The following is a 66,693-nucleotide window of genomic DNA, read 5'->3' on the forward strand; positions in this document are numbered from 1 at the left end:
AACTGGGAGTCCCCATGTTAGGGGCATATATGTTTAGGATTGTAATGTCCTCTTGTTGGAGTGTTCCTTGAAACAGTATAAAGTGACCTTCTTTATCTTTCCTCACTAATGTTGGTTTGAAGTCTATCTTGTCAGATATTAAGATAGCAACTCCTGTTTGCTTCTTAGGCCCATATGCATGAAGTACCATTTTCCATCCTTTCACCCTAAGAACTTGTCTATCTTTTCTTAAGAGATGAGTTTCCTAGAGGAAACAAATGGCAAAAACCTGTCTTATAATCCAGTCTGCAAGCGTATGTCTGTTGGTTGGTACATTGAGGCCATTGATATTAAGAGTTATTATTGAAAGGTATGCATTTATTCTCACAATTATTCTTATTTTATGGTATTTTCTGCTTTCTCCTTACTCATTTAATTGCTATTTGAGTATGGTTTATTTTTTCCTATTTCCTCCTCTGTGTGTTTTGCTTTCTCTTCAGCATGAAGAATTCCTTCAAGTATTTTCTGTACAGCTGGTTTAGTTGTCATAAATTCCTTTATCCTGCTTTTGTTGTGGAATGTCCTTAGTTCTCCATCAATTTGGATAGATAGCTTTGCAGGATAAAGTAAACTTGGTTGACAGTTGTTATCTTTCAGAATTTGGAATACACCAGTTTGTGTTGAGTAATCTGCTTTGAACCTCATGGGCTTGCCTGTGTTGGTGACATGTTTTTTTCTCTCTCTATTTTCTTTCAATATATTTTCTTTGGTTTGTGTGTTTATTAGTTTAACTATAACATGGCAAGGAGAGGTTCTTTCAAGATTTTGTCTGTTTGGTGTTCTACAAGGTTCTTATATCTGCATTGGCATTTTTCCCAATTTGGGGAAATTTTTTCTTTTATTATTTCATGGAAACACCTACAAAGCCTCTGGATTGAACTTCTCCTCCTTCTATTATACCCTGAATTCTTTTTTTTTTTTCTCTCTCTGCTTTCTTTTTCATTTTATTTTTATTTTTATTAGTTTTCTATTCTGCAAGTACAGGCAGTTTGGTAGCATTATTAGGCTCATCCATGACCTACACCCTCCCTATTGGCCCCTCCTTGTTGAGGTATATGGGTTGTGCATTGTGGGGTTAGCCCACAGTTATTGGTATGATAAATGTCTTCATATATCATGACCCAACATGTGGCTCTGACATTCTTTCCACCTCCTCTTCCGCAAAATTTCCCTGAGCCATGTTGGGTTCATTTTTGGTCTGCTTCAGTGATGAGGTGTTGGGGGCTTCTGGGGCTCTGGCTCTCTGATTTGGTAGGCATTGATTTTTCTCTGTGTTGGTCTCCTTGCCCCTTGTGCTGATATTTGCTTCATCAGGTAAACAGCACCCTTGCTTGTTTCGCCAATTTTCCTTAGATTCAGCTGGGGCCCTTTTGAGGCTCTCTCCTTAGGATCTGCATCTATCTGAAAAACAGAAGCAGATTCTCCAAGGGAGAGTAAGTTAGCACCAGGACAAATGAGATAACCCTTACTTTTTTATACAGAGTTTAATAGGTGTAGGCCCTCTTGTAGCCCATGATTGATGGTAACTTGATATTTCAGAGTGGCCTTATATTTAGATATGGTTCTGACTTGTTTCACAGTTCCAGCTATGGGCCTCTTACCACTGAGGGGATCAGTTAGCCAAATCAAGAGCAGTTGGTTCTCCACCATGGCTGTGTGCTACTATTGCCCTTGTGTGGGCATCACAACAGGTTATTTTCTGCTATATAGGTTGGACCATGAGTTGTGTAGACAGATATTGGTCATTTTCCCCCAGTCACCCATTGTAGCACCTTCTGGCACTCGACACGCTGACTGTCTGGGGACTGACTCTCTTCTCACTTCCAGCCATGCTGTTCCATTTTTCGTGTCAGCTGCATATGGTATCTTCAGCAATAGGTTCTTACCACTAACCTTTGGTGGGTCATCAAGTACTCTGACAGAAATCTGACATTCTTTTAGAAAACCTTGTAGGTTTCTCTGATCAAAAGCTCATTGTGGGTGATAGCCCCACGCTGGAACTGGGAGTTACAGGTCAGTGCCCCCTGAGAAAATGAGGGAAAAAGGTAACTAATAAATAGCTGTTAGATAGGAGAGAGAGAGAGAGGAAAAGTGAGAGGGAGAAGGAGGGAGGGAAGATGTAGAGTATTTAGGTTAGACTTGATCCTACCCTCTCCAGTGTCTTGTGGTTCAGGTGTTGCTTGTAAGGGCCTGGTGAAGGTTCATCCATTTGGTCTGCCTTTTAGGAAGTAGAATTTCATGGTACCATTGACGTTTGGGTCTAGATTAGTGTTTCCCACCCCTTCAATGCCCTTCTCCCTCTCCCCATCCCTCTTAGTGTCTAGTCCATGAAATGCTTGCTGGTTATGTAAGGTATCTTGGGTAGATTCAGGTTAGGTGCTGTAGATGAGTGAGACTATGTGGTGATTTTTTTTTTTTTTTTTGAGGTAGGGTGTCACTCTAGCCCAGGCTGACCTGGGATTCACTATGGAGTCTCAGGGTGGCCTTGAACTCACAGCGATCCTCCTACCTCTGCCTCCCGAGTGCTGGGATTAAAGGTGTGTGCCACCACATCCAGCGATGTGGTGATGTTTTTTTTGTAGTGATTGGGTGATTGGGTAAGTTCACTAAGAATAATCTGTTCCAGGTTCAACCATTTTTCCTCAAATTTCTTTTTGTCATTTTTTCTTACTGCTGTATAGAATTCCATTGTGTAGATATACTACATCTTAGTTATCCATTCTTCTAGTGATGGACATCTGGGTTGATTCCAGCTCATAGCTATTGCGAATTGAGCTGCTACACACATGGTTGAGCAAATCTCTCTGGCCTGTGGTTTGAAGGTTTTAGGGTAGATGCCCAGTAAGGGAATAACTGGCTCTCTTGGTATCTCTATAGTCTGCTTTTTCAGGAGTCTCCATATTGCTTTCCAAAGTGGTTGTACCATCCTATATTCCCACCCACAGTGGATGAGTGTTCCAGCTTCTCCACATCCTTGTCAGCATTTATTTGGTTAGATTTTTTGATGTTGACTATCCTTATTGGGATGAGGTGGAATATCATGGTTGTTTTAGTTTGCATTTCTCTGACAATTAGGGATGATGAACATTTTCTTAAATGTGTGTCTGCCATTTTTGTTTCTTCCTCTTTGAACTGCCTGTTCATCTCTTTGCCCCATTTTGTGAGTGGGGTGTTTGACTACTTACTGTTTAGAATTTTTTTTAAAAATTTCGGGCTGGAGAGATGGCTTAGCAGTTAAGAGATTGCCTGTGAAGCCTAAGGACCCCAGTTCGAGGCTCGGTTCCCCAGATCCCACGTTAGCCAGATGCACGAGGGGGCGCACGTGTCTGGAGTTCGTTTGCAGTGGCTGGAAGCCCTGGCGCGCCCATTCTCTCTCTCTCCCTCTATCTGTCTTTCTCTCTATGTCTGTCACTCTCAAATAAATAAATAAAAAATGAACAAAAAAAATATTAAAAAAAAATTTTTTTATTAACATTTTCCATGATTATAAAATATATCCCATGGTAATTCCCTCCCTCCCCACCCCCACACATTCCCATTTGAAATTCCATTCTCCATCATATTACCTCCCCATTACAATCATTGTAATTACATGTATACAATATCAACCAATTAAGTATCCTCCCCTCTTCCTTTCTCTACCCTTTATGTCTCCTTTTTAACTTACTGGCCTCTGCTACTAAGTATTTTCATTCTCACGCAGAAGCCCAGTCATCTGTAGCTAGGATCCACATATGAGAGAGAACATGTGGCGCTTGGCTTTCTGGGTCTGGGTTACCTCACTTAGAATAATACTTTCCAGGTCCATCCATTTTTCTGCAAATTTCATAACTTCATTTTTCTTTACTGCTGAGTAGAACTCCATTGTATAAATGTGCCACATCTTCATTATCCACTCATCTGTTGATGGACATCTAGGCTGGTTCCATTTCCCAGCTATTATAAATTGAGCAGCAATAAACATGGTTGAGCACGTACTTCTAAGGAAAAGTGATGAGTCTTTTGGATATATGCCTAGGAGTGCTATAGCTGGGTCATATGGTAGATCAATCTCTAGCTGTTTCAGGAACCTCCACACTGTTTTCCACAATGGCTGGACCAGATTGCATTCCCACCAGCAGTGCAGAAGGGTTCCTTTTTTTCCACATCCCCGCCAACATTTATGATCATTTGTTTTCATGATGGTGGCCAATCTGACAGGAGTGAGATGGAATCTCAATGTAGTTTTAATCTGCATTTCCCTGATGACTAGTGACGTAGAACATTTTTTTAGATGCTTATATGCCATTCGTATTTCTTCCTTTGAGAACTCTCTATTTAGCTCCATAGCCCATTTTTTGATTGGCTTGTTTGATTCCTTATTATTTAAATTTTTGAGTTCTTTGTATATCCTAGATATTAATCCTTTATCAGATATATAGCTGGCGAAGATTTTTTCCCATTCTGTAGGTTGCCTCTTTGCTTTTTTCACTGTGTCCTTTGCGGTGCAAAATCTTTGTAATTTCATTAGGTCCCAGTGGTTAATCTGTGGTTTTATTGCCTGAGCAATTGGGGTTGTATTCAGAAAGTCTTTGCCAAGACCAATATGTTGGAGGGTTTCCCCTACTTTTTCCTCTAGCAGTTTCAGAGTTTCCGGTCTGATGTTAAGGTCTTTAATCTATTTGGACTTAATTCTTGTGCATGGCGAGAGAGAAGAACCTATTTTCATCCTTCTGCAGATATATATCCAGTTTCCCCAACACCATTTGCTGAAGAGGCTGTCTTTTCTACAATGAGTATTTTGGACATTTTTATCGAATATCAGGTGGTTATAGCTACTTGGGCTTACATCTGGGTCCTCTATTCTGTTCCACTGATCTACATGTCTGTTTTTGTGCCAGTACCAGGCTGTTTTTGTTACTATGGCTCTGTAGTATAGGTTAAAATCAGGTATGGTGATACCACCAGCCTTATTTTTGTTGCTCAGTATTATTTTAGATATGCGAGGTTTTTTGTGATTCCAAATGAATTTTTGGATTGTTTTTTCTATTTCCATGAAGAAAGCCTTTGGAATTTTGATAGGGATTGCATTAAATGTGTAGATTGCTTTAGGTAAGATTGCCATTTTCACAATATTGGTTCTTCCAATCCAGGAACAAGGGATGTTTCTCCACTTTCTTGTGTCTTCTGCAATTTCTCGCATGAGTGTTTTAAAGTTCTCATTGTAGAGATTCTTTACTTCCTTGGTTAGGCTTATTCCAAGGTACTTTATTTTTTTTGATGCAATTGTGAATGGGAGTGATTTTTTGATTTCATCCTCTGTGTGTTTGTTGTTAGCATATACGAAGGCTACTGATTTCTGTGTATTTATTTTGTAACCTGCTACATTGCTGTAGGTTTTGATCAGCTCTAACAGCTTGCTAGTAGAGTCTTTAGGGTCCTTTATATCTAGAATCATGTCATCTGCAAATAATGATTACTTGATTTCTTCCTTTCCAATTTGTATCCCTTTTATGTGTGTCTCTTGCCTTATTGTTATGGCTAAGACTTCCAAAACTATATTAAATAAAAGTGGGGACAGTGGACACCCTTGTCTTGTTCCTGATTTTAGTGGAAAAGCTTCCAGTTTTTCCCCATTTAGTAATATGTTGGCTGTAGGCTTATCATAAATAGCCTTTATTATATTGAGATATGTTCCTTCTATTCCCAGTCTCTGTAGGACTTTTATCATGAAGGGATGTTGGATTTTGTCAAATGCTTTCTCTGCGTCTAATGAGATGATCATGTGATTTTTGTCCTTCAACCCATTTATGTAATGTATTACATTTATAGATTTGTGTATGTTGAACCATCCCTGCATCTTGGTCAGGGTGAATGATCTTTTTGATATATTCTCGTATTCTGTTTGCCAATATTTTGTTGAGAATTTTTGCATCTATGTTCATGAGGGAGATTGGTCTGTAATTTTCTTTTTTTGTTCTATCTTTGCCTGGTTTTGGTATCAGGGTGATGCTGGCCTCATAGAAGGAGTTTGGTATGATTCCTTCTTTTTCTATTTCCTGGAAAAGCTTAAGAAGCAATGGTGTTAGCTCTTCCTTAAAAGTCTGGTAAAATTCATCAGTGAATCCGTCCGGGCCTGGGCTTTTTTTAGTTGGAGGATTATTGATAACTGTTCGGATCTCCATGTTTGTTATAGGTCTATTGAAGTGATTAATCTCACTTTGATTTAATTTAGGTAGGTCATATAGATCAAGGAAATCACCCATTTCTTTCAGATTTTCATACTTTGTGGAGTATATGCTTTCATAGTATGTCCCTATGATTTGTTGAATTTCTCTGGAATCTGTAGTGATGTTATCTTGTTCATCTCTGATTTTATTAATTTGTGTCTCTTCTCTCTTTCTTTTGGTCAGATATGCTAAGGGTTTATCAATCTTGTTTATCCTTTCAAAGAACCAACTCTTTGTTTCATCAATTCTTTGGATTGTTCTTTTTTTTTCTATTTCATTAATTTCTGCCCTAATCTTTATTATTTCTTCCCGTCTACTGATTTTTGGTTTGCCTTCTTCTTCTTTTTCCAAGGCTTTAAGGTGAAGCATTAGGTCGTTTACTTGCGACCTTTCTAATTTCTTAATATAGGCACTCAAGGCTATAAATTTACCTCTTAGAACTACCTTCATTGTGTCCCAGAGATTTTGGTATGTTGTGTTCTCATTATCATTTGACTCTATAAATTTTTTTGATTTCCTTTTTGATTTCTTCATTGACCCATTCATCATTTAGTAGTGTATTGTTTAGTTTCCATGATTTTGTGTATGCTCTATAGCCTTTCTTGCTACTGATTTGTAGTTTAATTCCATTGTGGTCAGATAGAATGCAAGGAATTATTTCAATTTTCCTGAATTTGTTAAGATTTTCTTTGTGTCCTAATATATGGTCTATTTTAGAGAATGTTCCATGTGCTGCTAAAAAGAATGTATATTCTGCAGCCCTTGGATGAAATGTCCTGTATATATCTGTTAAGTCCATTCCTTCTATGACCTCATTTAGTCCAGATGCCTCTCTGTTTATTCTTTCCCGGGATGACCTGTCAATTGATGAGAGTGGGGTGTTAAAGTCACCCACCACCACTGTGTTTGGTGTTATCTGTGACCTTAGTTCTGATAGTGTTTGATGAATTTGGGAGCCTCCATGTTAGGTGCATATATGTTTAGGATTGTAATGTCCTCCTGTTGGAGTGTGCCCTTAATCAATATAAAGTGACCTTCCTTATCTTTCTTGACTAACGTCAGACTAAAGTCTACCCTGTCTGATATTAGGATAGCAACCCCTGCTTGTTTTCAAGGCCCATTTGCTTGAAACAACATCTTCCAACCTTTCACCCTAAGATAATGTCTATCCTTTGAAGAAAGGTGAGTTTCTTGGAGACAACAAATTGTAGGATCCTGCAAATCCCAGTCTGCAAATCTATGTCTTTTCGTTGGGGCATTGAGGCCGTTGATATTAAGAGATATTATTGAAAGGAGTGTATTTTTGTTTGCCATTTTTTTTTTTGTGTGTGTGTGTTTCTGGTTCTACCTGCGCTCTCTTCTGTTAACAAGTATTTGGGTATTGCCTGTTTTTTCTAGGTTCCTTATATGTGTGCTTTTCCTTTTGTTCAGCATGGAGGATTCTATCAAGTATTTTCTGTAGAGCTGGTTTTGTCTTAAAATACTCCTTTAACCTGCTTTTGTCATGGAATGCCTTTATTTCTCCATCTATTTGAATGGATAACTTTGCAGGATAAAGTAACCTTGGTTGACAGTTGTTATCTTTCAGAACTTGGAATATATCACTCCAAGCCCTTCTGGCTTTAAAAGTTTGTGTTGAATAATCTGCTGTAATCCTGATGGGCTTGCTTTTGTAGGTAACTTGATTTTTCTTTCTATCTGCTTTCGATATTTTTTCTTTGGTGTGTGTGTTTGGATGTTTGATTATAATATGGCAAGGAGAGGTTCTTTCTGGGTTTTGTCTGGCTGGGGTTCTAAAGGCTTCCTGTATCTGCATTGGCACCTCTTTCCCAATTTGGGGGAAATTTTCTTCTATGATTTTGTTGAAGACGCCTACTATGCCTCTGGAGTGGAGTTCTTCTCCTTCTACTATGCCCTGAATTCTTATATTGGATCTTTTCATAGTGTCCCAAATATCTTGAAATTCCCACTCATACTTTTCTATTAGTTTGTCCTTCTCTTTGTTGGACTGCATTAGGTCTGCCACCTGGTCTTCTAGCTTAGATATTCTGTCCTCTCCCTCATCCATCCTACTGGTGAGATTTTCTACAGAGTTTTTTATTTCATTAACTGTGTTCTTCATTGCTAGTAATTCTGACTGGTTTTTCTTTATTATTTCTATTTCCTTGTTTATGTCTTGTATTGCCTTCTTTATTTCATTAAATTGGTGTCCTGCATCTTCTTTGATTCCTTTGATTTCCTCTTTAAGTTCCTCTTTGACTCCTTTGATTTGTTCTCTGACTTCTTTGAACATATTTACAATCATTCTTTTGAACTCTTTCTCAGGCATTTCCTCTAACTCGTTCTCACTGGAGGACATTTCTGATGCATTAATACTTTTAGGTGGGTTTATATCGTCTTGCTTTTTAGTGTTTCTTGTGTTATAATGCATATATTTTTGCATCTTGGATTAAGTTAATGCTTGGATTTTCTAGCTAGCTGTGTATTCTTAGCTGTATCAGTTGATTTGATTTAATATATTTTCAGGGTAGGACCTTAAGGTGTTAGGTTTGGCTCTTAAGACTCTCAGAGTATCTACAAAGATGTTCTTAGAGGTTGAGTTTCCCTGCTATAGGATTATTCAAGCAGGCTGAGTGGAATAAAATGCAGGTAGATTCTAAAATTTAACTAAACACTGTACACATTCAATCAAAAACAGCCCCAAGTATGTATGCAAGAGTAGTTATTATAATGACCAGATCCTCTATCAACAAAGAGGTTAAGATTTCTGGTCTGTTGAGGGATCCAAGTCAGCTTGTGACCAAGTGAAACCCTTCCCTGGTGCAATCCCAGTTACCTTGGATGATTTTGGTCTCAGTCAAGTTGCTGCCTAGGCCGTCGGGCTGCTGTTCTGATTTCTGGAGCTGGGCGCTTGCTTTTCCTGAGGGGCAAACCGAGCCTGGCAAGTGTGGCCCTGCAGATCAGCACCCCTGCTGCTGGAACTGCTGCTGCTCAAGCTGCCCCTGCTGGGACTGTAGCCACTGCTGCTGAAGGTGTTGCTGCTGGACCCACCGCTGCTGCTGCCTCTGCTGCTGCTGTAGCTGCCACTGCTGGAGCCACCACTGCTGCTGAAGCTGCTGCTGCTGTGTCCACTGCCTCTGCTCCCCCTGAAGCTGCTGCTGCTGAGTCTGCCACTGCTGCCACTCCTGGGTCCGCTGCTGTTGCCACTCCTGGGTCTGCTGCTGCTGGGGCCGCTGTTACCGGTGCTGGAACCGCTGATGTTGCTGCCGATCTCTGCTCCTGCTTGGGTCCCGCTGTTGGCGTGGCTGGGTCCCAGGCTGCTGTTCTGTTTGCCAGAGCTGGGCTCAGGCGGTGGGGGAGGGGAGGGAGCCGCAGCTGCTCTGGTTCTCTCCCTGCTCCACGTGTTCTTCTACCTCGCGGTCTGCTCCTCCATTGCTCGCTGCCGCTCTCCCCTCATGTTTCCCGAGTTGCGGAGAGCGCGGTGTGAGGGGAAGCGCCCGCACCTGGCTTTTCCTGCGGCTTGAGCCGAGTCTGGCAGCTTTCTGGCTTTCTCGTGTGCCGTGGCCATGGCGGTTGGCCGAGCTGCCGGAGCTGCTTTTCCCACCTGTGCAGGCTCTGGATGCTCTATAACTCTTCTACTTCTCTGCTGCTGCTTCAATTTCCTATACACCTCACTTTTTAGTAAAAGTGTGTATTTTGCTGAGTTTTTTTGGTCTTTTCCCCCCCAGGCTGCTTTGGCGTGGTACCTACACCGCCATCTTAACCAGAAGTCCTGTTTAGATTTTTGAGTTCTTTGTAGATTCTAGAGACTAGGCCTCTATCAGTTGGATAACCCACAAATATTTTCTCCCATTCTATGGGTAATCTATTGGCTTTGCGTATTGTATGCTTGTCTGTAAAGAAAATCTTCTGTTTCATGTGATCCCATTGGTTGAGTGACTGTTTAAGTTCGTGAGCTACTGGGTTTTTTTTTCAGGAAGTCTTTTTCCATTCCTATATCATGGAAAGTACTTCCTAAATTTTCTTCCAGTAGTATTCGAGTTTCTGGTCTTATATTGAGGTCTTTGATCCATTTGGATTTGAGTGTAACACATGGTGAAATGTGTGGATCAAGTTTGAGTTTCCTGCATGTGGTTATCCAGTTTGTCCAGCACCTTTTGTTGAAGATGCTGTCTTTTTTCCATCCTATATTGTTTGGACCTTTGTCGAATATCAAGAAGCTATAGTTGCTTGACCCAAAGTCTGAGTCCTCAAGTCTATTCCATTGGTCTATACTCCTGTTTTTATGCCAGTATCACGCTGCTTTTTATTACTGTGGCTTTGTAATATAGCTTTAGATCAGGTATGGTGATGCCACCAGAGGTATTTCTTTTGCTGAGGATATGTTTGGATATGCAAGGTCTTCTGCCTTTCCATATGAAATTTGAGATCATTTCTTTCTATGTCTGTGAAGAACACTGTGGGATTTTAATTTGAATGGCATTAAATCTATATATTGCCTTTAGTAGGATTGTCATCTTCACAATGTTAATTTTACCTATCCAGGAGCATGGGAGGTCTTTCCATTTTTTCAAGTCCTCCTCAATTTCTTTTTTGAGTGTCTTTATGTTTTTGTTGTACAGATCTTTCACTTCCTTGGTTAACGTTATTCCAAGGTATTTTATTTTTTTGTTGTTGCTATTGAAAATGGGACTATGTCCCTTATTTCTTCCTCTGTATCTTTGTCATTTGCATATAAAAATGCTACTGATTTTTGTACATTGATTTTGTATCCTGCTACTTTGCTATAGGAGTTAATCAGCTTCATGAGTTTTGGGATGGAGTCTCTCGGGTCTCTTACATATACAATCATGTCATCAGCAAATAGAGCTAACTTAACTTCTTCCTTTCCAAATTGTATCCCTTTTATTTCCTTCTCCTGTCTTATTGCTTGAGCTAGGACTTCCAGTACTATATTGAAAAGCAGAGGTGAGAGAGGACAACCCTGTCTTGTTCCTGATCTTAATGGGAATTCCTCCAGTCTCTCTCCATTAAGTATTATTTGGGCCATCAGAGCTTTGTATATTGCCTTTATTATGTTAAGATATGTACCAACTATGCCAATTCTCTCCAATGTTTTGATCATGAAGTGATGTTGTATCTTGTCAAAGGCCTTTTCTGCATCTATTGAAATGATCATGTGGTTTTTATGTTTAACCTTGTTTATGTGGCGTATTACATTGACAGATTTCCATATGTTGAACCACCCTTGTGTTCATGGGATTGATCCCACTTGGTCCAGGTGGATGATGCTTTTGATGTGTTGTTGGATTCAGTTTACGAGGATTTTGTTCAGGATTTTGCATCTAAGTTCATTAGGGAAATAGGCTGGTAGTTTTCTTTTCTTGTGGCATCTCTGCCTGGTTTTGGAATTAGGGTGATACTAGCTTCATAAAAGGAGTTGGGTAGCTTTCCCTGTTCTTCAGTTGTTTGGCACAGTTTAAGGAAGATTGGTTTGAGTTCTTCCATGAAGGTTTGATAGAATTCAGCTGAGAAGCCATCTGTTCCTGGACTCTTCTTTTGGGGAGGGTTTTTTTTTTTTAAATTACTTTTTCAATCTCTTTTAGTGTGATGGGTTCATTGAGGTGATTAATCTGCCCTGAGTTTAGCTTTGCTAGATGGTATGCATCTAGGAATTTATCCATCTCTTCCACATTATCCAGTTTTGTGGAGTAGAGGTTTTTGAAATAAGTCCTTATGATTCTCCCAATTTCACTTATGTCTGTTGTAATCTCTCCTTTTTCATTTTGAATTTTGTTAATTTGAAGCCTCTCCTTTTTTTGCTTGATCAAATCGGCCAGGGGTTTGTCAATCTTGTTTATTTTTTCAAAGAACCAGCTCTTTGTTTTGTCAATTGTCTTAATTGTTTCCTTGGTTTCCAATTCATTAATTTCTGCTCTGATTTTAATTATTTCTTTCCTTCTGGAGCTCTTTGGGTTGGATTTTTCTTGGTTTTCCAGAGCCTTTAGGTGGATGGTTAGGTTATTGATTTGGGATCTTTCTGTCTTTTTTATGTAGGCATTGAGTGCTATGAATTTTCCCCTGAGGACTGCCTTCATTGTATCCCATAAGTTTTGGTATGATGTGTTCTCATTGTCATTCAATTCCAGGAATTTTGCAATTTCCTTTTTTATTTCATCCACTATTCATTTATTGTTTAAGAGTGTGCTGTTCAGTTTCCAGGTGCCATTGGGATTCTTGGTGGGCCTTTTGTTGTTGATTTCTAGCAATATAGCATTGTGATCTGATACCATGTAGGGAATTATGTCATTTTTCCTAAATAGGTGGAGGCAGTCTTTGTGACCCAGTGTATGGTCTATTTTAGAGAATGTTCCATGGGCTGCTGAGAAGAATGTGTAGTCTGTGGATTTGGGGTGGAAAGTTCTGTAGATGTCCGTTAGGTCAAAGTGATCTATGGTTTTGTTGAGCTCTCTTACTTCCCTGTTGAATTTCTGTTTGGATGATCTATCTATTACTGATAATGGTATATTGATGTCCCCAGCTGTGATGGTGTTGGTGGTTATTTCTGTTTTATTGTCCAGTAGGTTTTGTTTTATGAACTGTGGTGTCCCTGTGTTTGGTGCATACAGATTTATGATTGTAATATCCTCTTCATGGGTCGTTCCCTTGATAAGTAGGAAGTGGCCTTCTTTGTCTTTTTTGATTATTTTTGGATTGAAGTCTGTTTTATCTATATTAATAAAGCTACACCTGCTTGTTTCTTATTCCCTTTGCTTGGAATATTGTCTTCCACCCCTTTACCCTGAGGAGGTGTCTGTCTTTAGTGGTGAGGTAAGTTTCTTGAAGGCAGATTGAGGGGTCTAATTTTTGGATCCATCCTGTTAGCTTGTGTCTCTTGATGGGTGAATTAAGGCCATTAATATTTAGGGTAATGACTGTGAGATTTGATTTGATCCCTGCCATATTGTGGTGGTAGATGTGTTTTGGTGTTTTCATGGGCCTTGCAGTTTTTTGTGCCTACTCTGGGTTTGGTTGTTGTGATCTGCTTCTTTTTGGCATTTGAGTTTGGTTATTTATTTCTTCTTTGTGGAGAATTTCCTGACATACTCTCTGTAGGTTTGGTTTTGTATAATTGTAAAGCTGAGTTTTGTCGTGGAAGGTTTTTCTTTCACCATCTATTATGAGGGATACTTTTGCCGGGTAGAGTAGTTTGGGTTGGAATCCATAGGTTCCTAGACTTTGGAGAGTTTCACTCCAGGCCCTTCTAAATTTCAGGGTTTCCATTGAGAAGTCTGAAGTCATTCTGATGGGGTTACCTTTGAAAGTGGTGTGCTGTTTTTCCCTAGCTGCTTTTAGGATTTTCTCTTTGGTGTCAATATTTAGAGTCTTAATGATAATATGTCTTGGAGAGTTTCTCCTTTGGTCCAGTCTGTTTGGTGTTCTGTTGGCTTCTTGTATCTTGATGGGCCTTTTTTTTAAGAGACTGGGGAAGTTTTCTTCAATTGTTTTGTTAAATAAGTTCTCCATGCCTTTGGTGTGAGATTCTTCTCCTTCTGGTATTCCAGTGATTCTGATATTAGGATGTTTAAGTGTATTCCACAATTCCCTCATGTTCTGCTCACAGGAACTTTTGAACTTACTAAAGTTTTTGAGCTTTTGAACCGTTTCTTCCATCTTGTCTTCCAGATGAGAGTTTCTATCCTCTACTTCGCTGACTGTATTCTTGAGAGCCTCTAGAGAGTTTTGGACTTGTTCAATTATGTTTGCATTTTCTACTACTTTTCTATGTATCATTTCCATTGCTCTGTCAAGCTCCCTTTTCATATCATTTTCTGACTTTCTTAATGATTCTTGGAATTCATCCTTGCATTTCTTTATGTCTTTATTTAGTGTGGCCAGCTGATTTTTAAGGTCCTCCTTTTTTTTTCACGCTCCCTCAAATCCATTAATTCTCTTTGAAGCCCTTCCAATGTCTTATCAATTTTTTTCTAGCTTAGTGATGGTAGCATCCACATGATTGTTGGTCCTTTGTTGCTTTCCTCCAAGTTCTATCAGTAGGTTGGTCAGGGTTGCATTGCTTGTAGCTTCAATTTGATGTCCTGATCCTGATGGTTCTTCTATGTTTTGGTTAGATGTATTATTCATTTTAGGACTAGCTGATCTAACTGGATTTTCTTGCATTTGATTTTTTTAAAATTTTTTATTAACATTTTCCATGATTATAAAATATATCCCATGGTAATTCCCTCCCTCCCCACCCCCACACTTTCCCATTTGAAATTCCATTCTCCATCATATTACCTCCCCATTACAATCATTGTAATTACATATATACAATATCAACCTATTAAGTATCCTCCTCCCTTCCTTTCTCTACCCTTTATGTCTCCTTTTTACCTTAATGCCCTCTGCTACTAAGTATTTTCATTCTCACGCAGAAGCCCAATCATCTGTAGCTAGGATCCACATATGAGAAAGAACATGTGGCGCTTGGTTTCTGGGCCTGGGTTACCTCACTTAGTATAATCCTTTCCAGGTCCATCCATTTTTCTTCAAATTTCATAACTTATTTTTCTTTACCACTGAGTAGAACTCCATTGTATAAATGTGCCACTTCTTCATTATCCACTCATCTGTTGATGGACATCTAGGCTGGTTACATTTCCCAGCTATTATAAATTGAGCAGCAATAAACATGGTTGAGCACGTACTTCTAAGGAAATGAGATGAGTCCTTTGGATATATGCCTAGGAGTGCTATAGCTGGGTCATATGGTAGATCAATCTCTAGCTGTTTTAGGAACCTCCACACTGTTTTCCACAATGGCTGGACCAGATTGCATTCCCACCAGCAGTGTAGAAGGGTTCCTTTTTTTCCACATCCCCGCCAACATTTATGATCATTTGTTTTCATGATGGTGGCCAATCTGACAGGAGTGAGATGGAATCTCAATGTAGTTTTAATCTGCATTTCCCTGATGACTAGTGACGTAGAACATTTTTTTAGATGCTTATATGCCATTCGTATTTCTTCTTTTGAGAACTCTCTATTTAGCTCCATAGCCCATTTTTTGATTGGCTTGTTTGATTCCTTATTATTTAACTTTTTGAGTTCTTTGTATATCCTAGATATTAATCCTCTATCAGATATATAGCTGGCGAAGATTTTTTCACATTCTGTAGGTTGCCTCTTTGCTTTTTTCACTGTGTCCTTTGCAGTGCAAAATCATTGTAATTTCATGAGGTCCCAGTGATTAATCTGTGGTTTTATTGCCTGAGCAATTGGGGTTGTATTCAGAAAGTCTTTGCCAAGACCAATATGTTGAAGGGTTTCCCCTACTTTTTCCTCTAGCAGTTTCAGAGTTTCAGGTCTGATGTTAAGGTATTTAATCCATTTCGACTTAATTCTTGTGCATGGCAAGAGAGAAGAATCTATTTCATCCCTCTGCAGATATATATCCAGTTTTCAAAACACCATTTGCTGAAGAGGCTGTCTCTTCTCCACTGAGTATTTTTGGCATTTTTATCGAATATCAGGTGGCTATAGCTACTTGGGCTTACATCTGGGTCCTCTATTCTGTTCCACTGATCTACATGTCTGTTTTTGTGCCAGTACCATGCTGTTTTTGTTACTATGGCTCTGTAGTATAGGTTAAAATCAGGTATGGTGATACCACCAGCCTCATTTTTGTTGCTCAGTATTATTTTAGATATTCGAGGGTTTTTTGTGATTCCAAATGAATTTTTGGATTGTTTTTTCTATTTCTTTTTGTTATTTTTGTTTTTTGTTATTTTTTTTGTTTTTGTTATTATGGCTCTGTAGTATAGGTTGAAATCAGGTATGGTGATACCACCAGCCTCATTTTTGTTGCTCAGTATTATTTTAGATATTCGAGGTTTTTTTTTGTGATTCCAGATGAATTTTTGGATTGTTTTTTCTATTTCCATGAAGAAAGCCTTTGGAATTTTGATAGGGATTGCATTAAATGTGTAGATTGCTTTAGGTAAGATTGCCATTTTCACAATATTGATTCTTCCAATCCAGGAACAAGGGATGTTTCTCCACTTTCTAGTGTCTTCTGCAATTTCTCGCATGAGTGTTTTAAAGTTCTCATTGTAGAGATTCTTTACTTCCTTGGTTAGGTTTATTCCAAGGTACTTTATTTTTTTTTTTATACAATTGTGAATGGGAGTGATTCTCTGATTTCATCCTCTGTGTGTTGGTTGTTAGCATATATGAAGGCTACTGATTTCTGTGTATTTATTTTGTATCCTGCTACATGGCTGTAGGTTTTGATCAGCTCTAACAGTTTGTTAGTAGAGTCTTTAGGGTCCTTTATGTATAGAATCATGTCATCTGCAAATAATGATAACTTGATTTCTTCCTTTCCAATTTGTATCCCTTTTATGTGTGTCTCTTACCTTATTGCTATGGCTAAGACTTCCAAAACTATATTAAATAAAAGTGGGGACAGTGGACACCCTTGTCTTCTTCCTGATTTTAGTGGGAAAGCTTCCAGTTTTTACCCATTTAGTAATATGTTGGCTGTAGGCTTGTCATAAATACCCTTTATTGGGCTGGAGAGATGGCTTAGCGGTTAAGCGCTTGCCTGTGAAGCCTAAGGACCCCAGTTCGAGGCTCAGTTCCCCGGGTCCCACGTTAGCCAGATGCACAAGGGGGCGCACACATCTGGAGTTTGTTTGCACAGGGTAGAAGTCCTGGCGCGCCCATTCTCTGTCTCTCCCTCTATCTATCTTTGTCTCTGTGTCTGTCGCTCTCAAATAAATAAATAAATAAATTTTAAAAAATATAGCCTTTATTAAATTGAGATATGTTCCTTCCATTTCCAGTCTATGTAGGACTTTTATCATGAAGGGATGTTGGATTTGGTCAAATGCTTTCTCTGCATCTAATGTGATGATCATGTGATTTTTGTCCTTCAACCCGTTTATGTAATGTATTACATTTATAGATTTGCGTATGTTGAACCATCCCTGCATCTCTGGGATAAAGCCTACTTGGTCAGGGTGAATGATCTTTGTGATATACTCTTGTATTCTGTTTGCCAATATTTTTTTTGAGAATTTTTGCATCTATGTTTATGAGGGAGATTGGTCTGTAATTTTCTTTTTTTGTTCTATCTTTGCCTGGTTTTGGTATCAGGGTGATGCTGGCCTCATAGAAGGAGCTTGGTAGAATTCCTTCTTTTTCTATTTCCTGGAAAAGCTTAAGAAGCAATGGTGTTAGCTCCTCCTTAAAAGTCTGGTAAAATTCAGCAGTGAATCCATCTAGGCCTGGGCTTTTTTTAGTTGGGAGATTATTGATAACTGTTCGGATCTCCATGTTTGTTATATGTCTATTTAAGTGATTAATCTCATTTTGATTTAATTTATGTAGGTCATATAGATCAAGGAAATCATCCATTTCTTTCAGATTTTCATACTTTGTGGAGTATATGCTTTTATAGTATGTCCCTATGATTTTTTGAATTTCTCTGGAATCTGTTGTGATGTTACCTTGTTCATGTCTGATTTTATTAATTTGTGTCTCTTCTCTCTTCTTTTTGTCAGATTTGCTAAGGGTTTATCAATCTTGTTTATCGTTTCAAAGAACCAACTCTTTGTTTCATTAATTCTTTGGATTGTTCTTTTTGTTTCTATTTCATTAATTTCTGCCCTAATCGTTATTATTTCTTCCCGTCTACTGATTTTTGGTTTGCCTTCTTCTTCTTTTTCCAAGGCTTTAAGGTGAAGCATTAGGTCGTTTACTTGCGACCTTTCTAATTTCTTAATATAGGCACTCAAGGCTATAAATTTACCTCCTAGAACTACCTTCATTGTGTCCCAGAGATTTTGGTATGTTGTGTTCTCATTATCATTTGACTCTATAAATTTTTTGATTTTCTCCTTGATTTCTTCATTGACCCATTCATCATTTAGTAGTGTTTTGTTTAGTTTCCATGATTTTATGTATGCTCTATAGCCTTTCTTGCTACTGATTTGTAGTTTAATTCCACTGTGGTCAGATAGAATGCAAGGAATTATTTCAATTTTCCTGAATTTGTTAAGATTTTCTTTGTGTCCTAATATATGGTCTATTTTAGAGAATGTTCCATGTGCTGCTGAAAAGAATGTATATTCTGCAGCCCTTGGATGAAATGTCCTGTATATATCTGTTAAGTCCATTCCTTCTATGACCTCATTTAGTCCAGATGCCTCTCTGTTTATTTTTTCCCGGGATTACCTTGCAATTGATGAGAGTGGGGTGTTAAAGTCACTCACCACCACTGTGTTTGGTGTTATCTGTGACCTTAGTTCTAATAGTGTTTGTTTGACGAATTTGGGAGCCCCCATGTTAGGTGCTTATATGTTTAGGATTGTAATGTCCTCCTGTTGGAGTGTGCCCTTAATCAATATAAAGTGACCTTCCTTATCTTTCTTGACTAACGTTGGACTAAAGTCTACCCTGTCCGATATTAGGATAGCAACCCCTGCTTGTTTTTTAGGCCCATTTGCTTGAAACACCATCTTCCAACCTTTCACCCTAAGATAATGTCTATCCTTTGTAGAAAGGTGAGTTTCTTGGAGACAACAAATTGTAGAATCCTGCTTTTTAACCCAGTCTGCAAATCTATGTCTTTTCGTTGGGGCATTGAAGCCATTGATATTAAGAGATATTATTGAAAGGTGTGTATTTATTTTTGCCTTTTTTTTTTTTGTGGTTCTGGTTCTACCTGTACTCTCTTCTGTTAACTAGTATTTTGGGTATTGCTTGTTTTTTCTAGGTTCCTTATATGTGTGCTTTTCCTTTTCTTCAGCATGGAGGATTCTATCAAGTATTTTCTGTAGAGCTGGTTTTGTCTTCAAATACTCCTTTAACCTGCTTTTGTCATGGAATGCCTTTATTTCTCCATCTATTTGAATGGATAACTTTGCAGGATAAAGTAACCTTGGTTGACAGTTGTTATCTTTCAGAACTTGGAATATATCCCCCCAAGCCCTTCTGGGTTTAAAAGTTTGTGTTGAATAATCTGCTGTAATCCTGATAGGCTTACTTTTGTAGGTAACTTGATTTTTCTCTCTAACTGATTTCAATATTTTTTCTTTGATGTGTGTGTTTGGATGTTTGATTATAATATGGCGAGGAGAGGTTCTTTCTGGGTTTTGTATGGCTGGGGTTCTAAAGGCTTCCTGTATCTGCATTGGCACCTCTTTCCCAATATGGGGGAAATTTTCTTCTATGATTTTGTTGAAGACACCTACTATGCCTTTTCAGTGGAATTCTTCTCCTTCTACTATGCCCTGAATTCTAATATTTGATCTTTTCATAGTGTCCTGAATATCTTGAAATTCCCACTCTTACTTTTCTATAAGTTTGTCTTTCTCTTTGTTGGCCTGTATTAGATCTGCTACCTGGCCTTCTAGCTTAGATATTCTGTCCTCTCCCTCATCCATCCTACTGGTGAGATTTTCTACAGAGTTTTTTATTTCATTAACTGTGTTCTTCATTGCTAGTAATTCTGACTGGTTTTTCTTTATTATTTCTGTTTCCTTATTTATGTCTTGTATTGCCTTCTTTATTTCATGAAATTGGTGTCCTGCATCTTCCTTGATTCCTTTGATTTCCTCTTTAAGTTCCTCTTTGACTTCTTTGATTTGCATTTGAGTTTTCATGTTATTTCTTTTGCACTGTGGTCTGCCCATGACAGTGCATGGGCAAATAGGTGGGTGGATCAGTGTTTTCTCTATTGCAATGGGATTCTGAGGCAGCCTGGTGCAGTTGCCAAGGACCCTGGGCTTTCGCTCCCACTTGCCAGAGCTGCCTATCTACTGCCTGACAGGGGCTCCAAAGTTGATTGAATTCTCAAGTGGTAATACACCAAATCTGCTTTCATTTGATTTTGGAGGGGGACTGAGCTACCAAGGCCTGAATCAGCCCAAACTCTGGTTGGGAACACTGGGGCCTGGAAACAGTCTGTGCGTCCCCACCTCAGGAGAATGGGGGCTGTATGGGAAGGCACCTGAACTGTTGCAAGCCAGACACACAGTCTGGGTTTGTGTGGCAGTTGCTGTGGGACTGGAGTCACTGAATGTGCAGTGGCAGGAGCAGTAATGTGGGCATATGTGCAGAGCAGTTTAAGCTTCTGCAGTGGAGGCAGGCCCATGGCTGGGCACAGCAGTGGGGAGTGGCAGCAGCGGGGTGCAGGACAGGGCATGGTGGTGGTGCAAGGAACTGTGGGGGGCGCTGGAAGGGGTGCAGGACCCTGCGCAGGATGGCAGCGGAGCGCAGGACAGGGCTCGGGATGGCAACGGGGTGCAGGACGGGACACGGGACAGCCGCGGGATGTGGGACTGGGCGTAGGACTGTGTGCAGGACCGGCGGGGTGCAGGTGCAGGATGGGGCATGGGACAGAGGCAGGACGTCGTGGGACAGGGCACAGGACTGTGTGCAGGACCAGCGGGGCACAGGACAGGGCATGGGATGGCAGCGGGTCATGGGACGGGGTGCAGGACCGTTCACAGGAGGGTGACGGGACATGGGACAGGACGCAGGACAGCAGTGGGATGCGGGATAGGGCACAGGACAGCGGGAGGGCACAACAGCTATTTGGTGAAATGGGTGGTCTACCAGCCTGCGAGAGAATCCGGGATTCCCTGATTTCTCCCCTTCTGAGCCCTACACTGACAAGAAGACCCAGAAAACCCTTCATTTCTTGCCTTTTGTTCCCAGGGTTTGCAGGGCAGCTAGGCTGTCGCCGTGTTGGCCAGAAGTCCATTCCCTGAATTCTTATGTTTGATCTTTTCATAGTGTCCTGAATATCCTGAAATTCCCATTCATACCTTGCTATTATCTTGCCTTTCTCTTTGTTGGGCTGTATTAGGAGTGCCACCTGGTCTTCTAGTTTAGATATTCTGTTCTCTCCTTCATCCATTCTACTGGTGAGACTTTCCAGAGATTTTTTTTTTTTTAAATTTCACTGGCTGTGTTCCTCAGAGCTAGGACATCAGCCTAGTTTTCATTCTTTATTTCTATTTCCGTACTCATGTATTGTAATGACTCCTTAGTTCATTAAGCTGGTTTCCTGTGTTTTCTGTCAGCAGTCTGTGTTCTTTTTAAAAAATATTTTGTTCATTTTTATTTACTTGAGAGTGATAGAGAGAGAGAGGAAGAGAAAGAGGCAGATAGAGAGGGAATGGGCGCGCCAGGGCCTCCAGCCACTGCAAACAAACTCCAGATACATGAGCCCCCTTGTGCATCTTGCTAACATGGGTCGTGGGGAATCAAGCCTCTAACTGGGGTCCTTAGGCTTCACAGGCAAGTGCGTAACTGCTAAGCCATTTCTCCAGCCCAGTTTGTGTTCTTCTTAAATTCCTTTGTTTTCTTCTTTGATTCCTTTCACTTTTACTTTTGATTTCTTTGAAGAAAGATGCTCTTTTTTTGAAATCTTTGTCAGTCACTTCATCTAAAATAGTCTCATTGGTGATCATTTCTGATGGATTTATAATTTTGGTGAGACTGTATTTTCTTGATTCTTTGGGTTTCTTGTATTATAATGTACCTAATTTTGCATCCTGAATTGATTTTCTGCTTGGGTTTTCTACTTATCTGCACTTCTTAGATGTGGCAATCCACCTCAACATACTTTCAGGATATGAGTTTAAGGTGCCAGGTGCAGCTCTTGTACCCCAGTGCGGCTGCAGAAGTAATCCTAGGTGTTGAGTTTGCTTGCTAAGTAAGTATTGTAGTGGACTGGGTGGAACAATTTACTGGCAAATTCTGAACTTCAACTGAGCAACATACACATTCAATAAAACCCAGCACAAAGTATGCAATTGTGATGATTAAAACAAACAGAGAGTCTTATAAAACCAAAATCCCTAAAGGTGAGTATTGGTCTACACCCTTAATCTTGTCAGCTGGGAGGTAGAGATATCTGTTGTGAATTGGGTTCCAGGTCAGCCTGGATCTGGATCAGACCCTGCTCACAATAATGACAGAAGCAAAAGAGAAAGGCTTTATAAATAGGAAAGCATAAAGGCAGCAATATTGAACCCCAAATACAGCTAATTTGAAAATGGTAAAGCCCACCAAGAATATATAGCCCGTAACCTGCCCTGACAAGGAAAGAGAGATTAGCTCTTCCAATGTGGCCTATGGATCTGGTTTTTTTGTCAGTCATCCTCAATACCTTTTGGGGTGGCTTCCAATCTCGCCAGGGCTGAGTGGCCACCTTGATCCCTCCGTGTTGTGCTGTGGAACTGGAGCTCTGATCAGTTGTGTTGGCTGTTCTGCCACTGGGGGCTGAATGCCAGAGGTTCGCGCTTCTGATGGTGGTGGATGGAGCCTTCTGGAGTTGCTCACAGTTCCACCAGTAGCTCCTTAGTAGATTTTCAGATTTCTTAACTTTGCAAAAAGGCTGATGAAGTTGAAAATTTTCCTTGTTTGGTCTCTACTGCTGCCACTGCTTGGCGTACCTGGCAGTGCATAGCCACATGGTTGTGTGGACCGAGGGCTACAAGTGGGACTCTGGCCATTTTCCTCCTTTCTGATGGATCTTGGTCTCTCCAGCTTCTCCGCTGTGTCTAAGAATAACCTATGCTTCACGTTTCAGAAGAAGACTGTATTTTCCTGGAGTTTTGCCTAAATCCCCCCTAGGCTGGTTTGGGATGGCTCCTATGCTGCCATCTTATCCAGAAGTCCATTTTCTTCTTCTTTTTTTAAAAATTTTTTAAATTTTTATTAACATTTTCCGTGATTATAAAAAATATCCCATGGTAATTCCCTCCCTCCCCACCCCCACACTTTCCCCTTTGTCCATTTTCTTCTTGATGTTACCCATTCTAATAGGAAATGGAATCTCAAAGTAGTTTTCATTTGCATTTTACTAATGGCTAATGATGTTCAACATTTTACAGATGAGCATAGGACATCTATATTTCTTCTTTTGAAGACTCTCTGGTCAGCTCCATAGCCCATTTTTGATTGGGTTGTTCAATTATTTATTTATTAGATTTTGAGTTCTTTGTATATCCTGGATATTAATCCTCCATCAGACATATATCTAGCAAAGATCTTTTCCTATTGTGAAGATTGCCTCTCTGCTCTATTTGAAGTGTCATTTGCTGTAAACAAAAAAAAAAAAAAGCTTTTTTTTGGGAGGATACTTAATAGGTTGATATTGTATATATGTAATTACAATGATTTAATGGGGAGGTAATATGATGGAGAATGGAATTTCAAATGGGAAAGTGTGGGGGTGGGGAGGGAGGGAATTACCATGGGATATATTTTATAATCATGGAAAATGTTAATAAAAATTAAAAAAAAAAAAAAGAGCCAGGCGTGGCGGCACACACCTTTAATCCCAGCACTTGGGAGGCAGAGTTAGGAGGATCGCTGTGAGTTCGAGGCCACCCTGAGACTACATAGCGAACTCCAGATCAGCCTAGACTAGTGTGAAACCCTACCTCGAAAACAAAACAAAACAAAACTTGCTATCATTTGTCAACTGCCTGCTTTATGCCAGACATTGTACTAAGAGATTTGCATACGTGTCTTAAATTCAATCTCTACAAAAAACCCATGCTAGAGGTTCTATTACTGTCAAGAGTGGAAAAAGAAGGCTTAGAGAAGTGGTTAACTCTTTCATGTCTGTGATTAACTTAAGATTTCTGTTTTCGTGATCTATGTTTTTGTTTGTTTGTTTGTTTTGTTTTTTGAGACAGGGTCTCACTCTAGCCCAGGCTGACCTGGAATTTACTGTGTAGTCTCAGAACCCCGCCACCCCCCACACACAGCGACCCTCCTGCCTCTGCCTCCCAAGTGCTGGGATTAAAGGTATGTGCCACCACAAAAAAAAAAAAAAAAAAAAAAAAAAAAAAAAGCTTTTTAATTTCCTGAGGTCCAAATTAGTGGTTTTACTTTCTGAGCAACTGGGCTTATATTCAGAAAGTCATTGCCTATGCCAATTTGTTGAAGTGTTTCCCCTACTTTTTCATCAAGCACTTTCAGAGTTTCAAGTCTTATATTAAGATCCTTGATACATTTGGACTTCATTCTTTTGTGTAGAGAGAGATAAGGATATATTTTCATCCTTCTGCATTCAGATATACAGTTTTCCAGCACCATTTGTTAAAGAAGTTATTTTTTTCTCTAATGAATATTTTTGTTGCAGATCAGATGGCTGTAGCTGCCTAGGTTTACATCTGGGTCCTCTATTCTTTTCCACTAATTTACATGTCTCTTTTTGTGTCATCACCATGCTGGTTTTGGTACTATGGTCTGTACTATAGCTTAAAATCAGGTATGGTGATACTGTCAGCTTTAGTTTTGTTGCTTCGAATTGTTTTGCTCTTCCATTTTCAGTGTGTTCCCATGTTAAGTTTAGGATTGTTTTCTCCTATTTTGGTGAACAATGCAGATGGATTTTTGATGAGGATTGCATTAAATGTGTTGATTTGCTTTTTGTTCGATTGGCATTTTCCCAGTCTTAATTCTTCCAACCTAAGAATATAGGATATCTTTCCATTGCTTACTGTCTTCTGCATTTTATCTCTTGAGTGTCTCCCACACTTCTCTTGAGTGTTCTAAAGTTTTAATTCTTGATATTCTTCCAGTTCTTTGAAGCAATTGTGAATGGGGGTATTGCCCTGACTTCATCCTCAGCATGTTTTGTGGTTGGTATATAGGAAGGCTAACTAAAATTTCCTGTATTATATTAAATAATAGTGGGGACAGTGAAACCCTTGTCTTATTCCTGGTTTTAATGGAAATGCTTCAAGCTTTTGTCCAGTTACCAATACATTGCCTATGTTTGTCACAAATACCTTTTATTATGTTGAGATATGTTCTTCCAACCCAAGAATATAGGATGCTTTCCATTTCCTAGTGTCTTCTGAATTTTATTTCTTGAATGTTTTCTCCTCCCTCACACTTCTCTTGAGTGTTTTGAAGATTTCATTCTTGATATCCTTCCCGTTTTTCACAAGGTTTATTCTGATTTCAATCTCAGTATGTTCGTTGTTGGTATATAGGCGGCTATTGATTTATGTGTGTAAATTTTGTATCTTGCTACATTGCTAAAAGTGTCTATCAGTTCTAACAGTTTTCTGGTAGTCTGTTTAAGGTCTCTTATGCATAGAATCATATAATCTGTGAATAATGGTGATTCAACCCCTTCCTTTCTCATTTATATCCCTTTTATTTGCTTCTCTTGTCGTATTGTTATAGCTAAAATTTCCAGTATTATATTAAAAAGTAATGGGGACAGTGACCACCTTTGTCTTAGTCCTGACTTGAATGGAAATGCTTCAAACTCTTCCCCAGTTGTTTATATGTTGCTTATATGTTTGTCATAAATGCCTTTTATTATGTTGAGACATGTTCTTTCTATTCCCAATTTCATTAGGACTTTTATCAGGAAGGAATGCTGCATTTTCTCAAATTCATTTTCTTCACCTTTGGAGATGATCATGTGATTTTTGTCCTTCAGACCGTTTACATGGTGTGTTACATTCTACGATTCCCATGTGTGGGACGATCCCTGCATCTCTGGGGTAAAACCTACCTGGTCAGATGAATGATTTTTCTGATATATTTTTGTATAATGTTTGCCAGTTATTTGTTGAGAATTTTTGCATTCATGTTCATGAGGGAGATTGGTCTGTAAATATTATTTAAATATATTTTTTATTTGTTGGAAAGAGAGGGGGGGAGAGAGAGAGAGAGAGAGAGAGAGAGGGAATATCAGTGTTCCACGACCTAAAACCACAAGAAACAAATTATATATGTATGTACCACCTTGTGTATCTGGCTTTACAAGGGTAATTTAAATTGTTTTGTTTATTTTTACTTATTTATTAGAGAGTGACAGACAGAAAGAGAAGGGGAGAGAGAGAGAGAGAGAGACAATAGGCACACCAGGGCCTCCAGACACTGCAAACGAACTCCAGACCCGTGCTCACCCTTGTGCATCTGGCTAACGTGGGTCCTAGGGAATTGAGCCACTAACTGGTGTTCTTAGGCTTCACAGGCAAGCAGTTAACTGCTAAGCCATCTCTCCAGCCTGGTACTGGGGAATTTAGCCTGGGTTCTTATGCTTCTCAAGCAAGAGCCATAACTATTAAGCCCTCTTATCAGCTCCTAAATTACTTTTTTGTGGTGTCTTTAGTTTTCATATCACAGTAATGCTGGCTTCATAAAAGAAATTTGGTAGTATTTCTTTGTAATCTATCTATATCTCTGTCTTCTACCTATCTATCTATCTATCTATCTATCTATCTATAATCTATCTATCATCTAGCTATGTATTTATCTATATATTTTCAGTTATCTATCTATCATCTATACTATTCTACTCAGTTAAGGGATACTGTGAGGATGAAAATACACAAAACTAATGATGGTATGAATCAGTACCTTATAACTCTTCCTCTTGGCTGGCTAATGAAAAGATCTAACCCTTAAGCTGTTGGGGCGGGGGTATAATTTCAGGAGAAATACCCTGTAGATGGAGGACAAAGCTTCTTCTTAATCCCAAATATGATACATTATTAGAAGCTGTAAAAGATGCCACTAATACTGTAATAAAGTATGCTGGGATTGATAGTCATCTCTGTGATGTTGGTGAGGCCATCCAAAAATTTTGGAAGTGTGTGAAGCAGAAATAGATAGGAAGGCATATCACATGAAACCAATCCCTAATCTTAATGGGCATTCAATTGGAAAATACAGAATATATGCTGGAAAAACCATGCCCATTGTGAAAGGAGGCAAGGCAACAAGAATGGAGGATGAAGTGTATGCTATTGAGACCTTTGGAAGTACAGAAAAGGCGTTGTTTATGATGATATGGAGTGCTTACATTATATGAAAAATTTTGATGTTGGACATGTGCCAATAAGACTTCCAAGGGCAAAACACTTATTAACTGTCATCAATGAAAACTTTGGAACCTTTGCCATCTGCTGCAGATGGCTGGATCATTTGGGGGAAAGTCAATTCCTAATGGCTCTGAAGAATCTGACTTGGGCTTTGTAGATCCATAGCCACCACTATGTGATATTAAAGGATCATATAAGCTCAATTTGAACATACCACCCTATTGCATCCAAGTTGTAAAGAAGTTGTTAGCAGAGGAGCTGACTATTAATCTTAGTCCAAAGCCACCTCAATATTTTTATTTTCTAAGCATTGTTGGAGTAACTTATACCAGAATTAATTTGCAACATGTTATCTGTTTTAACGGTGGATGCATGTAATACCTTTATCCACGTTTAAAGGAGTTTGGTCAGAGCCAAACTGTATAAATGTAATTCACCAAGGAAAAAGATTTCAAGATTTTTAAATGATAACTGTTTGTTCCCTAATAAATACTTCAAAGCACAATTTACTTAGGAACGACCTTTTATTTTGAAGACCTAAGAGGTGCTTTTGGGATATTTTTATTGCCATATTCTTACTTGAGTGCTTTGAATGACTACATACACCCCGTTCTACACCTGTGCCCTCTGGTATTGCTTTTCAACCTTCCTAGACTCCATTTTCTAGAAAATAAAAATGTTTTTATATCTGAGAAAAAAAAAAAGAAAAATTGTTCCTCTTAATTGTCTAAATAAAGAATCTAACTCTCAAAACAGGGTTGGTGGTGGTGTTTGGGCAGAATACCCTGTACAGGGAGGAAAAAAATCTTTCTAAAGACATAGACATTGCTGGTAAATTCGAGTGTCACAACTAGGTTACTCCCCTCAGTGAGCTCTTCTTAAGGGTGGCCCATAAGGCCCCCAAACAATGCAGACCATTGCCAAAGCCCTTGGGTACCCATTAGATCTAAATGCTAAGACGATATTGCTGAAGACCCTACAGGCTATGGTTCATGCTAGAGCTTAGATGGAATCCATCTCCTGCTGACTAGTTCTCATAGGGCTGAAAAGGACTATGTGAGCTGCTAGAATATAAAGGTCAAGCAGCATGAATAAGCTGTGGATCATGCATGCTTTAAGTCAAATCAACCTGGATGATGTACTTACCTGTCCAATAGACACACACAGGTTATGGTAGTAATGACCTCACTCACTGGACAGAAGACCCTCTCACTAGGAGGGAATATATATCTGCTACTAAGAATCAAGTCTGAAGTTTATGACCTGGAAAATCATGAACCCTAGAGTGAAGTTCCAGTGTTTTGTAGTTAAAAGGATAGAGTATACCATCAGAAAGTCTTCTAAATGTTTAGGCTCATTCCCTTTGAGCCATGCTGCTCTTACTCTTGATTATTGAATCTACTTTCTACAGATGCCAGCAAATGACAGGGAGACCCAAGAACCGTCAGTATGACAGTAAAAGAAAGCAGACTGCCTTGATGAGAGGCTTCATCTATATCACATTTGTCAGGACACAGTAAACATTACATAGAAAGTGGTAAATTAACTATGAATGCTGTTCTCATAACGTGCCTGAGCACCTCCTCCAGGGAACTTGTGGTAGACAGTGAGGAAACTAAACACTCACCCAATCAGAATATCAGAAGTTTCTGGGAGCACAACTTTAAGTAAAATTAGTAACACACCCTTCAGGGCTCAGAGGACATTGAAGAAGAGAGGGTGGAAACATTGTAAGAGACACATGTTTGCAAGTTGTATCCTGAAGCATTGTCCCTTCCATAGAGATTGACTGGTGCATGCATGACCCCACTGAAAATATCAATAACTTTATGGAGGAGGGCCCTCATTGATAAAAGGAATGGAAGAGGAAAATAACAGCATATCCAAAGGGAATATGACCAATATGCGATATGGTGAAAAATAGATAAACAAACTTACAAAGCAGTGTGTAGTTATTTCATGGCCAGTGAATATCTATTTTATTAAAACTTTGAGATGATAAAGTTTCCTTTTTCTCAGAAAATTAAAAAAAATATATTATTCTTACTCTTGTATTCCTTCACACCCGTTGTCCATTTCACAGAATGCTATGCTCAGTATGATTCTATGTGTGTACAATGGAGTAATTAGGCCCTTTTCCTTCTCTGTGGGGGGAAGCTTTGCCTGAAGACATTTCTACCCTTTTTGTAGCTCTCACAGTCTTCGTGGCCCCTCTACCAGTACCATCACAAGAGGAGGGGTAGCAATTTGCTTTTCGTGTTGAGTTCTCTGTAGACTCTGTATTTATGTTACAATGTGTTTTTTCCACTCACCACTATGATTGTGGCTATTTCCCTGAACAGGGCTGTCTGGCTAGCATAGGGAGCAATCTTCATGTTGCTGATTCCTCTTCAGTTTCTCCTGGACCCAGGTAAATGTGGTAGAGGTGGTAGATCCCATGGTGATCAGTCAGCCATCTTTTCTTGTTGAACTTGTGGATCTTGGATCTTCCCAGTTTTCTCTGCTATCTGTTAGATAAAACAGATTCTACAACCAAGGGTGAGAGCAGCTTTGATTTATGGAGATATGCATATAACTTTGAGAGACATTTTAGTGAGGATACTCACTGAACTTGTCCAGAGAACAATGGGAGCTGCTCTCTGGAGTTGTGCATTTCCTGTGAGTGGGGTTCTGACTTGGTTCCTAATCTGTGAACTTTCTCCTACTAAGTAATCAGAGGGCAGTTGGTTGTCTCCACAGGCTGTGTGCCACTAGTGCACAGGTGTGCACTTCTTGTCCATCTGGTGGGTTGTGCACTTTGCAAGGTTTCCTGCTTATTTGCAATGTTTGTGACTATTGTCACATAGTACCTCCTACAGCACTTTCTGGAGCCAAGAGGATTTATCAGGAGAAGACTGGCTTTCACGCAGTTGCCATGAAGTCTCTTGGGATGCTAAGATTATAACCTGTGGTGTCTTCAGCAACAGGGACTTATGTTGTAGCTCTGTTGAGTAATCAAGGGCTTGGCAATGACCTACATTGTTTTGGGGAACTCCTGGATCTCCAGTGACAAATGCCCACTGTAGTGGGTAGCTCATCTCTGGCCCTGAGATTCACAAGCCAGAGCATATGGTTTTAGGATTAATCTTTCTCAACCTTCAGCTGGGCATATCTGTTAGATCCATTCATTTCCCTTCATTGGGGGTTATATCTTGCATTTTGTTATCCTGGAGGGTAGTAGTTAATGTACTTTTGTGTCCCTAACCCAGTCTCCTGCCCTTCACCTCCAGTATTTTTTCCCTGTAAGAGTTTTCCTTTTATCCCCTCATCTCCTTCCTCCCTGTTTTCTCTTTTTCCTGGTCTCATTCTAGTTATAAGCCCACAGTCCAAATGCTTGCTGCCTTTTGTCCTCCTCATCTGCCAGTCCATTTTGGGAGCTACCTATGAGAAAAAAACATGTGCAGTTTAACTACTTTACATGGTGGGCCCCCACAGGGTTATATTTAACAAGTTCATGCATCTTCCTGCAAATTTCATTATTTCATTTTTCCTTACTGTTGAGTAGAATTTAATTTTGTACATGTACAACATCATCGTTATCCATTCATCAGTCCGTGGGCATCTGGGTTGATTCCAAGTCTTAGTTATTGTGAATAAAGCAGCTATAAACATGGGGGAGCAAGTATCTTTGAAATAAAGAGAGGAGTCTTTAGGGTAAATGCTCAGGAAAGGAATAGCTGGGTCAAATGGTAAATCAATTGTCATCTTTTTCAGGGCTCTCCATAATGATACCCAGAGGGGATGTACATGTTTGCCCTTCCACCAGCAGTGAATGAGGTTCCTCTTTCTCTTCACCCACATTTCTTGTCATTTGATTTTTTAATGATTACCAAGTTCACTGGAGTCCGGTGAAATCTCATGGTTGTTTTAATTTCCATTTACCATATAGCTAAGAAATGTTGAACATTTCTTTAAGTGAGTACTGGTCATTTATATTCCTTCCTTTGACAATTCTGCATTCAGTTCTCAGCCCATTTTTGGTGAATTATTTAATTTTTCATTGCTTAATTCTTTGAGTTCTTGGTAGATTTAAGATATTAGGCTTCTGTCAGAAGCATAGCTTGCAAAACCTTTCTCCCATTCTGTGGGTAGTGTGTTGGCTCTGCTTATGTCTGTCTGTATAATAGCTTTGTAGTTTCATGAGATACAACTAGTTCAGAGATTATTTAATTTCCTGGGCTATTGTGGTCTTGTTCAGAAAGTCTCCCCCACTCATATATCATGGAGTGTTCTCCCTATTTTTTATTCCACTTGATAACGAGTTTCAAGTCTACATCCCATTTGGAATTGATTTACTGCATGGTGAATGGAGTGAGTCTAGTTTCATTTCTCTTTAAAAAATATTTTAAGCTGGGCTTGATGGCACATGTCTTTAATGCCAGCACTCAGGAGGCAGAGGTAGGAGGATCACTGTGAGTTTGAGGCTATCCTGAGACTACATAGTGAATTCCATATCAGCCTGAGAGCTAGAGTGAGACCCTACCTTGAAAACCAAATAAAATAAAACAAAAATATTAGTTTTATTTCTGAGAGAGAGAGAGAAGTGATGGGTATACCAGGGTCTCTAGCCACTGCAAACAAACTCCAGATGCATGCATTAATATGTGTATCTGGCTTACATGGGTTCTGGGGAGTTGAACCTAGGTCCTTAGGCTTTGCAGATGAGCACCGTAACCACTAAGCAATCTCTTCAGCCCCTAGTTTTAGTTTTCTCCTTGTAGTTATCCAATTTCTCCCGCACCATTTGTTGAAAATGCTGGCTTTTGCAGGTTACATTTTTGTCTCATTTGTCAAGTTTTGGGTAATTCTAGTTGCTTGAATTAAGGGCTGGGACTTCTGTTTCATTGATCTATATACTAGTTTTTATGCCAATACCATGCTGTTTTTATTACTAGGGTCTTGTATTATTATTTGAAATCTGGTATGGTGATGCCTCCAGAGATGTTTTTTTTTTTTTTTTTTTTTTTGCTGAGGATAGTTTTGGAAATCTGATGTTCTGCAGTTGCATTTGAATTTTGTGATTACTTTATCTTTTTGATTTTTCCACAACCTGTTCATATTATAATATGATGTTGATCACTGTCTAAAAGTTGGTGTTTCCTGACACCCCACATACCACCTCACCCTGGCACAAAATGGAACCTTTGGCAGGAACTCATGTCTGATGGGGACTTCTCTACAGTGCCCCCTCTTGTCCACAGTCCAGCATGCCATCCAGAGAGATGGTTCGTGTGGGTGGCCCTGGGGTCCACCCTCCAAACTACAAAGCAACCAGGTTTTTCCCTTGGGTACCATTGTCTCATGAAAGAATACATTTTCTATACTATAAAGGCAGCAGCCTTCTTCCTGTTTGCTATCTCTGGATTCCATTTCATCTCTGCCTTGATACACATGAGTGGCTTTCCTTCTCATGCAGCCTGGCTGGGTGGATGGGATGTGATATTGTTTCTTGGTCTGGATAATTTTTCTACTGGCCTCTTCTTTATAGTTTGGGGTAACTTCTCAGTTAATTAAATGTATTATTTTCTTCTGGTCTCTAAATCTACTAGGTGCATATTTTCCTTACATTCTAGCTCTACCATGTGGGTTCTTTGTGTGACTCTAGGCCTGCTGCCTGTGTAATTATTCCAAACTCTGAGTAACCATGCTTATAGTTCTTTTCATTACTCATTTATCCTCCAAATCTCTTGGTCTCTGAATAGATATCTGTTCTATTGTGTTTACCTGAGCATCACCTTTTGCCCTCTTAACTTCCCTCCATGGGAAATCACATGCCAAATGCAATGCAGGTTCCTTGTACGTCTCCACACTCAAGCTCCCAGATTCTACCTTCCACCCATTTGTGGCTCTACTCTAATCCTCCTTTAAAAGACTCAGTTCCTCTTCCCTTTCATGTGTTTGCAGCTTTACTCTAACCTCTCCTTAAAAGCTTCAGTTTCTATTAAACACTAATCTCCCTAAACCTTACAATTTGTCATTTCCCTCTCAATATACTTAATAATTCATAATTTATTCTCCTTGAGTTATTATTATCTCTTTATTAAAGATAGGACAGAACTGAAAATATGGGGTTCAAATAGTTTGAGGGAACCCTCCTGAACCTCAAAATCCTGCACCTATACTGTTTGTCTGCCTGATTTTCTGGTTGCAACTAAAAATGCTTTCAAATGTGGTTGTATATACTTCTATTTCCAGCACTCAGAAGCTTGAACTTGGAGGATCACTGTGAATTCAAGGCCAGCCTGGTGGTACAGTACATTCCAGGTCAGCATGATCTACACATCCTACCTCAAAAAAAAAAAAAAAAAATCTCAAACTCTAAATATTAATCACCCCCACTGGAAGGATACAGCTGTGAGTGTCGAAGAGGCCACTAGAGGTTCACTCAACTGCTAGACTCCACAGCACTGGGATGGCAGGTAGGTGGGCCCAGAAGTGAGTGCAATACTCTAGGCTCTGAGCTTTCGAATTAAGGGTTGTTCTCAGATGATGAGGTCTGATCCCAATAGTATAAGCCTACATTTCCATAAGCACTTCACTACCAGAACTGAGCTTCTGTGGTCTGTACTTCTCAGCTAATCAGAGTCTGGTCCTCCCCTCTCTACAAATGCATCCCATGGCTGTCTCTCACTCCAAGGTTGTGTCACATTCAAAACCATTCCCATCTCCTGTACCTTCCTACAACCTCAGGCCCCCACTGTGGTTAAGTTCCAAACAGTAGGTTTTTCCTGAAGATGGGACTGAACACTTGCCTTCTGAATCATAGAGATTGACAGAATGGGACTCCTATCACCTGCTGACCTGTCCACTAGGGGAATTACTGTCTTACCCCAACCCATAGCTATTTTTGAGGTTAGTGAGGGGAGAGGGAAGGTCTTGAATGTAGGCCTAGTCAACTCTTTACCAGGGCTGTCTAGATTACCCCACAGTGAAAGAGCTATGCAAATACGATGATGTGAACATGCAGCCATCTTTTTTGTATACTTATGAGATACTCTGTAACCCTTGTTGTAAATTTCTGACATACTTCTCTTTCTGTCTTTGAGATAGAGAATATGTGTTCTTATTCTGGCTCTACACAAATTTAAGAAGCCTCTGATCTGCTATTGTGCCTGAAAGTCTCAAGTAGGTTTTGTTTCCTGTTCTTGAAAGACAGTGTTTCTTTGTGGAAGATCACTTTTTAAAATAATATTTATTTAGTTATATATTTGAAAGAAAGAGGCAAAGAGAGAGTTGGAGAGAAGTTGTGGGCTAGGCTCCTTAGCCACTGCACACAAATTTCAGACACATGCACACTTTTGCATTGGGATTATATGGGAACTAGGGAATCACATCTAGGTCCTTTTGCTTTGCAGGCAAGTACCTTAACTACTAAGAAATATCTCTTGCCCAGATAGACTTTCTTATGGTTATGTTCTCCACATGATCAATATATGACAACTGTGAGGAGAGAGAGGATTTCTATGGATATTTGATATCTCAAATGATACATGCTGGGAAATATTCTTGTAGTTTTTGCAATTATATTTCTCAATAGCCCATTTCAATTTGCAAATCTATTTATGGAATGCAATGACTTTAACTTCTAACATTCCTGTTAACTTAAAAAATACTTTTCTGCTAATATGCAACTTTTAAGGGCAATTTTACACAACTAATTTCTTGTGTTTGTGTTGTTGGTTATTTAATACTTTTCTATGTGCATTAATTTTCATTTATTACTTATGAGAACACTGTACCTTCATAATAATGAATTTTAAGTGCCTTTTATACTGTTTTTAGATCAAACATCCATCACATCCAGGAGATGTCGACCTATTCCAAATCTGATGAATCCTGAAGAGATTCTTTAGTCCTTTTTCTCTCTTGTCTCCCTCACCCCAATACTGTAAGAAGCCTTTTGAGATCCATTATAGATATCCAAGCAGAAATACATGGGATACAGCTATGGACCTGACCCCAGCTTCCTGAGACATTATCTTAAAGCCCCTGCAGAGGCTGGTAGTCAAAGACGGGTAAGAGTCTCTTGAGTTAGCTCAACCTAAGACAGGGCATGAATGATGGAATTCATGTACCAATGATGGTTAAGGCCTAAATATCATAGAGGACAACCTAAGACAGGCACAGTCTTTCTGCACAAAGGCCCAGAAGGGCCTGGTTCATAAAAAATAAAAAAGGGAGAATTGTCGGGAGCCGTTTGGCAGCAAGACTTTAGCAAGATGTTAGCATCTACATGTAAGCAAGATTATGTATATTCAGTGTCAGAAGCCATTTGGCTGGCCTTGTATCCATAGCTCTGGGCCATTTGGCTGCTTCACTTAGAAGAAAACATCAATATCTTCAGAAGCACAAGAATTAACTTATTAATGCTAAGTAGTATACAGTTTTAGTTGTGATGCAGTTTGAATAATGTAGTCCCTGAATGGAGAAGTGACACTACATTTCAGAAGGGATGGAGAATATTTCAGGTCAATATCAGGGAAGCTAATGACAGCACCAGAGCTGCGTTTTCAGAATATGGACGTGTTCCTAGGGTACAAACATCAACTGAATGGGCAAGGTGTTCAGTAGGAGTGCTTAGGCAACGTCTGCCATATTGTCCAGTGGAAAATGATTAGCCTTGACCTAGCACAGTGGTGATGGGAGAGGCTTTTTTCACCATTCTCTAATTTTCATCCATGATTACAGAAATAGGAAATTTGCAAGGCTGTACAGGAAGATTCTTACTAAATACCTGTGTTTTGTTGTCTGAGTCTTGGGCTTTAATTGGGCACTGGATATTGCCTCTGGAATTTATTGTTGCAAATGTTGCATTTCAGTTCCAAGATTGCAGGCTATTAATAGGCAAGTGGCAAGATGCAAGGCAAGTAATTTATTTAAAGTACAATGTTGAAACCTTTACAATTAGCAGGGAAGATGAGTATATTTGGAAGAAGTAGTGGAAGCCAGAAGAAATGTTTTACACCTCCAGGGTACACACAAATAAAATACGTCCCTGAAAATGAAAAAACAAGAAAAAATATGAAGTTACTCATGTATCTTCTGAAGGGAGAAGAAGGGTGAACACAACCAAAAGGCCCATGGAATTTGTCAAAGGAGAGGCACTTTGGAAGACAAGAGGCAAACACACAATGTGTTTGAGCAAACACTGCATTGTTCTGATGTATTTATATCAAACAATGCACACTAGTGAAACCTACTTCAAACTTGAGTTGGATCAATAGTATGACTAAGGCTTCTGGGGAATCAGGAGGGTTCTATGAGTGGGATAAAGCTTTCATAAATAACTTTGTCTAATGGTCTCAAATTTGTGTCTTTTACATTCCTTGACATTGAGAATATCAATTTGAGACCACAGACAGGTGAAAACATAGTCATGGGGCTGGAGGGATGGCTTTGCAGTTCAGGTGTTTCCTTGCAAAGCCAAAGGACCCTGGTTCAATTCCCCAGGATCCACATTAGCCAGATGTACAAGGGGGTGCACGTGTCTGGAGCTCGTTTGCAGTGGCTAGAGACCCTGAATAGCCCATCCTCCCTTTTTCTGTTAAATAAATAATAAATAAAACATAATCATGGCCAAAGCTAGTTATAAGAGGTACCTAGCCTTCTGAGAAGAGGCAAGAGTGGTAGCAGAGAAACCCATCTGCCAGTGCTGAGCTCTGACAAAGTCTGTCTCCGGGTTAATCCCTCCCCATGTCCGATCTTCATACACCTAACACTCATCTCTTTCGTCCACTGAGTGTGTTGAAGTCAACCTCCCCAAAGCTTTAAGCTTTTAAGCAGAGCAACAAGGCCTTTGTCCAGATGCCATGAGGAATGTGGCATCAGATAGAAACTCAGAGGGAGGATCTCCCCAGAGCTGTCTGAAGCTGAGTTCAAATCAACACTAACAGTGGCAGCATCCTCTGGGTTCAAACTCAACTGAAGATCAGTGAGTGCAGTGCCTCTGCATACCCCTCGATTCTCATGGAGTGTAAGGCCAGACCATTCATGGCTTTGTAGCTGTATAAAGGAGAAAAGAAATTACCAGAGTTTTTTTAATTAGTTCTTCTTTTACAATGTCTATTTTATCTACACATTTCTTCACTTCCATTTTTGCTGCAACTGCTTCAGGAGGAGCACCGTATTTGGCAAGTTCGGCAGCCAACTGTGCCTTCGTTCCTCCCAGGAAGATGAAGCTTTCAAAAGCAACTGGAGGACATACTACTCCAGCATTAGCTGCAAGAAGTGAGTAGAGACAACTTAGTAAAGGGAAGTTGTCTCCTTACTCCCCATCTCTTTAACTTGAGACTAAAAACCTCAGGTGAGCCCCAGAAGATTAGACTCCTCTCCTATGATTATGCTCATGTCATCAGTAGACCTTCCAGGTTGTTTCTTCCTGAGGATCACCCAGCAAGAAGTAGAAGTAGAGTTTCCTTCATTGCATCTTTGTATGGTATAGCCAGGCATGGTGGGCCACATCTTTAAACACAGTGTGTCTTTAAACACCTTACTACTCAGGAGGTTCATATTGTAGGACCTTGGTGAGAATAAGAATCTTGCTGAAGCAATCAAATATCAACATGCAAGATAAAACATTTTTGTATTTGAAGCCATACCCATTATTCCAAAGATTTCCTGGCTGATTAACTTCCCATTGCTACAATTGTTAATTTTAAGTTTCAACTAGATATTGGAATCTTACAGTCTTATATATCTTATTGAAATGAATGGTAAATTTAGATTTTGCTAGAGATCACAAAAGTTAAGGTCAATTTGCAGAAAACAATTTGATGACTAACACATACAAAGACAATATTTTGAAATTAATTCAGAAAAATTATATGTCCAGACTCACAGAGAGGGTGACATGAAGTAAGTGAATCCTATCTTGGATCTCTTCTGAAAGTTTGCATAGAACTAAAGTAACCACCCTTTCTAGTCTGGGTGCACATTCCACCTTGAAAGGCTTTTTTTTTTTAATATATATATGTTTTATTTATTTATTTATTTGAGAGAGAGAGACAGAGACAGAGAGAGGGAGGATGGGTGCACCAGGGTCTCCAGCCACTGCAAATGAACTCCAGATGCTTGTGCCTCCTTGTGCATCTAACTTATGTGGGCCCTGGAAAATTGAACCGAGATCCTTTGGCCTTGCAGGCAAACACCTTAACTGCTAAGCCATCTCTCCAGCCTTTGAAAGGCTTTTGTGAGGACTAATTTGACAGTGTTCTCAAACCTGGCATCACACTCAAGTTCCTCCTGCATCAGTCTCCCAAGTAGCTTAGGGTGTAGAAAACAGGCTTTACCCAGGATTTGAAAATGACTCTAATCAGCAGGTGTCTAAATAAGATTTGATATGAGCCTTCAGAATGAAAGATCAACTATGGGGAAACAAGGTAGATGATAGGGTGAGAGGCTACCTTGGGAGACAAGAAGACATACATAAGGTAAAGGAGGAATACGTGTCAGTGAAGCCTGGCTCATTCTTGAGGGCACTGGATGCACAGAAATGTTTGGTTACCTTGTGAAGGTATTGCTGATGGACAACTAGAGATATCTTGAAACACGTAAATCACAGTGGAAATGAGTATACTATTTCTTTCACCATTACTGTCAGGGTTGCCAGTAAAATAACAGAAAATATAGGACTTCTTATTCTCAAAGCCTATTTGTGAATTTTGACAATTCAAATTTCCAGTGAATATCAACCCTTATGAATTTGGAGTCTTCTTGTCATCTTCTTCGATACAAAAAAAAAAAAAATCCAAAACTGGGCTGGAGGAATGGCTTTGTAGTTAAGTCACTTGCCTGCAACACATGAGGAACCAGTTCAATTCCCCAATAACCATGTAAATCAGACACACAAGGTTGTATGTGCATCAGAAATTAATCTGCAGTGGCTAGAGGACCTGGAATGGCAATTCAATTTCTCTTTATGCCCCTCTTTTACTTACTTTCTTTCTCAAATAAATAAGTTAATAATATTTAAAAATCATAAACCAACAAAAACCCTGAAAAAAGTGAAAAACAAATTCTGAAATTTGCTTGTAATAATTTTTTTGAGTGAATGTGTGGAAAGCCTTTAAATGACCTTATGGTTTAAGGGAGTGCTTTCAAAAGCTCAGATAATTTTAGAATACTATTTTTTTCCTGATTTCTACATCCTACTAGGCAGCTGTTGCTGGGCTGATCACTAGTGACACTCACCTTCATAGCAGCAAAGAGCCAGAGTGGCCAGGAGGAGAGCCAGGAACCTCTTCATGGTGGTCTGCAAGCTCTGACCTTTCCACACTAGAGAATGATGGAGCAGTTTGGACTTCACCAGAGAAGTCTGAGTGGCTCATGGGGCCCAGGGCTATTTGTACCTAGTGGTGATCACTGGTCCTACCCATGCAAATCCTAATAAGGTCTTTCTCCTCAATCACTGAGTGGAGAAAACATCCCCAGTGTGAATGTGCACACCTCCTTCCCGGCACTCTGGGCCAGAGTCCAGACAAATAACTTCATGGGAACACCATCTGCCAAGTGATGATCGTATTCTCCAAAAAGAAATTTGAGCAAACAGTTGACTTTTTAACTTGTCATTAGTGCACCTGAGTTCTCAGTGTCTGGTAATGAACCCAGGGTGTCCTGATAAGTGGGTGACAGCTCCTTGGCACACAGAGTACCTCTCCACACTGACTTCCTGGGAGCCACTCTTCCAAATCACAGGGTCTAGCTACATTATAAAGTCAGAAAGTTCTAAAACACACAACTTCAATATGCTAGAAACATAAAAACAAAATAAACCTTAAGTTGGAAGAGGACCGAAATACTAAATAAAATAGACACTAAATATGAAAAACACCTGTGTAACAAGACATGGTTCTTCAAAAAGATGAGCAAACTAGATAATAAGTAGCTATCCTAATGATAAGAAAAAAACCACAAAACATGTGACAGAAAATAAACGATGAAAGAGAACCATTGCAAGTGACACCACAGAAATGAGACACCAAGGATCACTGGGGGTTATTATCAACTCCAGGACAATAAACTTGATAACTTTGATGACATGAAGCAGTTTAGAACATATATGCCTTACAAAGGTTGAATCTGAAGAAATGAAAACCTAGATAGACTTGTGTAAAGAAAAAAATTCTCTACCAAAACTCCCCACATCGAGGAGAAACTTATAAGATGGGATCACTGATAAATTTTACTAAATATTCAAAGAAGAACTAATATTTATTACTAATTGATTCCAAACTATGTTGGGTAGAGTGGATCCAAAATCATTCTACAAGGGTCACATGCTCTTATATCAAAATCACACCGAGACACAACAAGGGAAAACACCTAAAATATCCTGACTGGACACACTTGCAAGCATCCTCCACAAAATGCTAATCTCAGAGGACCTGAGCCCTCCTTAGTTCAACTCCTAGAATCCATGGAAAATGATGGACATTTCAACATACATCTACAACTCCAGCCTTTGAGGAAGAGACAAGTGAATTACTCAGGCTTGCTGACATCAAAAGAGCAGTTCTAGGTTGAGGGAGAGGCCTTTTTCGAGGAAGTTGGTGGGTAAGAAAAACAGAAGGGCACCTCAAGCCATACTGTGGCCTCCACAAACATGTGGGCCACTACACACACACGAATACACTTTACATAATATACTACTAATACACATACACATACACACACAAAGACAGCATTGGAAATATTACAATTAATAAATAAATAAAGGAGGAAGTTAGGGCTGGAGAAATGGCTCATCAGTTAAAGGCGCTTAGAGGCAAAGCCGGAAACCCCAGGTTCAGTTCTCCTGTATACACATAATGCCAGATGCACTAAATCTGAGTTCCCCTGTTGTGGCAGGAGGCCCTGACATGCCTATTATCTCTCACTCTGTCTCTCTCTCTTTCTCCTCTCAAATAAATAAATATTTTTTTAAAAGTTGGGAGTTAGGGCAAAAGAGATGGCTTAGTGGTTAAGGTGCTTGCCTGCAAAGCCAAAGGACCCAGGTTCTACTACCAAGGATGCAGGTAAGTGAAATGCAGAGAGTAGTGCAGGCATCTGAGGTTGTTTGCAGTAGCTGCATGCTCTGGCATTGCCATGCTCGCTCTCTCTCCTTTTCTCTTTTTCAAATAAATAAATTAAAACTATAACATATTTTAAACAGCTGGACGTTACAAAATTACTTGACATAAACCATTAGTTGTTTTTAACTGCTAATAGAAAATTCTCTGAACTGTGAATCAAGAAATCAATTTCACTTACAAGCTATAATAATAATAAATATCAAGGTTAAACTTAACTGAAGAAAGAAAGGATTCATAAAAAAATATATTAAGCAGAAGTGAGGATGAAATAAACTTCTCAGCTCCTGGACAGGTGACCACACAGCTCAGCTTTCTCAAGTTAGTCAGGGTGTGTTGTTGTCTCTGAAAACCATCCATACAGTGTCTGTAAAGCTCCAAAGAAAGACTCAACTTTTCACAATAAATATTATGGTTATGCTATTCATACGATTGCTGTGAAAACTATTACAATAGTCTTTGTCAGGTCATTACTTGAATGTAACAGTGACAATTCATGTTTAATTGAACGTTTCCATGAAATTTGCTGAGATTAGAACTTAACTGTTCTCACAATAAATGTAAACTATATGAAGGTATATACATGTTGATTAGGATAATTAACAATTGGAATGCATAGGGATATGGAAGTTTTTTTAAACACTACACATATATTATTTATGGTCAATTCGCCATTAATAAGAATATAAATTCAAATATATGAATTTCACCTGTGTTCTGGGCCTATTAATATGGCAATAATATGTAATTTTTTATTACAGACATTCACTATGGATACATCATCTGTTGGTACTGTCCTTTATTTGTAAATTCTATTAACAAATATTTTGAAGGGCTGGAGAGATGGCTTAGCCATTAAAGCCTGCCAAGCCAAAGGACCCAGGTTTGATTTCACAGAACCCACGTAAGCCAGATGCACAAAGCAGCACATGATTCTGGAGTTCATTTGCAGCTGTAATCCCTGGCATGCCCATTATCTCCTTCTCTCTCTGTCTCTCTCTCTCTCCTTCCTCTCTCTCTCTCTCTAAAATAAATTAAAATAAAATAAATACTAAATAAAGAAAGTTGGCTTCTTAAAAATTTTTTGAAAGAAAACAATCAAATAAAATCCATTAAACATGGACTGAACTGTTTTTTCCAACTTAAACATTTCAACTTATATCTGAATATCACTATGTTCTGTCATTTTACAGAATGTAAAATCAAAGTACAGATTTCTGTGGGCTAGTTATCATGAGGGCTTCAATTTCTTGCTCTATAAATATAAGGCCAGAACATTGCCATATTTGGTTATAGGATAAAATGATTAAGTTGAAAGAGAAAACCTATTTGAATCGATGTTGGATTTTTTTTTCCTGGACTTTCAATGTAGTGCCTAAGCATGCTGCCTACCATGGAAACCACTTACTAAAATAAATTATTTAAGGCTGGGCATGGTGGCGCATACCTTTAATCCCAGCACTCAGGAGGCAGAGGTAGGAGGATCGCAGAAAGTATGAGGCCTCCATGAGACTACATAGTGAATTCCACATCAGCCTGGACCAGAGTGAAACCCTACCTCGAAAAAAATAAAATTAATTAATTAATTAAATAAAATGATTAACAAACTTTGATGTTTACATAGTGCCTTCTGTAGGCCACAAGTATCTAAAGCTCTTTATAATTTTTCCACACTTATCGCCTCACGCAGTTCTATGACCACTCTCATTTTGAAGGAAACACAGAGCGTTAAGTCTTGTGCTCACATTCAGCCAAGGTTTAGCTTGTTATTGTCTTAATCTTATGTGCCATGTTCCCTGCCATACTTGACCTGGTCAAGTACCAATTTTCCTCAGGCCTCTGGACTTACCCCAGACCAATTTTACAGTTGAAATAACTCCAATTGTTTTTCTGCTTTTCCTCCTGGCTGGCTTTCATGGTGCCAGAAGAATCTATGCAGGCTGCTAGGGGAGAAAGTTCAACAATGGCCTCAAATCGAGGTGAAGCCAATGACCTATAATGCTAATCTGCCAGAAAAAAAAATGTTTCCACTGATGTATTGTGTTATAGGGGTAATCAACCACTTACTGAGGGGATTTGATACCTCCTCTATACCAGTGAGTTCATGCAAGATTTTATTAAAAAAAAAAAAAAAACAATGGCAGGAAAAGCCATAGGCACTAGGGAGCAATCTAGTATGCTTTCTTTTTAATTTTCTTGAATAGTTGTGTTCTCAGAATACCTTCTAAATATGTACATTAATATCCACATAAGAGTGCAAAGTTCAGACTTATGCAGAAAAGGTTGCTTTCTTTGGCAGGCAGCATTGTGCTAAAAGTAAATGAATGCTGAAAGCTCAGCTCTAGATGTGGAATCTGCATTGTCCTCACCCATGGCTCAGGAAGGCACAAAGCACTGGGGAGGATGTCATATCTGAAGGGTACATAGGAATATTGTGGTGGTTTCCTGTCTATCATGACATGGCCTTTAAACTGATAAATTCATAGCAACTGTGGTCACTGCATAAGAGCTACACAAAATAGCGGCACTCAGCAGTCCATTAGAGATGTAGAAGAGACGACTTTGAATCCACTTCTGTGCACATACTGGCTGTTACCGGTTGCTGGAGGAGGGGCTGATTCTCTTCAACAGTGTATCCACTTATAAGGGGATTAGGAAAGGAGGGTATTGGGCAATGGGATGGCTGAGTGTAGGGAAATGAGAAACTGTGTGATCCAAATGCAATGTGTACTTGTGAAATTATTATCAACTAAAACAGGAAAGTATGTATTTTGCCTTAAACAAAATGAAAGAACTCTTAATGGCTTTTAAAAAGATACAAGCCTGTCACTATTTTACTTTTCCTTAAGCCAAGTATGCCATAAGTAAACTGTTATTCAAGATATACCAACCTTATTTCACACTCTCCTACAAACTCAGAACATAAAATATAGCAATATTCTTTATTTATTAAATACATATTTTATGTGAAATAAATATTTCTGACTGTTACTATAGAAACTACCAGAGATAATCAATGCACAGGGTGACAAGGTTTTGTTTTGGCTTTTTTTTTTTTTTTTTTTTTTTGAGGTAGGGTCTTGCTGTAGGCCAGGCTGGCCTTCACTAGGCAGTCTCAAGATAACCTCAAACTCACAGCGTTCCTCCTGAACCTCTGCCTCCTGAATGCTGGGATAAAAGCTATGCCACCACATTGGCTCTTGTTTTTGCATTTTTGTTGGATATCCTAAGAGTTCGCTAATGGGTTTGTTGAAAATATGAGTTTTCACATGGAGTCACTACCTAATTTCTTTTAAATATCATGTAACTTTCACATAGATATAAGTTGACTTCTTCCTCTCCTATTTGTACCCTTTGCATTTCTTACTCTTGATTTAATGGTGTATCTAGCTAAGGCTTTGAGCACATTGTTGAATAACCTGATGAAAGCAGACATATTTGTCTCCTTCCAAGTATCAGAGGAAATGCTTTCAGGTTTTCTGCAGTAAGGAAATGCTATCTAGAGTTCTGTTGGGTACAATCTTTACTATGTTGACATTTGTTCCCTCTATTCCCAGTTTCTTCAGGGCTTTTATCATGAAGACATATTGTACTTTGTCACAGGCTTTTTTGGCATCTATTTAGAAGACCATGTGATTTCTCTCCTTAAGTCTATTTATGTGTTGCATTATATTTACTGATTTTTGTACAACAACCCATCTTTCCATTCCTGGAGCAAAACCAAATTGGTAATGGCAAATGGTCTTATTTAATTTCTATTATTATTATTATTGTTGTTAACAAGATGTTTCATATGAATGCATCATGGCTTGATGGCCTCTTTTCACTGGTCCTCACCCCCATTCCATTGGGGACAGTTCTTAGTAGGGTTGCAGGTCTTCCCCATGGGGTTGTGGTTTATGCATTATGGGAGGAACAGTCAGTTATTTTTTTGTGGGGGAGGGAACACCACAGGCATGATGTCTCAACATGTGACTCTTAGAATCTTTCTGACCCCTCTTCCACAAAATTCTCTGAGCCATGGTGGGTGAGTTTTAAGTCTACTTCCATGATGAGCTCTTAGGAGCCTCTGGATCTCTGCTTTGGTAGGTGTTGACTATCCTCAGGGTCTGTCTCCATCACCCTGGAGCTGATTATCAGATATAGCTTGGAAGCAGCGCTCTTGCTCATCTCCCCAATTTTCCTGGGTTTTCAGCTGTGGCTTGGCTGAAGTGTGAGGGGCAGTTTATCTCCTCTGGTCTTGCTACCTTTTGAAAAAGAAGAGCATATTTTCCAACAAAGAATGAAGTCAGTATAATTTAAATGGTATAAGCATTACTAATTTAGGGAGGATTTGATGTATGTAACCCCTCTTTTAGCCAAAAACTCGTGAGAGCTTGACACTGGGCAACATATTCTTTGTCTCCACAGGATTCTGATCTGGTTCCCAATTTCGATTGTGTTCCTTTTACACTGAGAGGGTCTCTTAGCCAATCAGAAAACTACTGGTTACCCAGTGAGGCTCTTTGCCACTACTGCACGGGCATGTACACTGTGTGAGGGTGTTTGGTTCTGAGTAGCTTTGACCTCTGGCTGCTCAGACCCCTGCTGGCCATTTTCTCCCAGTTGCTCATGTAGCACTTTTCAGCACTAGACACGCTGTCTTGGGACTCGCATTCTTCTGAATTCCAGCCAGGTCTCTCCTTGCTCTGTGTCAGGAGCATATGGTGTCTTCAGCAATAGTGTCTTAGCTTTTACCTCAGGCAGGTAATCAAATGCTTTGACAGAATGCTGTCTTGATTTGGAGACATCATAGGTCTCTCCTATCAACAGCTCAATGTGGGTAGCAACCAATCTCTGATACTGGGAGTTACATGTCTGACACAGAAAAAAATTTTCTTTTAAGCTTAGGCTGCATATCTACAGTGGCAGTGATAGGAAGTATAGTAACTATGATAGCTATTAGCATGCAAACAGATCTTTCTTTTGGTTTCATCCATAATCATGCAGGTGAGTGCTGTGGAAAGTTCTCAGTTTCTTCTCAGCACAAGAAAGAATTGCAGTGCAGGAAATATTATAAAGCAAGCAGATTTTGTTCAGAGAAATGTAAAAGTAAGGAAAATCTCCCTTTAGGATAAGTAGGGGTCCCCGAATAGGGTGGCAACTGATCTCTCTCTTTCTCTCCCCCTCTCTCTCTCACTCCCCACTGGTTTATATCTGGTTTCATAATCCCTTCCCAGCCTACATCATGTCTATCTCTATAGGGTCTTGCTTATGCATGGATTCTTAGTCAATAGTGTATTGGATGCCGCATTCTGATTACATACTCCCGTGCCTCTGCCTGATTCCTTAAGGACAGCAACACTCACTACAGCCTTGGATGTGGCCTATGAGAAAGGTGAGGCATCTTACAAAACCATTTGCTCATAAGTTGCCTTGGCTGTGGGCTATGAGTGAAGTCCAGCTTCTCGCTGGGAGCTTTTCCTCCCCCACACTTTTTCCTCCCCCACGAGCTCCTAGGAGCAAGATGGGAGAAAGTCATTATTACTAACCCATGGCTCAAATTCCTCTCCCTATCTGCCTTGTGCCCTCCTATCTCTTTCTCATTTTCCCTTCTAAGCAGGCCACCCTAGCTACTGTTAGAATGATGTGACTAGCACCGTTCTGGTTTCTTCTTGCAGGAAAAGGGCATCAATCATAGCAATTGGGTGTCTTTGAGGTTGTCAGACTGATTCAGAGCCATCAGGATGATCTAAGATTCCCTGATAGAAGCCTGGGGGAGTAGACATGCAGGGCGCCCTCAGAAGCACTGTTTGTATCATGACTTAGTTTAAATGACAGGAGACAGGGGCTGGAGAGATGGCTTAGTGGTTAAGCTCTTGCCTGTGAAGCCTAAGGACCCTAGTTCGAGGCTCAATTCCCCAGGACCCATGTTAGCTAGATGCACAAGGGGGTGTACATGTCTGGAGTTCATTTGCAGTGGCTAGAATCCCTGGCGCGCCCATTCTCTGTCTCTCTGAATCTGCCTCTTTCTCCCTCTCTCTCTGTATCTGCCTCTTTCTCTCTGTCACTCAAAAATAAATAAATAAAAATTTTAAAAATATTTTAAAAAATTACAGGAAACAAATTGGATGATGTGATTTATAATATAGGGGCTAAAGCAAAGAACAATGCATCTATTATGAGAGGCCTAGGGATGGCAAAATCTCTAGAAAGATTCAACGTCCTATTGAAGAGAAGTTATTACTAAGCCAAATGTCTCCTGATGTCTCTTCTTTTGATGTGTCTATTATTTTGACAATTTACTTAATTTTATCTCAATTTTCTTCTACTTTGCCTGTTATCATGTAAAAAACAGTTTTCCTTACTGAATGCATTCCGTCCTCCCCAACTAGAGAGAAAAGCTCTTCTTTTATGTTGCTGCTTTCATGGCAGCATCTGTACTTTTTTTGGCCTGAGTCACTGGCTTCTCTACCATCTGATGACTTTGGTCATGTGTGTCTGCCACCTCAGCAAGAGCACACACTGCACCTAAATCTCTAGAACTTTTTGGCACATTTGAACAGGGACTCTGAGGTCATTGGAGGAGTGTGCTTACAATATTAGAAAAGTATATTTAAAGTCTATCTAAATATTTGACCCTCTGTTTCCGATTAACTTTAGTACCCTAATTAAGTTCTGTTAGTTGGGTACTAGTATTAACAGCGAGATGACCAGATTTGAACATTTAATGTGCGGTTACCATTACATACCCAGCTCTTCTTTTCCCATTGTAGACAAAAAAAAAAAAAAAGCTCAAACTGTATATAGCGCTATGTCAAGTTGTTCTAATGGCTGATCTCTAAGTTCTGACTTGGCTGCCTGAAGTTCATCAGGACTTCTTATAGGAATTGAAGGGCCCTTCCTCTTTTGGAACATAAATAGCTAGGTTAGGATTAGGACATAATCTTAGGACTAGTTCAGGTCCTTCCATGAGCAAGGTTTGATATGTTACTCGGCAGCTGTCTAGTAGCCATAGATAGCCCTTAAAGTTTAAAATGCCCCCAATATCAAGGATGGGCTAAGCACTGTAAGAGGTTGACCCAAGACCAGGTTTTATGCATCAGGTATCTCAATTCTTATTGTTGTTATTAATCTAATGCCTCTAGGCCTGAAGGGTGTGAATGCAACAGGAAGATAGATAATGGTCCTGATGAGAAGGGACATTATATCACAAATAACCAAGTGTCTATAATTCTTACATGGATGAGTAGATATACACTGTCCACTAGATAGGCTTGATGGATGGTGGGTTACTCCTGTTTTCTCAATCTCTGGACCCCCGTTTTAGTTGCTAATTGATGAAATCACAGAAAAATCTCTCAGACAACTGAGAATTTTCTTTAAGCAACCCTTCAAGGTAAAACTCTGGTTGGGGAATATCATGGCCAATAAGGGTAGTTATCTTTCATTAGAAAATGTACATCTGGGCTGGAGAGAAGTCTTGGTGGTTAAAGTACTTGCATCAGAGCCTAAGGACTCATGATTGACTCTCTAGGTCCTGTGTAAGCCATACACACAAAGTGATACAATGTGCAGGGTCACACATGTGCACAGGGGGGCTCACATGTCTAGAGTTTGATTGCAGTGGCTGGAGAACTTGGCATGACAATTCTCTCTTTCATTCAATCTCTTGCATTAAAAAAAACAAAAACAGGAAAAGGTGCTGGACAGATGGCTTAGTGGTTAAGTCATTTGTCTGAAAAGCCAAAGGACCTTGGTTTGATTCTCCCAGACCCACGTAAGCCAGATGCACAAGGGGGCACATGTGTCTGGAGTTCGTTTGCTATGGCTGGAGGTGCTAGCATAACCATTCTCTCTGTCCCAATTTCTGCCACTTTCTCTCCATCTCTCTCACAGGAATAATTTTTTTTAAAGTTTTTAAAAAATAAAAAGGTAGCCGGGCGTGGTGGCGCACGCCTTTAATCCCAGCACTCGGGGAGGCAGAGGTAGGAGGATTGTCATGAGTTCAAGGCCACCCTGAGATGACAGAGTTAATTCTAGGTCAGCCTGGACCAGAGAGAGACCCTACCTCAAAAAACAAAAAACAAAAAACAAAAAAAAGAAAAAGAAAAAGGCAAACAAAAAAATCCATGTGTTCCTGTTCAAAGTTTTAGGTAAAACGTAAAACATTAAAGTAGTGGGTAACTATAAGAAACTTAAATGAATATACATGTGAATTATTTTCAAAGGCTAATAATCAAAGGATTTTAAACATTAAAAAAAAAAGTGGCTTTATGGGGGGAACAGAAAGGAGTGAAAAAGGAAATTTGGAGAATGCCACATGAAGAAGTGGTAGAAAGTGATGCCTGACTGAGCAAGGTGGGTCACATGTACTTAGAGAATCAAAACTGGACAGAATTTATAGAAGCAGTGTGCAAGACAAATGGAGTGAATATACTGCTAGACATCAGCACTGTGCCACTGAGGAGCATACCAGTGACTTAAACCTTAACTGTAAACCCCAACATGTTTACATGAACTTGGGAAGAGACATTTTAAAAATTAACATATTTAAGATGATGATTGTGAAGTAAGTACAAATGCTCCTAAACCTGTAATAATGAGAAAGAGAGGAACAAGGTCAAAAACAAACAAAAAAGAGGAAGTGTTGGGGCAGCATGCTTATGGAGGCTTAAAGAAAAGGAGTTTTTGGTCAAGAGCATGGAGGAGGAGAGAAGTATGTTGGAGTTGTGTTTATGTCTTCTCTAACTTGTGCTTGTATTCAGCCTCAATTGGGCAATGTCTGGCATCTCCTAGATCTGTTTCTACTTTTTATATAGTTCCTTCTTGACAGGGCCCTCTAGTCGCTAAAATTAAGGTGGTGGTATGTAGGATAGACAGTTCCTTTTATACTTCTGAAACTGCTCATTCCAGCCCATAGACCTTCATGTGTATTGTATTCTCAAAACCCATTTGGAGGTTGCTAATTCAGATTTTTAGAGAATAGTGTGCCTTATGAATCAGGAGACTTTGAGTCATCTTCCTCGATATAAGAAAATCATAAGGAAGCCAAACACTAAAAAAAGAGAAAAACAGGGCTGAAGGGATGGCTTAGCACTTAAGGCATTTGCTTATAAAGCCAAAGGATTCAGGTTCGATTCCCCAGGGCCCACATTAACAAGATGCACAAGGGAGCACATGCATCTTGAGTTCTTTTGCAATGGCTGAAGGCCCTGGTGTGGCCATTCTCTCTCTCCCTCTTTCTCTGTCACATAAATTTAAAAAAGGAAAAAAACAATTTCTGAAATTTCCTTGAAATAATTTTTTTGACTAAGCATGTGGAAAGACTTTAAATGAACTCATGACTTAGCAGTTCAAAAATCTCAGGAGAAATTTAGAATACTGTTCTTTCCTGATTACTCCTCCAAAATAATATAATTATTCTGAGAAGAAAACTTACTAGGCAGATGCTACTGAACTGATAACAAGTTACAGTCATTTTCATAGCAGCAAAGAGGTAGAGAAACTAGAATGAGAGCTTCCTCATGGTGGTCAATAATCTCCGAGATTCACCTTTAGTGAATAATGGAGAATTTTGGACTCTACCAGAGAGCTTAGGTGGCCTATGGAGCCCAGGACTATTTGTAACTCATGGTGCTCACCTATCCTACCCAAAGCCTTGTAAGAGCCCCCTCTTCATTCAGTAAGTGGCTGAACCCACTGCACAGTGCGAATCCCCACATGTCCCTCCATGCACTATGATTCACTGTCCAAACAAATAACCTCATGAGAGCACAACCTTTCAAGTGACATTTATTCTCCAGAAAGAAATATGAGAAGCCAGTTTATATTTGAACTAGTGATTATTGCACCTGAGTTCTTGGGCTTAGTAATGGACACAGGTGTGTTCTGAGAACAGGATGGCAGCTTGTTGGCACATAGAACTTCTCTCCAGCCTGACTTCCTGGGACTGAGGACATCGCACCTGAACCATAGGAGCCACTCATCCAAATCACAGTGTAGCTACATCATAAAATCAGAAGTTCTGAAATACACAACCTCAATAAACTAGAAACACCAAAACAAAATAACCCTTAAATTGGCATAGGGAAGGATATACTAAGTAAAATAGACACAAAGCACAAAAAAGAACAGTGCAAGAAATACATGGCTCTTGAAAAAGATGGTCAACATATGTAACTAATTGAGTGATCTAAAATATGACAAAAAAAAGTTAAATAAAGTAAGAGAAGAAAGGGAATCATTGCAAATGACACCACGGAAATGAGATATAAGGACAGGATAACAGGGTTATGATAAACTCTATGACAACCACCTTGTTATCCTTGATGACATAACCCACTTTAGCATGTACATGCTCAACCAAGAGTGAGTATGAAGAAATAAAAACCCTGAATAGACCAGGAATATATAATGAAAACAATTCTCTACCAAAATTCTCCACATCATGGAGAAACCCACAACAAGGTGGGATCACTGATACATTTTCCTAAATATTTAAAGAAGAACTAATATTCAGTGTTATTTATTGATTCCAAACTACATTGGAGGGAAGAGTTCTGAAATCAGTCTCGCATTTCTGTTAAATCAAACACAATAAACAACACAGAAGACACATAAATATCCTTGCTGAACACACTTACAAGAATCCTCCCAGAAATACTAGTCTGAGATGGCCTGAGACCTCCTTCGTTCAAGGCCTTTAGTCAACTTAAAATGGCAGGCATTTCAACACTCATCTGTAAACACAGTCTTTGGGGACAAACAAGAGTGACGAGGGCTTGCTGACCCCAAAAGAGAAGCTCGGGTTTGAAGGAGAGACCTTGTTTCAAGGAAGTAGGTGAATGAGGAGTACATAAAAGCATCTAAGCCCTACTCTAACCTCCACACATACATGGGCCACTACTTACTTGCATGTGCATGCACACACACGCACACACACACACACACACACATGCATGTACCACACAAAATACACCAAAATTACTAACTGCACTTCCGGCCAAGATAGCGACCCCCTAACTATGCCTTACATCCCCAGGAAATAAAGACAAGACATTAAGGGTTCACTGGGTCTTTTAGGGGAGAGCAATCTCCAATAGATTGCGAGTGGGAAGGCACAGAGGGGAAAACACAGAGAATCACTGATTCCCTGGTGTGCAGATAGACCAACCCTCCCCCCAAACACCCACCATACCCACAGTCCCAGCTTCAGGAAACTCCTGAGCTTACTGTAGGAAAAGGGTCTCAAGCCAACATAGTTCCACTTGCCTCCCTGCACAGGGGCAACTGCTCTGCTACCCCTGCCCAGAGTGACCTTGGCCAGGCTACACCTGCTGGCCCATTGGAGCTCAGGCTTCTTTGATCAATTTGCCTGCCAAATGGTGTCAGCGTGCCAATCCCTGCTTGTGAAAGCTTAGCCTGCTCAGCACATTTGCTCACTTACTGCTCTGGCCACCACACATTCATGTGCAAACCCAGGTCCATTACAATTCACCATGTGAGTTCAGACTATCTGTCTGTCGTTAGTGCTACCTCAGGTGCCATCCCCTCCCTGTCTGCCACGCTGCCAACTGCCATTGCCCTGTTGCGGATGAGCTCAGAGTGCTTCTGGGTCCCAGTGTTCCACCATGCCAGAGTTTGGGCTGTGTCAGTGCTTGGTGCCTCAGTCTCCCTTCTAGCATGAACACAGGCAGCTTTGGTGCATTACTGTGTGAGACCTCAGGCAACTTTGTCGCCCCTGCCTTGCAGGACTCAGGTGGCTTTGGAAAGTGAGAGCCAAAGCGCAAGCTACTTGGCAACTGCTTCAGGCTGCTTCAGCTTCCCATTGTGCTTGAACCTAGGCTGATCCACCCACCTTCATGCCCATAAGCTGTGATGGGCAGACCACAGTGCAAAAGAAGTAACATGAAAAATCAAATGCAAGAAAATCCACTTAGATCACCCAGTCCTACAATGAACATCTCTAATCAAAACATAGAAGAGCCCTTAGGATCAGAACACCAAATGAAGCTATGGACAATGCAACCCTGAACAACCTACTGGTAGACCTAGCACAAAAGCAACAAAGGACCAATAATCGTGTGGATGCTGCCATCAGTAGACTAGACCTAATAGATAAGAAAATGGAAGGAGTTCAAAGACAGTTAAGAAATATGAGGGAGAGTGAAAAAAAAGAGGACCGCAAAAGTCAGCTGGCGATGCTAAATGAAGACATAAAGAAATGCAAGGAAGAATTCCAAGGAGCATCAAGAAAATCATAAAAGGATGTGAAAAGGGAGCTTGACAGAGGGATGGAAATTATACATAGAAAAGTAGTAGAAAATGCAAACCTAATTTTAAAAGTCCAAAACTCTATAGAAGCTCTCAAGAATAGAGTCAGCCATGTGGAGGATAGAAATTCTGATCTGGAAGACAAGATGGAAGAAACAGTTCAAGAGCTCAAAAATTTAAATAAGTTCCAAAGTTCCTGTGAAAAGAACATGAGGTAACAGTGGGATACACTTAAATGTCCTAATATCAGGATCATTGGAATACCAAAAGGAGAAGAAATTCAGACCAAAGGCATGGAGAACTTATTTAACAAAATACTTGAAGAAAACTTCCCCAGACTCTGAAAAGAAAGGCCCATCAAGATACAGAATCTAACAGAATTCCAAACAGACTAGACCAAAGCAGAAACTCTCCAAGACATATTGTCATTAACACTCTAAACATTGACACCAAAGAGAAAATCCTAAAAGCAGCCAGGAAAAACAGCACACCACTTTTAAAGGTAACCCCATCAGAATAACCCCAGACTTCTCAATGGAAACCCTGAAAGCTAGAAGGGCCTAGAATGTAACACTGCAAAGTCTAAGAACCTATGGCTTCCAACCAAAACTACTCTACCCAGCAAAAGCATCCCTCATAATAGATGGTGAAAGAAAAACTTTCCATGAGAAAACTCAGCTTTACAATTATATGAACATAAAACCAAACCTACAGAGAATATTTTAGGAAATTCTCCACAGAGAAGAAATAAATAGCAACCTCAAATGCCTACAAGAAACAGATCACAATAACCAAACTCAGAGTAGGCACAAAAAACTTCAACGTCCATGAAAACACCAAACCACATATACCACCAGAATGTGGCAGGGATCAAATCAAATCTCACAGTCATTTCCCTAAATATTAATGGCCTTAATTCAGCCATCAAGAGACACAAGCAAACAGAATGGATCAAAAAATTAGACCCCTCAATCTGTTGTCTTCAAGACAACACCTCACCACTAAAGACAGACACCTCCTCAGGGTGAAAGGGTGGAAAACAATATTCCAAGCAAACAGGAATAAGAAACAAGCAGGTGTAGCTGTATTAGTATCAGATAAAATAGACTTCAAACCAAAAATAATCAAAAAAGAGAAAGAAGGCCACTTCCAACTTATCAAGGGAACGACCCATGAAGAGGATATTACAATCATAAATCTGTATGCACCAAACACAGGGGCATCACAGTTCATAAAACAAAACCTACTTGACAATAAACAGAAATAATCACCAACACCATCATAGTTGGGGACTTCAGTCCACCATTGTCAGTAATAGATAGATCATCCAAACAGAAACTCAACAGGGAAGTAAGAGAGTTCAATAAAACCATAGACCATTTAGACCTAATGAACATCTACAGAACCTTCCATCCCAAATCCACAGACTACATACACATTCTTCTCAGCAGCCGATGGAACATTCTCTAAAACAGATCATACACTTGCTCACAAAGCCTGCCTCCATATATTCAGGAATATTGACATAATACCCTGCATGATATAAGATCACAATGCTATATTGCTAGAAATTAACAACAAAAGACCCACCAAGAATCCCAATGGCACCTGGAAACTGAACAGCACACTGTTAAACAATAAATGGATAGTGGATGAAATAAAAAATGAAATTGCAAAATTTCTACAAATGTATGACAATGAGAACACATTGTACCAAAACTTATGGGACACAATGAAGACAGTCCTCCGGGGAAAATTCATAGCGCGCAATATCTTCATAAAAAAGACAGAGAGATCCCAAATCAATAACATAACCATCCACCTAAAGGAACTGGAAAACCAAGAAATATCCAACCCAAAGAACTCCAGAAGGAAAGAAATAATTAAAATCAGAGCAGAAATTAATGAATGTGAAACTAAGAAAACAATTGAGACAATTGACAAAACAAAGAGCTGGTTCTTTGAAAAACTAAACAAGATTGACAACCCCTGGGCAATTTGATCAAGCAAAAAAAAGAGATGATTCAAATTAACAAAATTCAAAATGAAAAAGGAGAGATCACATCAGACATAAGTGAAATTGGGAGAATCATGAGGACTTATTTCAATAGCTAAGAGCTGGAATCAACCCAGATGTCCATCACTAGAAGAATGGATAACTAAGATGTGGTATATCTACACAATGGAATTCTATACAGCAGTAAGAAAAAAATGACACAGTGAAATTTGAGGAATAAGGTTGAACCTGGAACAGATCATTCTCAGTGACCTTACCCAATCACAGAAAAAAAAAAAAATCACCACATAGTCTTACTCATCTACAGCACATAACCTGAATCTATGCAAGATGCTTTACATACCCAGCAAGCATCTTATGGACTAGACAATAGGATGGGTGGTGAGGGGAAGGGAGAGGGTGGGAAACACAAATCTAGATCCTAACAGCAATGGTACCATAAAATTCTACATCCTAAAAGGCAGACGAAATGGTTGAACCTTCACCAGTCCCTTAGAAAGAACACCTGAGCCACAAGACACTTGAGAGGGCATGATGAAGACTGAGCTTAATCTTCTACAGCTTCTCTCCATCTCTCTTTTAGTCTCTCTTCTATCTAACTCTTTTATATTAGTTATCTTTTTCTTCCTTTTCTTAGTGGGTAATGACCTGTAACTCCCAGTACCAGCATGTTGCTTTCATCCTCAATGAGCTTTTTTTAAAAAATTTTTTTGGTATTTTTATTGATTTATTTGAGAGTGACAGACAGTGAGAAAAAGAGGCAGAGAGAGAGAGAGAGAGAGAGAGAGAGAGAGAGAGAGAGAGAGAGAGAGAGAGAGGGAGAGAATGGGTGTGCCAGGGCCTCCAGCCACTGCAAACAAACTCCAGACGCATGTGCCCCCTTGTGCATCTGGCTAATGTGGGTCTTGGGGAATTGAGCCTCAAACTGGGGTCCTTAGGCTTCACAGGCAAGCGCTTAACCACTAAGCAATCTCTCTAGCTCCACAATGAGCTTTTGATTAGAGAGACCTACAACAAGTTTTCCAAAAAGAAAGACAGATTTCTGTCAGAGTACTTGATGACCCACAAAGATTAGTGGTAAGACCCTATTGCTGAAGACACCTTATGTGATTGACACCTAAAATGGAATGGCATGGCTGGAAGCTGGAAGAGTCAGTCCCCAGACAGTAAGCATGTCTACTGCCAGAAGGTGCTACATGGATGACTGGGGGAAAATGACCAATATCTGTCCAAGCAACTCATGGTCTAACCTACTTAGCAGCAAATAACCAGTTGTGATGCTCACAAAAGTGCAATAGTGGCTCATAGCCATGGTGGGAAACCAACTGCTCTTGATCCAGCTAACTGATCCCCTCAGTGGTACAGGACCTATAGCTGGATCTGGGAAACAAGTCAAAGCCATATCCAAACATAAGCCCACTCTCCATTATCAAGCTACCACCAGATGGGGGCTACAAGAGGGCCTACACCTATTAAATTCGCTATTAAAAAGTAAGGGTTATCTCATTTGTCTGGTGCTAACTTACTCTCCATTGGGGAATCTGCTTCTCTTTTTCAGATAGATGTAGATCCTGAGGAGAGAGCCACCCATCATACCTCAAAAGGGCCCCTGCTGAAACTAAGAACAATTGGAGAAATAAGCAAGGGTACTATTTGCTTGGTGAACTGGGTACCAGCACAAGGGTAAAGGAGATCAACACAGAGAAAAATCAACTCCTACAGAGATCCAGAGGCCCCCAACACCTCATCACTGAAACAGACCCAAAATGAACCCACATGGCTCAGGGACATTTTGCAGAAGAGGAGGTGGAAAGAATGTCAGAGCCACAGGTTGGGTCATGATATGCAGACATTTATCCTACCAATAACTGTGGGCCAACTCCAGAATGCATGACCCATATGCCCCAACAAGGAGGGACTATGGGGAGGGGACAGGTCATGTATGAGCCTAACAATGGTACCAAATTGATTGTAGTCACTGAGTACAAAACTAATTAATTTAAATAAAGAAAAAAAGTTCACATACAGAGAAAAATACTCAAAGACTCTATAAAACATTACAATGAATAAATAAATAAATATAGTTAGAAGATTTGGCTAAATAAGTGTCTCAGCAATTGAAGGCACTTGGTAGCAAGGCCTGAAGCCCCAGGTTCAATTCTCCAGTACACACAGAAAGCCAGATGCACTAAGTGGTATGTGCATCATGCTTGCAGTGACAGAAGGCCCTGGCATGCCTAGTCTCTCTCCCTCTCTTTCCTTCTTTCTCTCAAACAAATATTTTTTTTTAAATTATTTATTTATTATTTATTTGAGAGTGACAGACACAGAGAGAAAGACAGATAGAGGGAGAGAGAATGGGCGCGCCAGGGCTTCCAGCCTCTGCAAACGAACTCCAGACGCGTGCGCCCCCTTGTGCATCTGGCTAACGTGGGACCTGGGGAACCGAGCCTCGAACCGAGGTCCTTAGGCTTCACAGGCAAGCGCTTAACCGCTAAGCCATCTCTCCAGCCCTCAAACAAATATTTTTTAAAAGTTGGAAGATATAAAATATTTTTATATAAACCATTTCACTATTATTAACTGGTAATAGCAAATTATCTGAACTAAAATCAAGAAGTCAATTCCATGTACAAAGCTACAAAATAACAAATGCCAAGGCTAAATTTAACTGACAAAAATGAAAGGACTCATGAATAGACATAGAGTGGCAGCATGGGGGAAATAATATCCTCAAGTCCAGCACACATGACCACACACCCCAGTTTTCTCAGGAGAGTCCTGTTTTGTGTTGTTGTCTCTGAAAAACATCCATACAGTGTCTTTTCATGCTTTGAATGACTCCAGTTTTCATAATAAACATTATGCTTAGCCTGTTCATAGGAATGATGTGAAAATTATTATAAAGCTGATCATGTAATTACTTGTATATGTTGGCCATTCATATTTTATTGAACATTTCCATGAAAATTGCTGATACTGTGTCTTAATTTTTCTCACCATAAATATATAATATGTGAGGGGATATTTATGTTCATTATGCAAATTAACCATTGAAAATGTATATGGATAACAAAATGTTTATAATATACTCGATAAATATTTGATTCATGGCCAGTTATCCAATACTAGAAAAACAAAATTCAAATTTATAAATTTCAGCTGTGCTTTGGGACTATTAATATGGCAATAATATGCAATTTTTTAGAGAAAAATTATTTGTAAATTATTTTAACAAAAATTTTTGGAAAAAGAGGAGTCAAATAAAATCCACTAAACATAAACTGAAGTGGGCTTTCTTTTCCAAGAAGCATTTTACATTATATCAAAATATGTAATGTTCTGATATTTTACAGCAGGTAAAATAGAATAGATATTTCTGTGTGGTAGCTACCACCAGGGGTTATAATCCCACAAAATTTTACATTCTGTAAAAGTAAGTTGAGAACATTGTCACATTTAGATATAAGAAAAATGTTTAAGTTGGAAGGGAAAAGCTATTTGAATATGTGTTTCTTGGATTTATTGTGGAAGTTTGAATGTAGTACCTTACATAAAACTAAACTTATCATCTTCCATTGATAAAATTTCTCAACAAACAATATTTAATTTGTCATAGTAAGTTATCGAAGTTGATATTTAGATAGTGCCTTCTGTTGGACCAGAAGAATCTACATATCTTCATTTTTTTTCTCACTTGTGTCTTCACATATTTCTGTGACCATTTACCTTTGGAAGGAAACACAGAGCATTAGTCTTCTGCCACATTCAGCCAAAGGTTTACCTTGTCATTCTCTTAATCTTATATGCCATGTTCCCTACCTTACTTGATCTTGGCAAGTAGAAACTGTCCTCAGACCTCTGGACTTTCCCCAAGACCAATTTTACAGTTGAAATAACTCTAATTGTTTTTCTGTCTGCCCTCCTGGTAGCTTTCCTAGTGCCACCTGGTTCTATGCAGGCTACTAAGGAAGGAAGTTCATCAATGGTCTCACACAGGGGTTATGCCAGTGTGCTACCATGCTAATCTGCAAGGCAAAGGGACCACTCATGTAATAGGTGATGGGCATAAAAAACCACTTACTGATGTGGTTTGAGACCTCCTCTATAACAGTGAGTTCATGCATGATTCTATAAAACAATATCCATGGCTTGAAAGACCATAGGCACAAGAAGGAATCTACTATTATCTTTTTGTTAAACATTTGTGCTGTCAAATTCCTTCTAAATATTTATATTAATACCCACATAACAATGGTCTGTTCAGTCTTGGGCAGAAAATCTTGCTAGCCTGGTTCACTGCAAAACAGCTGTATAAAATAGGACAGTCATTATTCCCAAATTGGATAATTATAGAAGAAATGGACAAATTCCTAGACACATATCACCTACCAAAAGTAAATTCATAGTAGATTAATCTCCTGAACAACCCTGTCATATTCATTGAGATTGGAAAGGTATTAAAAAATCCTCCCCCAAAAGAGAAGTGCCAGTAATATAGACTGGGGAAAAGACAGCATCTTCAACAAATGGTGCTGGACAAATTGGATAACCACATGTAGAAAAATTAAAGTAGACCCACTCATTTCACCATATACAAGAATTAACATCAAGTGGATTGAAGACATTATATAAGAACAGACACTCCTCACTAGTGAAAGAAAAAATAGCAGGAACTCTCCTTGATAAAGGAATGGGGATGGACTTCCTGAACAATACCCTAGTAGCTCAGGAAATTAAACAATCTCTCAACCAATGGGATCTCAGGAAGGTAAAAAGCTTTTTCACAGACAAACATACCAGAAACAGAGACAATAGACTACCCATAGAGTGGGAGAAAATTTTCACCACCTAGACCACTGACAGAGGCCTAATATCTAGAATCTGTGAAAAATGGGGAAAAAAAGCTAAACAATAAAAATCAAACAACCCTCTAAAAAACTGGGGTAGAGAACTGAATAGGGAGTTCTCAGAGGGAGAAATACAAATGGCTAATACACACTTAAGAAAATGTTCAGCCGGTGCTCTTTTTGGTCGCTCTCCTTCAGATCATTTAACTGTCTTTGGAACACTTCCTGATTCCTTTCTATTAGATTCCCCAGACAGTTAGCTTATGGAGTGCCAAAAGGTGCTATATGAGCTACTGGAGGAAAATGGCCAACATCTGCCCAAGCAACTGGTGGTCTAAGCTACTCAGCAGCAAAATAACCTGATGTGATTCTCACACAACTGCAATAGTGGCACACAGCCATGGTAAACAACTGCTCTTGGATTGGCTAAAAATCCACTCAGTGGAATGGAACCCATAGTTGGAACTGGGAAACATCAGAACCATATACAAAAACAAGTTCACTCTTCAATATCAAGCTTCCATCAATCTTGGTCTACAAGAGGGCCTACACCTATTAAATTCTCTCTAAAATAAGAGTGGTATTCTATTTATCCAGTGCTGACTTTACTCTCCATTAGAGAATCTGTTCCCCTTTTTCAAATGGATGCAGAACCAGAGGAGAAAATCAGCCCATCATACCTCACCAGGACCCCAACTGAGACCATAGAATAATTGGGGAAATGAGCAAGAGTGCTGCTGTCTTGGTGATGCTGATACCAGCACAAGAGTGAAGTTGATAGACACAGAGAAAATTCAACACCTATCAAGCCAGAGATCCAGAGACACAGAGGTTCCCAAGGCCCCATCCCTGAAGTAGACCTAAAATGACCCCAACATGGCTCAGGAAAATTCATGGAAGGGGGGGTTGTTAGAGCCACAAGTTGGGACATTATGCACAGAGACATTGTCTCTTCCACCTAACTGATGGCTAACCCAGCAACTCATGAACCACAATCCCCATGGGAATAACCGGAATCCCCTAGGAGGAGGGTCCCTGTAGAGGGTGGAGGACAGGGATGAGGGTAAGGATGGAACCAATATTTGCTATTTACCCACTGAGTATGTACATTACTAATAAAGAAAAAAATTGGTATAAATAACACTGAGCAGGTTAGGTAAGAGACTCAATCTCAAGAAAACACAGTAGAAGAGAAATAGAGGACAGCCAACATTGTCCTCTGGCCTCTGCATGGGAGCATGCTGGAGCATACATCTACACACATGCACACACATATATCACACCATCATAATAAATATAAAAATGACAAAGGAAAATTAAGAGGGGCTTGAGAGATGGCTTAGAAGTTGCACTTGCCTGGAAAGCCAAAGAACTCAGGTTCGATTCCCCAGAACCCACATAAGCCAGATGCACAAGGTGGTGCATATATCTGGAATTCCTTTGCAGTGGCTAGAGGCCCTGGAACACCCATTCTCTCTCTCGCTCCTCCTCTCTCACTGCCTTTCTCATTCTCTCTCAAATAAATAAAAATAAAAGATTTTAAAAATAAGAAAAAAGAAAATGTTCAGGAAGGCAAGGTTGCACATGCTTTTACTCCAAGCACTCAGAAGGCAGAGGTAGGAGAATCACTGTCAGTTTAAGGCCACCCTGAGACTACAGAGTGAGTTCCTGGTCAGCCTGGGATACAGTGAGAACAAACCTTTAAAAACAAACAACCAAAAACAACAACAAAAAACACAAAAGCAACAACAACAGAAAGTTTATTAAATACAAACTCAAATGTGTCTACCATGTTTATAGTTTCCCTGGAAAGGTGATAAGTGTAGAATATGATACTGGCTATCCTTGATGTGGCTAATAGAACGTATAAGATGTTTTCACTCTTATTGAGGTAAGGTGGGATCTCATAGTTGTTTTAATTTGCATTTCCCTGATGATTAGGGGTGATGAACATTTTCTTAAGTGTGTGTTTGCCATTTGTATTTCTTCCTCTGTGAACTGACTCTTTAGCTTTTTGCCCCATTTTGTGAGTGGGGTGTTTGACTTCTTACTGTTTAGATTTTTGAGTTCTTTGTAGATTCTAGAGATTAGGCCTCTATCAGTTGGATAACCCGCAAATATTTTCTCCCATTCTGTGGGTAATCTATTGGCTTTGCTTATTGTATGCTTGTCTATAAAGAAACTCTTCAGCTTCATGTGATCCCATTGGTTGAGTGATTGTTTAAGTTCATGAGCTACTGGAGTTTTGTTCAGGAAGTCTTTTTCCATTCCTGTATCATGGAAACTACTTCCTAAATTTTCTTCCAGTAGTATTTGAGTTTCTGGTCTTATATTGAGGTCTTTGATCCATTTGGATTTGAGTGTAGTGCATGTTGAAATGTGTGGATCAAGTTTCAATTTTCTGCATGTGGTTATCCAGTTTGTCCCGCACCATTTGTTGAAGATGTTGTCTTGTTTTCCAGCCTATATTGTTTAGGCCTTTGTCAAATAACAAGTAGCTATAGTTGCTTGGCCCAAAGTCCGGGTCCTCATGTCTATTCCATTGGTCTATACTCCTGTTTTTATGCCAGTACCATGCTGTTTTTATTACTATGGCTTTGTAATATAGCTTTAGATCAGGTATGGTGATACCACCAGAGGTATTTCTTTTGCTGAGGATATGTTTGGATATGCGAGACCTTCTGCCTTTCCATATGAAATTTGAGATCATTTTTTCTATCTCTATGAAGAACACTGTAGGGATTTTCATTGGAATTTCATTAAATCTATATATGGCCTTTGGTACGATTGTCATCTTCACAATGTTAAGTCTGCCTATCCAAGAGCATGGGAGGCCTTTCCATTTTCTCAAGTCCTCCTCAATTTCTTTTTTGAGTGTTTTTATGTTTTTGTTGTATAGATCTTTCACTTCCTTGGTTAACGTTATTCCAAGGTATCTTATTTACTTTTTGTTGCTATTGAAAATGGGACTATGTCCCTTATTTCTTTCTCTGTATCTTTGTCATTTGCATATAGAAATGATACTGATTTTGTGCATGGATTTTGTATCCTGCAACTTTGCAAATGGAAACAAACGCCCACGACCATGTGGAGAAGCAGGAACACTCATTAACTGTTGGTGGGAATGTAGGATGGTACAACCACTTTGGAAAGCAATATGGAGACTACTGAAAAAGCTGACTATAGAGATACCAACAGACCCAGTTATTCCCTTACTGGGCATCTACCCTAAAACCTTCAAACCACAGGCCAGAGATATTTGCTCAACCATGTTTGTAGCGGCTCAATTCGTAATAGCTAAGAGCTGGAATCAATCCAGATGTCCATCACTAGAAGAAAGTATAACTAAGATGTGGTATATCTACACAATGGAATTCTATACAGCAATAAGAAAAAATGACACAAAGAAATTTGAGGAAAAATGGTTGAACCTGGAACAGATCTTTCTCAGTGAACTTAATCAATCACTACAAAAATAATTGCTACATAGTCTTGCTCATCTACAGCACCTAACCTGAATCTACCCAAGATACCTTACATACCCAGCAAGCACCTCATGGACTAGACACTAGGACAGATGGGGAGGGAGGGGAGGGCATTGAAGGGGTGGAAAACACTAATCTAGACCCAAACGGCAATGGTACCATAAAATTCTACTTATTAAAAGACAGAATAAATGGCTGAACCTTAACCAGACCCTTACAGGGAACATCTGAACCACAAGACACTGGAGAGGGTAGAATCAAGTCTAACCTAAATCCTCTACATCTTCTCTCTCTCTCTCTCCCTCTCTCTCTCTCCTCTCTAACTCTGTATATTAGTTATCTTTTTTCTCATTTTCTTAGTGGGCACTGACCTGTAACTCCCAGTACCAGCATGGGGTTGTCATCCACAGTGAGCTTTTGATTAGAGTAATCTACAATGTTTCCTAATAGAATAACAGATTTCTGTCAGAGTACTTGATGACCCACCAAAGGTCATCAAATAGGGTAAGACCCTATTGCTGAAGACACCATATGCAGATGACACATAAAATGGAACAGCATGGCTGGAAGTGAGGAGAGAGTCAGTTCCCAGACAGTCAGTGCCTCTATTGCCAGAAAGTGCTACATGGGTGACTGGGGGAAATGACCAATATCTGTCCAAGCAACTCATGGTCCAACCTACTTAGCAGCAAATAACCTGTTGTGTTGCCCACACAAGTGCAATAGTGGCACACAGCCATGGTGGGGAACCAACTGCTCTTGATTTGGCTAATTGATCCCCTCAGTGGTGTGGGACCCATAGCTGGAGCTGGGAAACAAGTCAGAACCATATCCAAACATAAACCCACTCTCCAATATCAAGCTACCATCAATTATGGGCTACAAGAGGGCCTACACCTATTAAACTCTCTATAAAAAGTAAGGGTTATCTCATTTGTCCTGGTACTAACTTACTCTCCATTGGAGAATCTGCTTCTCTTTTCCAAATAGATGCCGATCCTAAGGAGGGAGCCACCCCATCATACCTCAAAAGGGACCTGGCTGAAACAAAGGAAAATTGGCCAAACGAGCAAGGGTTCAGTTATCCTGATGAACCAGATACCAGCACAAGGGGGAAGGAGACCAACACAGAGAAAAATAAACTCCTACCAAATCAGAGAGCCAGAGCCTCAGAGGCCCCCAACACCTCAGCACTGAAGCAGACCAAAAATGAACCCAACATGGCTCAGGGAAATTTTGTGGAAGAGGGGGCGGAAAGAACGTCAGAGCCACATGTTGGGTCATGATATGCAGAGACATTTATGTTACCCATAACTGTGGGCTAACTCCACAATGCACGACCCATATTACTAAACAAGGAGGGGCCATTGGGAGGGGGTAGGTCACAGATGAGCCTAATAATGGTACCAAACTGCCTGTATTTGCTGAATAGAAAACTAATTAAAAATAAAAATAAATAAAAAATAAAGGCACCTGGAAGAAGGAAAATAAAAAATATGAGGTGTTCCAGAAAAAAAAAAAAAAAGATGTTTTCACACAGTGTGACTGATACTGTTGTAGGTTAGCGGTGATGGTGGCAAGGCTCAAGTATAAATCTCTGTGGCTTTGGAGACGTCAACATGGAGGTGACATGTCACAGTACTAGAGTAAAGCCAAAAGGGCTTATGTGAGCATGATTTGAACATCTCCACGGATCAAGTTTTGGAGAAAAATCGAATGTGAGTGTATTCTGGATACAGAAGTCTGGCTTCATACCCTAATTCTCTCAATTACTATTTGTGTCATGAGAAAATTTTTCTCCAATGTATTTGTGTCCTATTCCCAATTGCAGGGAGGATATAATGCAAACACCTCATAGGCCGGTGATGTCACTACCTGGGAATACCATCCACCTTGTCTCTTTTCTCACACTTCAACCTGTTCCAGACAGGGGAATAATTTTTACCATTCGCTAAATAAATCCTTTTATTGTAAGTATTCAACAGGCTTATGGAGGTGCCCGTCATCAAGCAGGTGCTATATAATTGCTGTCCATCATGCCTTATTGAGCTTTGCTAATAGTTCTTAAATTGATATATATTATGTGTACATGGGCTGAGTTTTATCAAACATTGCTTATGTGCATATCTTGAGTTTTGTTCATATTCACTGCCTACCATTTCCTATTTTTTTTCTGAGTATGGCTTTTTTCACTTAGTAAATAATTACAAAATTTCATCCATTTTCAAGCAAATGAAATATTGTCCTTCTTGTGTATGGATGAACAAAACTCCACTGATCATATACGTTAAACATATATGTACACATACATACACAACATTTTCTTTATCAATGATAGTTCATCTCTGGCAGGAATTAGAATCATCATGGAACTAAATCTATGGGAATGTCTGTAAAGGATTTGCTAGGTTGCTTAATGGAAGGAGGAGGACCCACCCTCTCTGTGGGCTCCAGCATGACATACTGTGGGGTCTTGGCTGAAGGAAAAGAAGAAGGTGAGCTGAGTAGCTGTGCCCATTCTTCTCTGTTTCTTCACTTGGATTAGTGTGGACCACCTGCTTCAAGCTCCTCCCACATGCCTGCCCCTGTGATGCATTGTAAACTCAAAGTGTAAAGTGAATCAAATCTTTTCTTCCTCAATAACTACTTGTCACGTGTTTGGTCTCGACACTGACTACAGTTACGAATACACCATCTACCTACTGATGGGCAATGGGGCTATGGTTGTGGCACACCATAAGTCTATACTTATGTTAGGGAAAGCTCCGCACTGACTTCCATAGCAGCTGTATCGGTTTACATCCTCATGAGCAGTCTATAAGGGGTTGTCTCCCCCACCATCCTCGCCAGT

At 39.7% G+C, this 66,693-nt stretch overlaps 1 protein-coding gene across 1 annotated transcript; it reads right to left on the reverse strand.

Annotated features, from left to right (window-relative positions):
* Nucleotides 1-29,574: 29,574 nt before the first annotated feature.
* Nucleotides 29,575-39,413, reverse strand: LOC101612644 (secretoglobin family 1D member 1-like). Its single transcript, XM_012952390.2, has 3 exons — nucleotides 39,359-39,413; nucleotides 37,197-37,387; nucleotides 29,575-29,637 (listed from the first exon to the last, which is right to left on the reverse strand). Exons 1-3 carry the CDS (start codon nucleotides 39,411-39,413, stop codon nucleotides 29,575-29,577), a joined length of 309 nt encoding a protein of 102 aa, XP_012807844.2.
* Nucleotides 39,414-66,693: the final 27,280 nt, after the last annotated feature.

This window comes from Jaculus jaculus, chromosome 1, assembly GCF_020740685.1.
Source record: "Jaculus jaculus isolate mJacJac1 chromosome 1, mJacJac1.mat.Y.cur, whole genome shotgun sequence".
In the NCBI taxonomy this organism is placed as follows: domain Eukaryota; kingdom Metazoa; phylum Chordata; class Mammalia; order Rodentia; family Dipodidae; genus Jaculus; species Jaculus jaculus.

Excerpts from the sequence above, each read along its gene's own strand:
- LOC101612644 (XM_012952390.2), bottom strand. The coding sequence starts at position 39,413 with ATGAAGAGGTTCCTGGCTCTCCTCCTGGCCACTCTGGCTCTTTGCTGC. Across the intron at positions 37,388-39,358 it reads GGCTCTTTGCTGCTATGAAG|CTAATGCTGGAGTAGTATGT; the intron begins GTGAGTGTCACT and ends CACTTCTTGCAG. Across the intron at positions 29,638-37,196 it reads AACTAATTAAAAAAACTCTG|ATAGCAGAGAAAACTGGGAA; the intron begins GTAATTTCTTTT and ends TTTATCTAACAG.